Here is a 72,089-nt window from a genome sequence, read left to right as displayed (position 1 = left end):
GGGAATGCAGAGGTGTGAAAGGGTGAGCCAGGCTCCTACAGACAGCAGCTGAAGTTCTGTAGGAATAATATCTCAGCTGTGGGGGGTTCCCACTAAGAACTCTGGGGTCTAATTCCCAAGCTGGGCTCCCCAACCCAGTCCATTAGAACTCAGAAAGATACGACATAACACCTGGCTGGGAAAAGCAGCAGGGTTGCTGTATGCCAGGAAAGACAGCTGGAAATGCATGCATCCTCTTAAAGGGACAACACACAAAATTATGTGTGCAGCACTCACCTTGGGCTCTAGCAGAGGGAGTGCAGAGTGGACTAGAGCTGTGTGAGGAGAATCCAGGGATAGGGACTCTGGGGTTAGAGCAAGGACAAGGCAGCCACCCAGGTTTCCTGGGCTGAGTCATTCCCTCATACAGCAGAGGACATCTTTCTCCAGCAGACCTTTACCATCCAGGCAGCTTTTGCCTGGGAGGGAAGCAATTGCCTCACCCTGTTGGAAAACCTCTCACCCCACCCTATAGAGACTACAACTTGCTGTGGTCGGTAGCCTGAGGCTAATCAAGACTGAATAACAATCAGACTGCAGGCAGAGGTGGATCTCTGAAGGCTATGAGTCTTTGCCTGATCTGCATCTAGACCAGTGATGGCGAACCTATGACACGTGTGTCAGCACTGACATGCGTAGCCATTTCTGATGATACACAGCCGTTGAGGCGGCCGCATGCCGAGGATGAAACATTTGCTGCTCCTGAGAATGAAACATTTGCAAAATAATGTTTTTTCCTCAAAGTGACACACTACCCGAGTTATGCTCAGTTTTTTGGCGAAGTTTGACACACCAAGCTCAAAAGGTTGCCCATCACTGATCTAGACTCTTGAGGCTAGAAAAAGTAGACCTTGGTGCACATCTTGGTGTTTTACAAAGGCACCTAGCCCCAACAGAGGGAGCCACAAGGTGTGGATTGCTGATAGTTCCAAACAGGGTACTCAGGGCTGATCACAAACTGTGTCTGACATTGTCCTGTACTAGAGACTGCGAGTTGTAGCTTATTTACCTAATACATAGAAACAAACCCAAACAAGCAGCCAACATGGGGAAACAAAGGACAAGCCCCAAATGAAAGAACAAGAGAATTATCCAGAAGAAGAGCTAAATGAAATGGAGATAAGAAATTTGTCAGATATATTTTTTTATAGCAAAGATGGAGATTTATTGGAGAACAAGTGCAGACTCCCACGTGGAGACAGGGAAAAGTCCCACAGAATGGACTCCCACGTGGGGAGAAGGGTCCCCGAAATTTGTCAGATATTGAGGAGGGGCAGAGGCACAAAAGGGCTGGCCAGGCACCCACAGACAGCAACTGAAGTCCCAGAGAGATATCTCAGCTGTGTGGGGTTGCCACTGAGAACTCTTGGATCTAATCCCCAAGCTGGGCCCCCCAGCAGAGAGCACCAAAACTGAGAAGGGTACCCACATAACATCTGGATGTGAAAAGCAGCCAGGTGTTGTCTGCCAGGGAGTAACAGCTGAAAATTCATGCACCCTCTCAAAGGGCCAATGCAAAAAATTCCCTGGGGAGCCACCCACCTTGTACTCTGGCAGAGGGAGGGTAAAGTGGACTGGAGCTACAAAAGCAAAAGCTAGGACTGGGGTCTCGGGGGATAGAGCTCAGAAGGCAGACACCCCAAATTTCCTGGGCTGAGTCATTCCCTCATGCAGCAGAGGACATCTTTCCCACATAGACATTTGCCTTGCCTGGGGGGGGGGGGGGGAGACAGTTGACACACCCTATTGGAAAACATCTTGCCCCAAGGCCACATAAGAGATTAAAATAACAATTAGCCTCCAGGCAGAGCAACTGCCCCACCCTGTTAAAAAAAGAAAAAAAAGAAAAAAAAGAAAAACTCTCACCACACCTGAGGAGGATTGCCTTGGGGCAATTCAAGTCATAATCATATCAGTCTGTAGGCAGAGGTGTAAATCTGTTCATTAAGACTCTGGAGGCTTTGAGTCTTTGCCTGATCTAATCAGTCATAAATAGCCTTTAACAATGTCCTACACTAGAGATTGAGAGGTATAGAGGATCTACCTAATACATAGTCACAAACCCAAACAGACAACCAAAATGAGGAGACAAAGAAACAACCCCCAAATGAAAGAACTAGAGAATTCTCCAGAAGAAGAGATAAATGAAGCATAGACAAGAAATTTATCTGAAACAAAGTTCAGAGTAATGATAGTGAATATGCTCAACAGCATGAAAAAAAAGATATAGTAACTATGAAAAAAGAACAGTCTGAGATAAAGAATGGCATAACACAAATAAAGAACACATTGGAAGGAATACCCAGCAGATTAGGGGAAGCTGAGGATCAAATCAGTGAATTAGAAGACAGAGTTGAAAATATCACTCAATCAGGGAACCAAAAAGAAAAAAAAAAAAACAATTAAAAAATAGGAAAGCTTAAGAAAGCTGTGGCAAAACACGAAACTTAACAATATTAAAATAGCAGGTGTGCCAGAAAAGGCAGAAAGGGAGAAAGGAATAGAGAACATGTTTGAAAATATAATGGAGGAAAAATTCCCTAACCTGATAAAGGAAAAAGTAACACAAGTTCAGGAGACACAGAGAACCCCAAACAAGAAGAACCCAAACAGGCCCATGCCCAGACTCATCATAATTAAAATGCCAAAAATTAAAGAAAAAGAGAGAATCTTAAAGGCAGCAAGTGAAAAGAAAACTGTTACCTAAAAAGGAGTTCCCATGAGGCTGACACCTGATTTCTCATCAGACTCTACAGGCCAGAAGGGAATGGCATGGAGTACTCAAGGTAATGGAAAGCAAGTATCTGAGACCAAGATTACTAGATCCCGCAAGGCTATCATTCAAAATAGATGCTCAAATAAAGAGCTTCCCAGACACAAAAAGGCTAAAGGAATACATCATAACCAAGCCAGCATTACAAGAAATGCTAAAGGGACTGCTGTAATGAGAAGAAGAAATAGAGAGAGAAACCTAGCCATACATGGCAATAAATAAGTACCTATCAATAATAACCTTAAATGTAAATGGATTAAATGCTCCAATCAAAAGGCATAGGGTAGCTGAATGGATACAAAAACATGACCCAACTATATGCTGTCTACAAGAGACCCACCTCAAAACAAAAGATACACAGAGGATGAGAGTGAAGGGATGGAAAAAATTTTTCCATGCAAAAGAAAAAGAAAAAAAAAGCTGGAGTAGCAATACTCATATCCAGCAAAATAGACTTTAAAATGAAGGCCATAACAAGAGACAACAAAGGTCACAACCTAATACTAAAGGGATTGATCCAACAAGAGGATATAACCCTGGTAGACATATATACAACCAATATAGGAGCACCTAAATTTATATATATATAAAAAAACTTCTAGAGAACTTTAAGGGAGAGGTTGACAGCAATACAATCATAGTAGAGGACTTTGATACCCCAATTACTTCACTGGTCAGATGTTCCAGAGAAAAACTTAACAAGGAAACAGAGACTCTAAAGGATACACTGAATCAGATGGATTTAATTAACATTTATAGAACATATCACCCCAAGCTGCAGAATATACATTCTTCTCAAGTGCACATGGATCATTCTCAAAGATAGACCACATGTTAGGACACAAAACAAGTCTCGACAAGTTCAAGAAGATTGAAATCACTGCCCCTAGGGCAATGGAAGCTAAAGAGAAAATAAACAAATGGGACTACATCAAAATAAAAAGCTTTTTTACAGCAAAAGAAACTATCAACAAAACAACAAGAAGGCCCACTGCATGGGAGAACATATTTGCAAATGGCATCACTGATAAAGGTTTAATCTCCAACATCTACAGGCAGTTTATACAACTTAATAAAAGGAAGATAAATGATCCAATAAAAAAATGGGCAACGGACCTAAATAGAATCTTTTCAAAAGAAGACAGAAGGAAGGCCAAGAGACACATGAAAACATGCTCAACGTCACTAATTATCCGAGAGATGCAAATCAAAACAACAATGTGGTACCATCTCACACCTGTCAGAATGGCTATCATCAACAAATCAACAAACGACAAGTGTTGGCGAGGATGTGGAGAAAAAGGAACCCTCGTGCACTGCTGGTGGGAATGCAGACTGGTGCAGCCACTGTGGAGAACAGTATGGACTTTCCTCAAAAAACTGAAAATGCAACTCCCATTTGACCCAGTAATCCCACTCCTAGGAATATATCCTAAGAAACTGGGAACACCAATAAGAAAGGATATATGCACCCCTATGTTCATAGCAGCACAATTTACAATAGCTAAGATCTGGAAACAGCCTAGATGCCCATCAGCAGATGACTGGATCAGAAAACTATGGTACATCTACACAATGGAATATTATGCTGCCATAAAAAAGAAGGAATTCTTACCATTTGCAGCAACCTGGGAGGAATTGGAGAACATTATGTTAAGTGAAATAAGTCAGTCAATGAAAGAAAAATACCACATGATCTCACTCATCCTACATAATAAAATGGTAATATGTAAATTACCATCACTCCGCTACGCCCACGATTGGGCCAGCAGGAGGCGCAGGGGGCGGGACTCAGGGTGGCCGGGGTAGCTGATTGGGCCAGCAGGACGCTGAGCCATGGCTGCGCCGGAGGCTTTCGGAAGGCCTGGCGCACCGGCGGACAGCCGGCCAGCTCCCCCGCGATCAAAAGCTAAAGCGGGGGAGCTGGCCGGCTGTCTGCTCCGGCACAAGGCCTTTCGAAAGCCTCCGCCGCGCAGGAGGCTTTCGGAAGGCCTGGTACACCGGCGGACAGCCAGCCCGCTGGTGCACCAGGTGCATGATTAAATCATGCACTGGGCCTCTAGTTTATGGATAATAAAGAACATTATAAACTTGAACAAAAAGATAGATACAGAGGCAGTAAAGCATCAAACAGTCTGTCAAATTTCAGCAGGAAGGTTAGGGAGAGGTGGGAAAGATAAGAGATCAATCAAAGGACTTGTATGCATGCATATAAGCATAACCAATGGACGCCAAACTCTGGGGGGTGAGGGCATATATGGGAGTGGGGGGGGCAATAGTAAGATATGTACACATATAATACCTTAATTAAAAAATTGGGGGGAAAAAAGAAGATTGAAATCATATCAAGCATTTTCTCAGATCACAAGAGATTGAAATTAGAAATTAACTATAGTAAAAACATTCAAACACATGGAGCCTAAATAGCATGTTATTTAACAATGAATGGGTTATCAATGAGATCAAGAAAGAAATCAACAACTTCCTGGAAACAGAGAAACCAAGATGGCGGCATAGGTAAACTCCTGAAATGCTGCCTTGCACAACCACTTTAAAACTACAACTAAAAGACAAAACAGACATTATCCAGAACCACAGGAAGGCTGGCTGAGTGGAAATTCTACAACTAGAAGGGAAGAGAAAAGCACACTGAGACTCAAAGGAGGTGCGGAAGTAAAGTGCAAAGGTATGGAGGCGCATGCGTGGAGAGGGCTGGCAACTGAGTACGCGGCCATCTTTTTCAAGCAGGAGGGAGACACAAGTTCCTGACTGCTCTGAACTCCAGTTCTGGGCGAGACTCTGGGGACCCAGATTCATATGGGGAGAAATTGTACTGTCTGGCAGCGGGCGAAACTTGAGGGCAGCTTTCTCTCAGAGGTGCTTGCAGCGATTACCAAGGAACACTGAGACCCTGGGTTCTCTTAGGGCAGGGCTGACAGGAAGCCATTGCTGTTTGCTCTGCCCTGAGACTCCATCCCACCCAAGCTAGGCACAGAGACTTTTGAATATGAATGGCCTGGTCCTTTGAATTCTAAACTTACCTAACAAATTGCAGCTGAGTCAGAGAGACACAGAACATCCAAAAGAAGGCCCAAGGCCCCACAGCAGCTTGCATTGCTTCACAGCTGGGCACCTCCAAGCCCCAAACAAAGAAGAGGAATCTGAAGATCTCTCCATAGCTCCTGCTGGGTGGCCTCGGGCAGAAGCTAAATTAGCATCTCCTTGGAGATCCAAGAGCCAGTGTACCCAGGGGTCAGAGTAGGACCATCCAGATTACAACTCCTCAGATCCATAAGGGACACAATCAGGGGGCAGACTCAGTGAGTACCAAAGCCCCACTGAAGCAAGCCTTGCCTCATAAGGGTGTCTCCAGCACAGAAGTTCTCCCATCGTAGACACAGCTGATCCTCACAGCCAATTGACCTGGAGATCAATTCCTCCCAGTGATACCACCAACAATCAAGGCTTAACTACAACAAGACTGTGCACACAGCCCACAAAGGGGTATACCAAGAGTGTCCACCTCAGGTAACTGGGGAGGCTGAGCCATGGGCCCTATAGGACATCTAGCACAAAAAGCCACTCTATCAACACAGGGAAGCAGCCAAAATGCGGAGCTAAAGAAACAGGTCACAAATGACAGAAATGGAGGAGAGCAAACGACTGGATATAGAGTTCAAAACCACGGTTATAAGGTTTTTAAAGAACTTTCCAGAAACAGCCAATAAATTTAGTGAGACCCTCGAGGATATGAAACTAGAAATTAAGCATACACTGACTGAAATAAAGAATATTATAGAGAGATCCAACAGCAGACTAGAGGATCACAAGAATAAAGTCAAAGATTTGAAATACAAAGAAGCAAAAAACACCCAACCAGAAAAGCAAAGAGAAAAAAGAATCCAAAAATATGAAGATAGTGTAAGGAGCCTCTGGGACAACTTCAAGCATACCAACATCTGAATTATGGGATGCCAGAAGAAGAGAGCAAGATACTGAAAACCTATTTGAAGAAATAATGACAGAAAACTTCGCCCACCTGGTGAAAGCAATAAACTTACAAATCCAGGAAGCACAGAGAACCTCAAACAAAAGGAATCCAAAGAGGACCACACCAAGACACATCATAATTAAAATGCAAAGAGCAAAAGACAAAGAGAGAATATTAAAAGCAGCAAGAGAAAAACAGTTAGTTACCTGCAAGGGAGTACCCATACGATTGTCAGCTGATTTCTCAACAGAAACCATGCAGGCCAGAAGGGAATGGCAAGAAATATTCAAAGTGGAGAATAGCAAGAACCTACAACCAGGATTACTCTACCCAGCAAAGCTGTCATTCAGAATTGAAGGTCAGATAAAGAGCTTCACAGATAAGAAAAAGCTAAAGGAGTTCATCACCACCAAACCAGTATTATATGAAATGCTGAAGGGTATTCTTTAAGAAGAGGAAGAAGAAGAAAAAGATAAAGATAAAAATTATGAACAACAAATACATATCTCTCAACAAGTGAATCTAAAAATCAAGTGAATAAAAAAAAATCTGATGAACAGAATAAACTGGTGAATATAATAGAATCAGGGGCATAGAAAGGGAGTGGACTGACAATCCTCAGGGGGAAAGGGGTGTGGGAGGTGCGGGAAGATACTGGACAAAAATCATACACCTATGGATGAGGACAGTGGGTGGGGGAGGTGGGTAAGGGCATGGGGTGGGGTGGGAACTGGGTGGAGGGGAGCTATGGGGGGGGGAGAGGAACTCTAATAATCTAAACAATAAAGATTTATTTTAAAAAAACTTCCTGGAAACAAATAAAAATGAACAAAGAATAACCAATATCTCTAGGACATAGCAAAAGCAGTCCTGATAGGGAAATTCATAGCACTACAGGCCTACCTAAAAAAAATAAATAAATACAAATAAAACCCCAAGAAAATTAATAATAAAATATTTAACCCTACAACTTGAAGAACTAGAAAGAGAACAACAAGAAATGCCCGGAGTAAGTATAAAGAAGGAAACAATAGAGATCAGAGCAGAAATAAATGACATAGAGACTAAAAATCCATACAAAAGGTCAATGAAACCAGGAGCTGGTTCTTTGAAAGGATAAATAAAATTGATGATCCTTTAGCCAGACACATCAAGAAACAAAGAGAGAGGACACAAATAAATAAAATCTTAAAGGAAATTGGAGAAGTAACTGTCACCACAGAAATACAAAGGGTTGTAAGAAAATACTATGAAGAAAAAAAGAAAAGAAAATACTATGTGCAACTATATGCCAACAAACTGGACAATGTGGATGAAATAGACAAACTCCTAGAAAAATATAATCTCCCATAACTGAATCAGGAGGAATCAGAAAACCTGAATAGGCCAATAACAACTGATGAAATAGAAGCAGTAATAAAATATTAAAAAATAAAAAAAAAACCTCCCACCAAACAAAAGCCCAGATCCAGGCAGCTTCACAGGGGAGTTTTACCAAACATTCAAAGAAGAACTAACACCTATCCTCCTCATAATATTTCAGAAAATCCAAGAGGAAGGAACATTTTAAAACTCTTTTTATGAGGCCAGAATTACCTTAATTCCAAAACCAGATAAAGACACTACAAAGAAAGAGAATTACAGGCCAATATCCCAGATGAACATAGATGCTAAAATCCTCAATAAAATATTAGCAAATCACATCCAGCAATATATTTAAAAGATCATATACCATGATCAAGTGTGATTTATTCTGGGGATGCAAGGCTGGTACAATATCTTCAGATCAATAAATGTGATACATCACATAAACAAATTGAAAGACAAAAACCACATGATCATATCAATAGATTCAGAGAAAGCATTTGACAAAATCAACACTCATTTTTGATAAAAATTCTCAGCAAAGTGGAAATAGAATGTTCATACCTCGACATGATAAAGGCCATATATGACAAACCTACTGCCAACATACTCAATGGGCAAAAACTAAAACTATTTTTCCCTAAGAACAGGAACAAGACAGAGATGTCCGCTTTCACCACTCTTATTCAACATAGTACTGGAAGTCCTAGCCACAGCGATCAGACAAGAAGAAAACATAAAAAGCAACCAAATTGGAAAGGAAGAAGTAAAGCTCTCATTATTCACAGATGACATGATTTTGTACATAGAAAACCCTAAAGACTCCATCAAAAAACTACTATACTTAATAAATGAATTTAGCAATGTAGCAAGATATAAAATTAACACCCAGAAGTTGGCAGCATTTTTATACACCAACTAGAGGCCCGGTGTATGACATTCATACACTAGGGGAGGAGGTCCCTAAGCCCGGCCTGTGCCCTCTCTCAGTCTGGGACCCCTCATCGGATGTCCGCCTGCCTGCTTAGGCCCTTTTCCTGCTGGGCCTAAGCTGGCAGGCGGACATCCCCTGAGTGGTCCTTAGCACTGCCGCAGAGGCAGGAGAGGCTTCCGCCACTGCCACTGCACACTCCAGCTGTGAGCCCAGCTTCTGGCTGAGCAGTGGGAACGCACTGACCACCAGGGGGCAGCTCGTGCATTGAGCAACTTCCCCCTGGTGGTCAGTGCGCATCATAGTGACTGGTCATCCTGCCGTTTGGTCAATTTGCATATTAGCCTTTTATTATATAGGATAATAAACTCACAGAAAGAGAAACTAAACAAATAATCCCATTTACCATTGCAACAAAAAATTTAAGATAACTAGGAATAAACTTAACCAAGGAAGTTAAAGACTTGTACTCAGAAAACTACAGGACGTTGAAAAAAGATACAGAGGAAGAATATACCGTGTTCATGATTGGTAGAATTGGCATCTTTAAAATGTCCATATTACCCAAAGCAATCCATAGATTCAATGCAATCCCTATTAAAATACCAATAGCATATTTCACAGAACTAGAACAAATACTCCAAAAATGTATATGGAACCAAAAGAGACCTCAAAAAGCCACGGGAATCTTGAGAAAGAGCAAAGTTGGAGGGATCACAATACCAGATATCAAGTTATTCTACAAAGCCACAGTAATCAATGCAGTCTGGTACTGGCAAAGAAGAGACATATAAGTTAGTGGAACAGAACAGAGACCCCAGGAATCAACTCAAGCCATTACGCTCAATAAATATTTGACAAAGGAGGCAAGAATATACAATGGCATTAAGACAGTCTCTTCAATAAATGGGCTGGGAAAATTGGACAGATATATGCAAGAAAAAGTGAAACTAGACCACCAACTTACACCATACACAAGAAAAAACTCAAAATGGATAAAAGACTTAAATGTAAGTCCTGAAACCATAAAAATCCTAGAACAAACCACAGGCAGCAAAATCTCAGTCATCTCTCATGGCAATATGTTTGTGAATACATCTTCTAGGGCAAGGGATTTAAGGAAAAAATAAACAAATGGGACTACATCAAAATAAAAAGCTTCTGCACAGCAAAAGAAACCATCAACAAAATGAAAAGGGAGCTCACTGGATGGGAGAACATATTTGCCAATGATATATACAATAAGGGGTTAATTTCCAAAATATGTAAGGAACTCATACAACTTAACTAAAGGAAGACAAACAATTCAATTTTTTAAAAAGGACAAAGGATCTAAATAGACACTTTTCCAAAATGGACATATAGACGGCCAAGAGACATATGAAAAAATGATGAAAGTCACTGATCATCAGAGAGATGCAAATTAAAACGACAATGTGTTATCATCTCAAACCCGTCAGAATGGCTACCATAAAAAAATCAACAAATGACAAATGCTGGTGAGGATATGGAGAAAAGGGAACCCTAGTACACTGCTGGTGGGAATGCAGACTGATGCAGCCACTATAGAAAATAATGTGGGGTTTTCTCAAAAAATTAACTATGTGACTGCCATTTGACCCAGTGATCCTACTTCTAGAAATATACCCTAAGAAACCCGAAACACCTATCAGAAAGAATGTACACACCACTCTGTTCATAGCAGCACAATTTATAAACCCTAAGATCTGGAAACAGCCCAAGTGCCCATCAGTTGACGAGTGCACAAAAAAGCTGTGGTACATTTACAGCATGGAATTCTATGCAGCAGTAAAAAAAAAAAAAAAATGATCTCTTACCCTTTGAGACAGCATAGAGCGACCTGGAGAATATTATGCTAAGTGAAATAAGCTAGTCAGAGAAAGACAAGTATAACTTGATCTCACTCATATGTGGAATAAAAAAAAATGAAGTAAACTGATGAACAAAATAGATCCAGTGACATAGAAGCATGGAACAGATTGTCAAATTTCAGAGGGAAGGCAGAGGTGGGTGGCTGGTTGAGTGGAAAGAGATCAACCAAAGAACTTGTATGCATATCTGCATAACCCATGGGCACAGACAATATTGTGGTGAAGGCCCAGGGGGTCAGATGGCAGGGGAAAGTTAGAAGAGGTCAATGGGGGAAAAGAGGGAACATATATAATACTTTCAACAAAGAATATTTTTTAAGTTAATGGATTAATTTAAGATCAGTATAGATATAGATAAAGAGGGAAATTATGAAATGGAAAATAGAAATATACACAATGAGACATGGTAAAAGAAAATTATGAAATATATGGAAGAGAGGGTAAGACATAAAGAAGATACAGTGAGAAGGTCTAATATATGTATTTGGAAAAGCAGTAATGATTAAAGGGATACTGGCATTAAAACACAGTTTCAAGAAGTCTTAAATTAAGACTAAATAGCAGAATAAATCATTTTAAAATCTACACCAAAGAACATACTAAAATAGCTGAAAAAACAAAGAAGAATTATAAAAGCAGCTGGAAAATAAAGACTAATTATCCTTAAAAGAATAAAATTAGGGATTATGACTTCTCAACAAAAACGACAGAAGTCAACAGATAACAAAATATTTGTAAAGTGCTGAGAGAAACTGACAAGCTAGAATTATATATCAGAGGAAAATAATCTTTAAAGAATAAAAGTGAAATAAAATCACTTTCGAACAAACAAAAACTGAAATATTTTGTCATTTGAAAACCTGCACTAAACAAAAAGGATCCCAGATGAAAAGTCTAAGATTCATGCAGAAATGAAAACCAATGAAAATGGTAATTATGTGAATAGATATGTAGGCAAATATGAACAAATACGGAATTATAAAACAACTAGAGGCCCGGTGCACTAAATTCGTGCACAGGGTGGGGGTGGGGGGGGTCCCTTGGCCCAACCTGCACCCTCTCCAATCTGGGACATCCCTCTCACAATCCAGGACTGCTGGCTCCCAACCGCTCGCCTGCCTGCCTGCCTGATCATCCCCTAACCACACCCCTGCCAGCCTGATCAACGCCTAACTGCTCCCCTGCCACTCCGATTGCCCCTAACTGCCCTCCCCTGCAGGCCTGGTCACCCTGCCAACTGTCCTCCCCTGCAGGCCTGGTTGCCCCCAACTGGCCTCCTCTGCCGGCCCGGTCACCCCTAACTGCCCTCCCCTGCAGGCCTGATCCTTCCCAACTGCCCTCCCCTGCTGGCCTGATCACCCACAACTGCCCTCCTCTGCTGGCCATCTTGTGGCAGCCATCTTGTGTCCACATGGGAGTGTCCATCTTTGACCACATGGGGGCGGCCATCTTGTGTTGGAGTGATGGTCAATTTGCATATCACCTCTTTATTATATAGGATCATAATAATTTTTACTATTTATTTTTGTAAATGTGTTTTATTGCTGACACTATTGCAGATGTCTCCTGTTTTCTCCCTTTACCCCCCTCTGCCAAGCCCTTAACCACCAGACCTGCATCACACTATTGTCTGTGTCCATGAGCTATGCATACAAGTATACAAGTTATTTGGTTTGATTTTAACTGTAAAAAGAATTAAAATGCATAAAAATGATGGCATATAAGTTGGGATAGGTAGCAAATGGAGTTAAAGTTTCAAAAATTATTGCATTATCCAAAACAAGATAATTTCTATTAGACTTTGATAATTTTGAAATGCCTATTGTAATCTCTTGGGGATCTACAACCATAGTAAAAATAGTACATGACTTCCAAGATAATAAAAGGAAAGAATGGAATAATGAGACATAATCAATCCAAAAGAAGGCAATGGGGGAGATTTAAAAACAAAACTAAACTAAAAAGCATAGCATAGATAAGATAAATAGAAAGCACATAATGATATGGTAGATTTAAACCCAAGTATACTGATAGCTATACTAAATGTAAATAAATAAATGCTCTAATTCAAATGCAAAGGTTGTCAGACTGGACATTTTTAAAGGATGTGCTATTTACAAGAGGCATCTAAAATTAAAAGGATGCCGATAAAATAAAAGTAAAAAGATGGAATATGATATACATATTAACAATCTCCTAAAAATATCTTGTATAACTATATTGATATTAGAAAAGGTAGGCTTTAAGGTGAACAACATTAATAAAACTATAAAATTTAACAATAAAACATTCAATTCACTAGGAAGATATTAAAAATTATAAATTTGTAGATGTCTAGTACAAAGCAAATTTGACTAAATTAAAAGAAAAAAATAAATCCAAAGTCATCAAAATGTATTTTCAACAAATCTCTCTCAGTAACTAATAAAATGAATACCTAAAATGTCAGTATGCATATGGAAGATTTGAGCAACACAATCAGGAAACTTGACATAATGGACATGCATAAAATATTAAAACCCAAAATAATAGAATATATATTATTTTAAAGTACACAGAAAATTTTCCAAAAAAAATGATACAGCATATAATATCCAGCTATATTGCAGTTCAGCTATAAATCAATACTAGAATATCCCACTCCTGACAAGATGCTAAACAAGCAGGGCTGCTGCCCTCCCTCCGCCCAACCCCCCCCCCCTCAACCCCAAAGACAACCCTAAGGAAACTTGAGGAAAAGCAGCAAACTTTGAGAAACCTTGAGGTCACAGGGATTCTTCTGAATGTGTGGTGATTGGATGGTGGCTTTGGCCAGTGGACCACAAATCCTGACAAGGCTGAGGAAGGATGAAATTGAAGAAAAACTATCGGAGCTCTGTATTATTTGTCCCTTGCCCTTTCCTTTGGGCACCTGCTATGACACAGACTTCAAAACCAGCTGTCCACTGTGGTAAAATAAGGGCAGCCCAGAACTCTACATTATAAAAAACACATAGGGACCAACTAACTGAAGATACTCATCTTCCCATCCTTCTACCCCAAAATCCCCAAAGTTGGTAAATTAAAAATAAATAAATAAATCTCCCTAACATCAGAATAATAGGAGTTCTAAAAAGAGAGACATTTTTTCTTAATGGAGAGAAAGAAGTGGAAAGAAATTTCCCAGTATTAAAAAACTACAAAAGAAAAATTTCAGATTGAAAAGGTAACAGGGAACAGAAGAGGAACAATAAGGAGACTTCCCACTAAACATATTTTACTAAATTTTGAGATGTTAAGAACAAAGAAAAAATTCTAAAAGTTTATGCACTTTACAGCAGTTTATCTACAAAGGAACATGAGGTAGATGGACATCAGACTTTTCAATAGCAATGTTGACAAGAAGACAGTGGAGTCACATTGTCAAAGTGTGGAAGGAAAAGTTTTATTGTATTCAAACTGTCATTTGAATACAATAAAAATACACTGAAACATAGAGTGTCAGAAGCTTTTCCCACTAAGTTGCAAGTGAAAAGTCTTGGGTGAATAATTTAATAGAGGAACGATCATTCAAATAATGCTCAAGACATAGGTAAATTAAAGGTAATTTAATACCTCACTTAATTGTGTTGTTATTTTAAAACACTAATAACAGCAAAAGCTAAGACTAATATAAAAGACAATAATATGTCCATTACAGTCACAAATTAAAATTATATACTTTAAAAGCCTAAATGTAAAACTATAAAACATTTTTGCAAGAAAATAGGAGAAACTCTTTGTGACCTAGATAGGGTTAGTTGAAGAGGTCGTGGACATAACACCAAAATCATGATCCATAAAAGTTTTATCTAATAAAAACTAAAAACTTTTGTTTTGCAAAAGACTCTGTTGAGAATTTTTCAAAAGCCCATCAATTGGAGGAAAATGTCTGCAAATCACAAATTCAACAAAAAATGCATATCCAGAATACACAAAGAAATCTCTGAACTCAACCAGAAGAAAACAAACAATGCAATTAGAAAATGGGAAAATTACTTGAACAGACACTTCACCAAAAAAGATATATAGATTGCAAATAAACACATGAAAACATATTCAATATCACTAGCTATTAGGAAAATGCAAATTAAAACTTGGTGAAATATTACTGCACATTTATTAGAACAGTTAAAATTAAAAGTCATGGCAGGAAAGCAAAGAAACTGGCTCTCTCATATACAACTGGTAAAAATGTAAAATGCCATAGCTCCTTTTAAAATCAGTCTGACCATTTCTTTAGAATCAGACACAGACTTGCCATACAACCCAGCAACCATATGCCTGGGCATTTATCCTAGAGCTGTGGTCAGCAAACTGCAGCTCGTGAACCACATGCTGCTTTTTGGCCCCTTGAGTGTGGCTCTTCCACAAAATACCACGGCCTGGGCGAGTCTATTTTGAAGAAGTGGCGTTAGAAGAAGTTTAAGTTTAAAAAATTTGGCTCTCAAAAGAAATTTCAATCATTGTACTGTTGATATTTGGCTCTGTTGAGTAATGAGTTTGCCGACCACTGTCCTAGAGAAATGAAAACTCATGCCCACATGAAAGTCTATGCACAAATGTGCATACCAGCTTTATCTTATATAATAAAAGGTTAATATGCAAATTGTCCCCTCAAGAGTTTGACCGACCACGAGTTCAACCACTCACTATGATGTACGCTGACCACCAGGGGGCGGCGTGGAAGGAAGGAAGACCCCAGCTTGCAGCCAGGGGAAGGAAGGCCCCATTGGCCCTGATCACCGGCCCAGCCTAGGGACCCTACCTGTGCATGAATTTCATGCACTGGGCCTCTAGTCTCTATATATAAAAGCCTAATATGCAAAGTGTCCCCTTGGGAGTTCGACCGACCCAGAGTTCAATCGCTCACTATGATGTATGCTGACCACAAGAGGGTGGCTGGCAGCCGGCAGCCAGTTAAGGGAGGCCCCGGCCGGCAGCCGCTAGGGACCCTACCCATGCACAAATTTTGTGCACTGGGCCTCTAGTTTATAATGAAGTTCCAAAAACTGGAAACAACCAGAATGTCCTTCAATATGTAAATAATTGAACAAATTCTATTGCATCTATACCATGGGATACTACTCAGAAATAAAAAAGAATGAGCTATTGACACACACAACAATGTGGATGGCTCTTAAGATTATTATACCGAAGAAAAAACAGCAATCCATTCATATACCATTCTCAAAATGAGAAATTTATAGAAATGGAAAACCAATAAGTGACTGCCAAAGGTTAGGGAAGAGGAGAGAGGGAGTGACTATAAAATGGCAGCCTGGGCTAGTTCCTTTGTAGGGGCAGAACAGTTCTGTATCTGAATTGTGGTGGCAGTTACATGTGATAAAGTATCATAGAGTTATGTACACACATACATAGAAAAATTGAGTGCCTACAAAACACTGGTGAAATCTGAATAAGATCTTTAGTCTAGCTAATTGTATCATATCAGTGAATACCCTGACTTTGATAATGTATTGTATTTATATAAGATGTCACCGTTAGGGAAAGTTGGGTGATGAGTCTGTGACAGCTCGATCTCTTCATACTATTTTTATAACTTCTCCTGAGTGTAAAATTATTTCAAAAAGAAAACATTTTAAAAATACAGCATCAATATGATAGTGTCAGTAGTAGGAGAAAATCAGTGGATAGGAGAATGAACTAAACTTCTTGTTTTATCTGAGAAAATATGTCTACATCAATTCAAAATATTAAAGAAATAATTTAAAAAACATATCACTTAAGCCCTCGTCAGGTGACTCAGTTGAAGTGTTGTCCCATACACCAAAGGGTTGTGGGATTGATCCCCGGTCAGAGCACATACTTAGGTTGTGGGTTTAATCATTGGTTGATGTTTTGCTCTCACATCCATGTCTCTCTCTCTCTCTATCTCTCTCTCTCTTTCTCTCTCTCTCTCTCTCCCTCTCTCTCCAGAATCAGTGAAAAAAACATGCCCTCAGATGAGAATTAAAAAAGAAAATAATATATAATTTGAAAATAAGATAAACTAAAATATAAAGATACTAGAAACAAAGTCTAAATATATCAATAATTACAATTAGTGTAAATGGATTAAACACACCAGTTAAAAGATAGATAAATATTGTGAAATTTGCCTTTTAGAAGTTTATTTATATGTTATTTACAAGGAATATACCTAAAGTATAAGGACAGGCCAACGTTAAAGGCAAAACATGCAAAAACAAGACATATCGGTCATCTAAACATAAAAAAAAAAATCTAGCCTTATTATATTAATCTTATTATGTATAAAAGGCTAAGTGACGAAACATATGTCTGACCGACTGTCGGACCGTCTGACCAACATGTTGGTATATATGACATGCACTGGCAATTTAAAAATAAACGTTGACTCGTGCATACATGATACATATAAAGCTCTTGCTGGCGTCAATCTCATGCGTGTTTTGATCTGTCGCTGTCGATAGTGGATTTGGTTGTTTTTGTTGCATTTGGTGGGCAAGTTCTCCTTTTCAGAGGGGATTTTTGACAATGTCTCAGTGTTGTGCCGCATGCTATGTGACTGGTCATAGTACAAATGAGTTTAAAGTATTGTAGTGTTTGGGGATATTTCAGACAGTTGTCTCTTAAAACAAATATTAGATCAGAAGATTCTGCTTATAGCAAATGGTTAGTAAAACTTGGAGATGGCAAACTTGATAGCAGTTTTCATTTAGGAATGGATATTATTGAAATCCCCCATGAAATGATTTATAACAGATCTATTGAAGCTACCTTTGGAAATAGTATATCTATAGATAATATTGAATATATATATAAACATGCCATTTTTTGTTCTAAAAATGAGCACGTTCATAAATTAAATGAAGAAATTTTGGATATACTCAATGGAGATTTTCACACCTATCTGAGTGAAGATTCCATCGATTCAAGGGATGATGCCAAAAAGGAAAAGTTTCCCACCGAATTTCTTAAAAGTATTACTCCTTCGGGAATGCTGTGTCATAAATTAAAATTGAAAGTAGGTGCAATCATCATGCTACTGAGAAATCTTAATAGTAAATGAGGTCTTTGTAAATAGTAAATGAGGTACTAGATTTATTATCAAAAGATTGCGACCTAACATAATCGAAGCTGAAGTATTAACAGGATCTGCAGAAGGAGAGGTTGTTCTGGTTCCAAGAATTGATTTGTCCCCATCTGACATTGGCCTCCCATTTAAATTAATTTGAAGACAGTTTCCCGTGATACCAGCATTTGCGATGTCTATTAATAAATCACAAGTAGGACAGTGTAGGAATATTTCTACCTGAATCCATTTTTGGACATGGTCAGTTATATGCTGCTTTCTCTTGAGTTCAAAGAACGTGTGACATTAAAGTTAAAGCTGTAAATACTTCATCACAAGGAAAATTAGTCAAGCACTCTGAAAGTGTTTTTACTCTTAATTTGGTATACAGGGAGATAATAGAAAAAGTTTAATCAATTTATCAGTCATTGTATCAATGTTGTTTTTATATCATGTTTTTGTTGTTTTTATATATGTCTTTGTTGTTGTTATATAATGTTATTGTTTATTTATTAATCAATTTACATATTATTTTCATATACATTTTACTAATTTTCTTTCATCTCTGACACTTCTATCATAGAGAAAGGGCAAATAGGGATATTAAAATATTTCTTCTAATTAATTCCCTTTTGGAGAAAACCAAGATGGCGGCATAGGGTAAACACCTAATTGTTGCCTACCACAACAATTTTGAAACTACAACTGGAAAATAGAGCAGACATCGTCCAGAACCACCAGAAAGCTGGCTGAGCGGATACTCTACAACTAGAATAAAAGAGAAAGGGACGCTGAGCTTCGGGAGCTGTGGAGGTGCGGAGATCTGTGAGCGCAGAGAGGGCAGGCACCAAGTGCACGGCTGGCTTTCTCGTTTGGGAGGAAAACAAAGCCTCCCTATTACACTGATATCCAGCGCCGGTCGGGGAGAGGCTGGCCTGTCTGGCAACAGGCAAAACTCGAGAGCAGCCTTCTCTCAGAGGGGCGCAGCCATTGAGGCGGGATATGGAAAACAAGGCCCTCTTAGGGCGGGGCTGATGGGAAACCAAAGCTTGTCTGCACCACCCTGAGACTCCGCCCCATCCAAGCTGAGCACAGAAGCCCTCCCAGCGGAGACACTGCTGATACTCACAGCCAATTAGCTTGGAGATCAACTCCCCCCAGTGATACCAATAACAAGCAAGGCTTAACTACAACAAGACTGCACACACAGCCCACAAAGGGGTGCACCAAGAGGATCCACCACAGAGAACTGGGGAGGCTGAGCTACTGGGCCCTGCTAGGACACCTAACACACAAAGCCACTCCATCAACTCAGGGAAGCATCTAAAATGTGGAGACAAAGAGGCAGGCCACAATTGAAGGAAATGGAGGAAAGCAAAAGACTGGATATAGAGTTCAAAACCATGGTTATAAGGTTTTTCAAGAATTTTCTAGAAAAGGCCGATAAATTAAATGAGAACCTTGAGGACATGAAAAGGGATCAACTATAAATAAAGCATACACTGACTGAAATAAAAAATATTATACAGAGACCTAAAAGTAGACTAGAGGATCACAAGAATCAAGTCAAAGATTTGGAATATCAAGAAGCAAAAAACACTCCTCTGAAAAAGCAAAAAGAATACAAAAAGTTGAAGATAGTGTAAGGAGCCTCTGGGACAACTTCAAGCGTACCAACATAAGAATTATGGGGGTCCCAGAAGAAGAGAGAGAGCAAGATACTGAAAACCTATTTGAAGAAATAGTGACAGAAAACTTCCTCCACCTGATGAAAGAAATAGACTTACAAGTCCAGGAAGCGCAGAGAACCCCAAACAAAAGGAATCCAAAGAGGACCACACCAAGACACATCATAATTAAAATGCCAAGAGCAAAAGACAAAGAGAGAATATTAAAAGCAGCAAGAGAAAAACAGTTAGTTACCTATAAGGGAGCACCCATATGATTGTCAGCTGATTTCTCAACAGAAACTATGCAGGCCAGATGGGAATGGCAAGAAATATTCAAAGTGATGAATTGCAAGAACCTACAACCAAGATTACTCTACCCAGCAAAGCTATCATTCAGAATTGAAGGCCAGATAAAGAGCTTCACAAATAAGAAAAAGCTAAAGGAGTTCATCACCGCCAAACCAGAATTATATGAAATGCTGAAAGGTAGTCTTTAAGAAGAGGAAGAAGAAGATAAAGATAAAAATTATGGACAACAAATAGGTAACTATCAACAAGTGAATTTAAAAACCAAGGGAATAAAAAATCTGATGAACAATACTAACTGGTGAATATAATAGAATCAGGGGCATAGAAAGGGAGTGGACTGACAATTCTCGGGGGAAAAGGGGAGTGGGGAGTGCGGGAAGAGACAGAACAAAAAGCATACACCTATGGAGGAGGACACTGCAGGAGGTAAGGGCAGAGGGTGGGTTAGGAACCTGGTGGAGGGGAGCTATGGGGGGAAAAAAGAGGAACAATTGTAATAATCTGAACAATAAAGATTTACTAATTAATTCCCTTTCAATGTGCACGAATTTGTGCACTGGGCCACTAGTATTTTATAAAAGACACTAAGCAAAAATATGATTAGGTATGGAGAGGACCATTATGTAACAATGGAAATATTCAATTCACCAAAAAGAAATGACAATTTTTAAAAAGTATTCTTTTGAAAAAATACTCTAAAATAATCATGAATAACCAGAATACTTCTGACAAAGAAGGACAGAAATGGAATGCTATCCAATATCAGGACTTTCTATAAAGGAATAGTAATTAAATAGCGTGGTTCTGACCCAGGGATAAACACTGACCAATAGAAGAGTACAGAAGCAGAGCCCACCAGGTGTGGAACTCAGGTGTGCACAGAGACCATTGTAATTTCACTGAGAGAAGGAGGGGGTGGTCAATAAGTGAAGCTGCGGGGAAAATGATTAACAATATGAAAAAGATGAAATTGGATCATCTTCCTCAAGCTATAATAAAATTAACCCAGCCCTAACCAGTTTGGCTCAGTGGACAGAGCGTCGGCCTGCGGACTCAAGGGTCCCAGGTTCGATTCTGGTCAAGGGCATGTACCGTGGTTGCAGGCACATACCCAGTGGGGAGTGTGCAGGAGGCAGCTGATCGATGTTTCTCTTTCATTGATGTTTCTAACTCTCTATCCCTCTCCCTTCCTCTCTGTGGAAAATCAATAAAATATATTAAAAAATAAATGAATAAAATAAAATAAAATAAACCCAGCCCACCTTCCTTTCCCTTTTCTTTCCATGCTCTCTTCTTTTCCATCTCCTCTTCCTTTCCCAGCATGGAGGAATTACATGTGGCCAAGGGAGCTGAGGAGCCACAGGAGGATAAGGACTTTGACCTTTGGGGCTCTGAGAAAGCAAGGGGCTGGGGTATGCAAGGGCAGGCCTCACAGCTGAGAATGCAGGGCAGTGAAGAGCAGTGAGGAGCCACCAAGAACATGGGTTAACAGGGGAAGGGAGACAGCCAGTGTGGTTAAAGATTGGTTACACTGAACAAATAATTGTTTGAGCAGCTACATAATATGCTGAGGATAATGGGAATCAGGATTCTCAATAGGTACATTTACATGTATGAAAATGGAGAAAGGCTAGAGTTATTGGACCGATACTGGAATTATCAATATAAAATCATAGTTTTATAATCTACTTATACAGACTCTACAGATATAGAAATACAGATATATGCATGTGTGGGTATGTATGTGTATGTATATATGATGTACATGTGTGAATATGCGTACACACACACTCATATCCCACCTCTATCTTCTGAGAAGACCAAGAAGCACTGTAGCAGCTTCTTGGCACAGAAGCAGCAACGAACACTGCCAGGGCTTAGATCTTGGTTTTGAAACTGAAAGGAAGGGAGCAGAGCTTTGGTCAGTGAAGACAAGATGGGTCCAGAATATTTTTGTGTTAGAAAGTAAGGAATCTCAATGAATGATCGCAATACACTGAAAGGACAAAAAAAATCAGCTTGAAGGGGTTCCCAGTGGCTAAATAGGAGACAATGTGGATATTAAAATAATGATGATTAAATAATGATAATTAAATACAATTGAAATCTATGAGTTCATACTGACGTAAAGGAATGGAGGGAGGAAGAAAGGAAAAAAGGGAAGGAGGGAAGGAAGAAAAGAAGGAAAGAGGGAGGAAAGAAGGAAGAAAGGAAAAGAAAGTTAGGTCTTGCTTATAGTAGAATTCCAAATAACAAATTTAGAAGAAATGCGGAAAATAGAGAATCACCGTTTGGTTGATTCAGTCATGAGTGATCAATGAATGCTAAGGCCATTGCATGGAAGTATGATGAGGACTAAAAAAAATGGTGTAGTCTCAGAATACAGTCAGTTACAAAATAGCAGTCAGTTACAAAGGGGGAAATGGTGAACTTAAGAAAGAGAAATGTTCTAGACACCAACAAGACCAAGTAATCCAGGTTAACATCACCAGTGATGAAACAGATCAATATGCTATTGCTACTAATGAGATGCATTGAGAAGAATACAATTTCATTTCTGAGGTTGTGTTTAGTCATAAGATAGCATGTGTGGTGTGAGTTTAGTCATAAGAAAATATCAGATGCACCAGGGTGAGGTCATCCTAAAATGAAAGATCTGTAATCTTTAAAACCTCCAGTAGATGAAACACATAAAGACACAGAAAATGTGTAATGTTAAGCCAGTTTGTTTGCATTCCTGGGATAAAGTAATACACTTTTTTCTTTTTTTAGGAAAGCTCCTTTGTGTTTTTTTCTCAATTTTGTTTTAGGGTGAGTGTGTGTGTGTGTGTGTGTGTGTGTGTGTGTGTATGCACACACATGAGTACATGCTTTAAAAATATTGGTTTGAGGAGTTATTTAGTTCTTGCTACTGACTTTTGCTATAAATTTTTATGAGAGTTTGCAATGTGCTCTTTCATTTTCTTTAAGTTGTTATTTTCTGAACAAAATATCTTTCAATTATTATGATCAAATTTATTAATTATTTCCAGTTCATGCTTTTTATGTTTACTCAAGGGTTAGAAACATTCATCTACATATTTCACTAAATATTTCAAAGCTTTGTTTTGGACATTGAGTAGATTATTTTTAAATAATTATTTTGAAATAACTTTAAACTCAAAGAAAAATTGCCAGAACAGTGCAAAGAACTCCTGTAACCCTTCACCCAGAGATTCCCCAATTATAAACATTTTACTGTTTGTTCCACTGCTGTTTCTTTATTCCCATTATCACTATTCCTTTTTGGAATCTTTTGAGAGCAAGCTGTAGATATGTCTCATTGCCCCTAAACACGCTGGTATGTTTGCTCCCAAATAAGGACATCCTCCTCAATAATCAGCATACAACTCTCAAATCAGGAAATCAACATTGGTACAAACTAATGTTAATTCACAGACTCCATTCAAATTTTGCTAACTGTCCCAACAATTTCTCCAGTCTTTTGGTTTGGAATCTTATCTAGGAATACAGGCTGCATTTAGTTGTCATTTCTGTTCTGTCTCAATGTGAGTAGGAACCACATCAGTATTCAATTCATGATAAATCAATAAGCTGTGTGCATTGTTCTCTGTGTATATTTCATAATAAAATGCTAATTTCTGAATAAAATATTTATTTTAAATAGAAAGCTAATCACATCCATACATTTCAAAGATAGCATTTGCTCCCAGAATTCAAATGTTTGCATTAAAATCGAGTTTCTTTAAGGCCTTGAAATTTCAACTAATTTTGAAGCAGTGATCAAAGAGTGAAAAATCACCTTACCAAGTAACAGATGCAAAGGGAGACCCAGCCCTCTGAAAGTAGACTTTCATTAGGGCCCTTACCAACATAGCTCCACAAAAATTTCATCCTTCTCCAAATGTATATCATTATTTTAAAACTAGAGGCCCGGTGCACAAAATTCATGCATAGGGGGGGGGGTGTCCCTCAGCCCAGCCTACACCCTCTCCAATCTGGGACCCCTAGAAGGATGTCCGACTGCCCATTTAGGCCTGATCCCGGTGGGCAGTCGGACATCCCTCTCACAATCCAGGACTGCTGGCTCCCAACCTCTTGCCTGCCTGCCTGCCTGCCTGATTGCCCCTAACTGCTTCTGCCTGCCAGCCTGATCACCCCTAACCATGCCCCTGCCAGCCTGATCGATGCCTAACTGCTCCCCTGCTGGCCCGATTGCCCCTAACTGCCCTCCCCTGCAGGCCTGGCCACCCTCAACTGCCTCCCCTGCAGGCCTGGTTGCCCCCAACTGCCCTCCCCTGCAGGCCTGGTCACCCCCAACTGCCCTCCCCTGCAGGACTGGTCACCCCCAACTGCCCTCCCCTGCAGGCCTGGTTGCCCCCAACTGCCCCCCTCTGCCAGCCCAGTCACCCCTAACTGCCCTCCCCTGCAGGCCTGATTGCCCACAACTGCTCTCCCCTGATGGCCATCTTGTGTCCACATGGGGGTGGCCATCTTTGACCACATGGGGGCGGCCATCTTGTGTGATGGAGTGATGGTCAATTTGCATATTACTTGTTTATTATATAGGATGGTATAGTTGTTATCATTTTAAATTTAAAAAGCTATACATTTATCCAGCTGGTGTGGCTCAGTGGTTGAGCATTGACCTATGAACCAGAAGGTCACAGTTCTATTCCTGGTCAGGGCATATGCCCAGGTTGGGGGCTAGATCCCCAGTGTGGGGCCTGCAGGAGGCAGCCAATCAATTATTCTCTCTCATCATTGATGTTTCCATCTCTCTCTACCTTTCCCTTCCTTTCTGAAATCAATAAAAATATATTTTAAAAATAAAAAGCTATACATTTACATTCATATTTTAATTAAAGGTTTTAGTTGAAGATATAAAAAATGACAGACTACATTTGTGAGAGAGATGTATTGCTAGACCAATCTATTCTAACATAACTAGATTTTTTATTTTATTTTATTTTATTTATTTTTTTACCAAGAAGTCAGAAGTGGAATTTCCTAGTGACCCTGGCAACTGCTCTTACAAATAATTTCAAAAGAATGTTTTTGGAGATAGGAGCTTCTGGAAAGTCCATTTTGATGGATTGGTGGAGAGAGTTGGGGAATCAGCTGGCGCAATGATTTGCCTGTTGCAGCAGCCAGAACACAGAGCGCAGGGCTGGCACACACCAGATGTGCACGTGTGTGTGAACATAATGTATGCCCACTTGCTGAGACTGGGGCTGATAACTGAGAAAGGAGCTGGTGCCAACCCTAAAATTAGACATGGTTTTTCTGGAAGTTCTAGGGACAAGACGTTTGGCATATTCATATGCCTTAATTATGCAGACCCACTTTCAGGGTTACCTTTGGCTCAAGTTGATATGAGGTGCCAAACAGCAGCAATGGCTTTTTCTTCTATCCTGAAAGGTATTTGTTTCTTTACCTTTAAATGTAATGGCTTACCAAAAGGAAATATACCCTTTGCAAGGAGCTGACCTATAACAGGAGGCCTTGCATGGATTTTTATCTCTGTTCTTTAAGCTGCACACCCCTACTCCTCACCCCAACCATAGTATTCTAGAAAATCGCTGGTTAACAAAATTTCAAAGGTGAAACCCGCCCTGGAGATCACTTCTCCTCCCTTTTTCAGATTATAGAACTGCAACCATGTGGGGACAAACCAAGGTCATCACAATACTGATAACTTGGATCCTAGTAGCTGGGGGTTTTCACTCTCATTCACTGCTCTTTCACCTCAAATATGATCTGGGGTGGACTTTTCAAATTAAAAGAAGGAAGGAGGAAGCCTTCTTCACGGCCACCTTCAACCATGGATATTGCCCGCATTGTTCCCAAACAGCATACTTTGGCAACCAAGGATTTCGTTAGCTTGTAATTGTGGAGCTAGAAAGAACCATCCTCACATGGAGCCTGGACTGCGGAACGACTTGGAATGTTTAAAATATGTAAGAAAGAAAAAAACAAAACACGCCATTAGCATCTGCTCTCAATGATTCACCCCAATATAATTCATGTACAGTTCTAATTCTGCTCTCTCACATCTGCGCTTTCAAAACAACCCTGGCCGGCGCGGGGAAACTAGGAAGCAAGGGGAGGAAAGGGAAGAGGAAGAGGCCAGCAGGGGTTCCGGGGGTGGGGTGCGCGGCAACGCCGGGGAGAGACTACCCGGGAGCCCGAAGGCGGGCGCTCTGCTCCCGCGCGCGAGTCGGGGGCGGCTGCTCTCCGCACCCCACTGTCACTCCGCTCTATTCAGCCCTTTAGTGCTGCTCCCTCCCACCCGCAACGCCCCAAGATCGGGATGACAGGGAACAGAGGGGGAATCCCAGGACAGTCAGAAAACTACGGTTCCAAAGATCCAGAGTGGGTGGGTGAGCCGGGGGAAGTCAAGTATGTTCAGGGCAAAAAAAATCTTCAACCGCCCTCAGCCCTTGGCTCTGCCCGAGTGGAACCCGCACCTCAGCTCCCAGCAAAGGAGGGGAAAGCTGCGCGGGCCTCGAGCCCCGGACTCCGAGGGGCGCGGCCGAGATGGGGGCGGGACCCGTGCTGCGACTTCTTCCAGGCCCCGCCCGTCGGACCAACCTCCGCCCTGCCATTGGAGGGCGTCGGGGGCGGGTCTGAGGGACACCCCCCTCTCGCCACCGGCCCCCACCCGTCCCCTGCCCGCCTACGTTTTCGGCTCTTCCTGGAGCCTCTGGAGCCGGGAAAGGAAAGACCCTGGGCTGCCACAGAGCCCCCTAGATGCTGGAAAGGCAAGGCCCCCCTCCACGGCACCCCCCCACCGGTCTGGTGACGTCACTAAGTGGGGCTACGTGGTTCCGTCCCCGGCCCGGGGTCTGCGGCTTCCTTGGGACTTGGGGGAAGGGTCCCCATCCCGTGCACACGCTCAGCGCGGCAAAGTGCTGCTGTCAGTGCGCTCCCCTTTAGCCTCTCACCCTCCACAGCTCCCCCTTGTTTTGCACTCCCTTCCCAGTTCATTATCCGTGCGTCCCCTGGGGCTGAAGGAGTTGGCGACCCGGAGAGGGGCGCGCGGGTGGCGTGCCGCCTGAAGAAGTAAATTCGGTTTGCTATCTCCTTAATCCGTTTGCATTTCTACTGATAATTTGATATCTTGTTGTTTTTCTCCTGTATTCTTGGAAGATTTTGGAGAGTCGTTTTCGTGTGTGTGTGTGTGTGTGTGTGTGTGTGTGTGTTTCTCTTAACGGGCTTAAAGTTGGCCGACGCCTTCTTTAGCATTTCATTAATTAAAGAAGCTAGGAGGATTTAGGCTTTTCTTGGTGTTGAAGAATGGGAGGAAACCAAAGCCTAACAGCGTTTAGAAAGAAAATAGCCCTGTTTATTTTTCATTCTCAACTCAAGCTGCCGTGGACAGCGCGGGGCACCAAGCACAGACGCGGCGGCAGAAGCGCTTCGTGGCCACGTAGGCTGCGCCTCCGCAGGCTCTGTGCCCCAGCATCAAAAGACAGTGCAGGTGTGTGGGGTCTGCGTGTGCCTACGTGAGGTACGTGTGTCGGAGCCCAACAATCCCAAGAGATGCATCAGAAAGAAGCCCGCATACTAGAGATTCCTTCGGAAATTTCCTAATGCTCTGAAAATTAGTAAATCTCTAGTATTCGAAAATTGTCTTTGCAGAGGCTCCGTCCTCCGTGCTCTCCCCACCTCCAAAAACAGGTGTCGCTGTGTGTCTTGAAGAGGTCTCTCGCCGGCCCCGGCCTTCTGAGCTGGTGAAGTTCAGAGGACACACTGTGCATGTATTTCAGGGCCCGCACAGGTGCTGACCAAACCCCCGAGGCCTGGGCGTGTGCGCGCAATCGCGGGCAGTGTGTGCGGGCAGACACGGAGGGTGCTCGGTTGGGCTCGCGGGCGTGCGCGTGTTTGTGCGTGAGTGTGTGCTCACGCGCTCCGGGCTGCGACCAGAGCTCAGCCGCTGGGTTGGAGAAAAAGAGGGTAGGCAAGTGCAGGGGAAGGCTGCGAAGAAGGGGCAGAGGGGCGCGGAGGTTCGAATTAATCCAGCTCGTTAGCTACTTTCCCCTCTCCCTCTCCTTTAAATCTTACTGCATCGTAGGGAGGGGGTTGGATTCACTGTTGAGCTGGTGGAGAAGGGGGAGCGGGTTGAAACAATCGAGTGGGCGCGCCAGGTACTCCCTGGCTCCAGGCGCGGAATGGAGGGGAGCTCCCCCAGCTCTGCGCTGTAAGGGGGCGGGGTTGGGGGCCCCGGGAACTGCGAGGAGACGCGGGTGCCCGCAGGGGTGGGGAATTGGTCACCCCGAGGCAAGATTTCCTTCGGATCGCCAATTAATTGGAGATATGTGATTAATTCCAGCTTCGGATGACTATAAATGGCGATTTTCTATCAAGGTGTCGCTATTTTTTTTTAAAATCATTCCGTGTCATCCCCCACGTCAGGCCTGCTCGTGGGCGTGCGGCTGTACTTCCTCCGCCCCCTCCTAATGGAGTGAACCATTCCCAGCTCTTCCCCCTCTCTCCTTCAGTCTCTCTGTGCGTGTGAGTCTCTCTCTCTCTCTCTCTCTCTCTCTCTCTCTCTCTCTCTCTCTCTCCTTCTCCTGCTCCCTCTCTCTCTTCCTTCTCTCCCTCTCTCTCCTCCCTCTGCTTTCCCGGTGCATAAAGTCTCCGTCGCTCCTGGAACTTGTTGGCAATGCCTATTTTTCAGCTTTCCCCCGCGTTCTCTAAACTAACTATTTAAAGGTCTGCGGTCGCAAATGGTTTGACTAAACGTAGGATGGGACTTAAGTTGAACGGCAGATATATTTCACTGATCCTCGCGGTGCAAATAGGTAAGTGGCCGCACAGCCGGACTCGCGCCGGGTGGCAGGAGGCTGCCGGCCGGCCAAGCCCGCGGCATCAAAGGGTCCGACTGGCCCGCAGCCGCCCCGGGGTGCGGAGAAGCCCCAAACCCCCAAGGGTGGGGGCATCAGTTCCTAGGGACTCGCAAGTCCCGGGTTGGTTTTTCTAAAAAAAAAAAAAAAAAAGGAGAGAGACTTCCCAATGTTATCCAGGAAATGTGAGCAACCAGCCGGTTTAGGAGGGGATTTTTCTCCCATTTTTAACGGAGAACACGTCCATTTTTTTTTTCTTCCCTCTCTTGGTTAGACCAGGGTTGGTATGTTCTGGGGCAATGCATTGGTCCTGGCGATGTTGCAAGGTATTATTTTGAAGGGTGGAAAGGTGAATGCAGCAACAAGATGGCTAGGCAGCTAGAACGGGAAAGTTTATGTGCGGAAAGCAGATATTCCGGGGCCCAGACTGCTGCATTTAGAACTTTGTCATACTCCCGCCACCCCACCCCCATACCCTAGCTGCAGCATTTGCACCGGGCACTGCAGACTGGCTGGGGGTCAGATTGAGAAGGATATGGAACCCCAGGGTAGTATTTTAATGTGCTTATCATTGAGGAGGTTGAATACAGCCAAATATATGTGGATATAATTTTCTATAAACATTTGCCTGTTCCTTTCCACATAGGCATCTGTATTTTACATACAGGAAAGGGTTAAAAAGTGTTTGCAATAGGTTATGTTGGGTGTTTGTTATTTTTTGTTTGTGTGTTTGGGGTTGATTACAGATGGATTTATGTAGCCCCCATTTTATGTTAAGGAATGTTGAGTCCTAGTTAGGCTGTCATGGGGTTTTAAAAGTTCACATTTTCCATCCAGAATGAAGTTATGGAAGGGCGTACCAGAAAACCCCCTTCTCTCATGCGGGTCAGAGTATTAATTAAGGTGGCTTAAAAGTGAAAGTGAAGCTGATTGTTAAGAGAATGGGCAAGAGAAAAATAGAAACTCTTCCAACGGGGTTTCTGGTGACAGAATATTGTTAACTTCTATCATTTCAGGCTGTAAATTTCTTTGCAGACAAATCCTTGCAGTATTGGGGGAGGGGGCGGGGAGAGAGCTTTAGGGAATTGGTTTAGGGCAAGAGATAAAATTAATAATATTTTTCTTCATGAGAAATGTGAAGGGGACAGAGTTTGGAGTTATCTGTACAATAAAATGGATTATTTGCAGTGGATTTTATGCATTTGACATGATTTTGAGTGTCTGGTTTTTTTGCATGAAACATTATGGGGATTTTAGAGTGTGGGGATGCAGGATGTTGGCATTTTCCTTTAATTCTGAGAAATGACTTGATGTTTTGAATCTGGCTGTTTGAATCTTTGACATTAGTGCAGAGAACTGCAATAAATAAAGAATATTTCTAATTGCAGTCAACCCCTTAAATATTGGAAATAAGTGAATGTGGAATTTTGCAATTAGCCTGCAAATGTTTAGAGAGTAGGCAGCAGCACCTATTTTGATATGGGGATTTTATTCGGAGAACGTTTGGTGCTCTGTTTTCCCAGTGGAAAATATCCTAACTGTGTGTTGGGGGTGGGGGGGGGGGTAAAAAAGACAGCAATTGTGCATGCGGGATGCGCTTGGAACACACTAACCTCAGCCCGAAAACGACCATTTGTTGGCTGTGGGATTGAAATTGAGCAAATTTGTTCCCGAATGTCTGCCCTTTCCCGCACCAGAGCCTCTCGATCTTTATTAATTCATGTCTGGGAGCTTTCCCAAATCATTGACATTTGGCAAGAAAAGTGGGGGGTTGGGGAGTGAGGGGGAGGAAAGGGTGGTGAACGCAAATTAAGACCCGGCTGGAGGAAGTTTGGAATGAATGAGAGGTCAAACGAATGAATGAACGGACGGAAAGGAGACAAGGTGCGGACACCCGAGAACGGGGAAGGAGCCTGGCCGGCCCGCCCCAGCCTCTCTGAAGTCGGGTTCAGGAACCACCGGGAGGGTCGCGCGGACTGCGCCCTGCACGGACGCCTCAGCCTGCAAAACACGTCCCGTGCGCAAGCTCCCGGCCTCCCGCAGCCAGCTAGGAACCAAGAAGTCTAGTTTCCAAAAAGGAAACGTTCACGACTTCTTATTTTACACATGCACATACTCACACATGCGCGGTATGGAGGGTCTTCTCCGGCAGAGCCTGGAGAGATAACGTGACCGGGGAGCTTCCCGCCCCCAGCAAACCCCAGTTCCCCTTTAAAATCTTGTCAATACGTTTTAAGGGCTACTTTTTTGCTATCGAGTTTTGGGGGTGGAGGTGAAGGGTTAGGAGAGTCGGGGATTTGGTGGGAATGGGTGGAGTGTATTTTGTTTCGTTTCTTCGCTGCAAAACTGCATCTGTGGCGTGCATTATAAAGGACAACGGGTAGGATTTGTTTCATTGTGATCGCGTTCCTGTGAGAACCAACATTCGTTCATTCTCTCTCCGTATTCTTCTTGATATCGCAGTCGTGTGGGCTTTTAACATTTCGCGTGACGGGGGGCAGGGGTTGTTTGTGGAGGTTTACCTACGGCCTGAGCCGAGATCGAAGCTAACCTTAGCCCCTTCCCCGGAGCTTCCCGTTCCGGATTAGGGAGCGCCAGGCCCGCCTTGCTTCTGCAGCAATGTGCAAACGGCGCTCTGGGAGGCTGCTGCAGGTTCGGTCACCTTCCCCCTCGGCTGCGTCCAGCGGGGCTCCAGGGGACCAGCGGCCAGGGAAGGGGGTGGGGTGCGGTCCTCCCCCCAGACACTCGCACACTAGCCGTAGCGGCGTGAACCCTGTCCAGGATGAGGTCGGAGCTCAAGATCTTGGGCATTTTAGGCCAATTTCGATCCTGAGCGGATTCGCCTGTTCTTTCCCCTCCCCTCGCTCCAACAGCGGAGATCTGCGCTTCTTGCACGACCTCCTGGCGCCCGGCGTGTTTTTGGCCTTTCGCCACCGAACGTTTATCCGGGTTCTTTGGCCTTGAATCGGAGAAAAATGGCCAAGGCAGCGCGCCCGCGGTCTGGAGCCTGTCTCTGCCTCTCGCAGGTCTCGTACCGCAGGGCTTGACCGACCTGAGGCCAGGAGCGTGGGCCTCTGAGCGGCCTGGGTCTCCCCCCCCCCCCCGCCCCTCCTCCTCCAGCACCACGGTCTCCTCCCGCCGCCCCGCTGCTCTCCCCGCCCCCACTCGGGAGGGAGTCGGAGCTGGAGGCCCGGAGCCCCCAGCGGCAGCCACCCTGGCCTCAGCCGCAAGACTGAGCCTGGAGAGGAAAGGTCCCACCCTGCTACTGGCTAGACTGGTGACCATTGGGGGGCGGGGGAGGCGGGGGGTAAGAGTGTGGGGAAAATTGAGGAAGCAGGGGCCCCAAGGCTCAGGATTTGGCCTCCACTGAGGTGACGCAGGGTCACCCGCACAGACACGTTCCTGACTCTGCAGGGCCCAGACTGCCCCGACCACTGCCACCTCGCCTAGTCCCAGGACGCCCAGGGGGCGGCAGGTGCATGAAGGATCTCGCCGGGGAAACAGAGCGCAGGGCATTCTGGTGGCCGCCGGTGGCTCCCAGAGATTTTACTCCCTTATTCATTCGGCAGTGCTGCTGAGCGCCCACCAAGGACTTGGGTGCCACGTCCAGGCTTTTCACCTGGCGTAGCGCGAGGTTCCACTGCGTGGCCCCATGCTGTGTTCTCGGCGGTGAGACCCCCCCCGCTGTCACCTCAGAAATGGCAGGTTGCACTCCCAGAGCCGGGACCGGCTTGCTGGGGAAGGGTCGGCAAACAAGGCGGGAGGGAGCAGAAAGAGAAAAAAAAATAAAGGAGAAAAGGGGGGTGAGAAGAGTGGACAGTAGAAACGGAAAAGAAAGAGAGCGAGGTGCGGGAGGAGCTGCAGGACGGGAAGGGCCCCACACCCGCTCAGACACCACAGCCTGCCGAAGGCGCCTAGCTGGGTGCGGGTCGTTCATTCTGGATCTCATCTGTCACTCGCCTTTAACTCTGGCGCACCCGGGGCCGAGCCGCGCGGGGTTGGGCGCAGACGGGCGGTAGGGCTGCCGAGCGGGATCTGGGCGCTGCTGACTGGTGTCCCCCTCCTCCCCGCAGCGTACCTGGTGCAGGCCGTGAGAGCAGCGGGCAAGTGCGATGAGGTCTTTAAGGGCTTTTCCAACTGTTTGCTCAAGCTGGGCGAAAGCGTGGCCAACTACCCGCAGGGCCTGGACGACAAGACGAACATCAAGACCATGTGCACGTAAGTGTCCTCTCGGGCCAGCTAGGCTCCTATTCTGGGGGCGCTGCTGGGGTGGGAGATCCGTACAGACGCGAATTTGCGCATTCGCACCTACTGGCTCCCACCCTCAGGCCTTGGCTGGGCCTGCGCTGCCCCAGGGGACGCTATAGCCTGGAGTGGGCAGAGCAGGATTGTTCTGTCCAACAGAGGCGTGCTCATCCTCTGAGCAGAAACCAGGGCGAGGGGCAGGGAGAGCTGCTACCAATTCCTCCCGGTTTGGAGCAGACTTCCTCAGTCTTTGCTTCTGAATGAGAGGCCTGCCCATACCCTACAAAGAATAGTTTTGGTTTCAGGGGAGGCTTAGGTAATGATAAATTGGCCTAAAAGGAAAGTCTCACCTATTTTGTCCATTTCCCCTGATTAAAACTCCCCTCAAGGACACATCAAGAAATCTGGAGTGCAGGCAGGGGAGCACTGGGCCCCGTTCCTCTTTCTGGAAGGAAGGGTGAGAGAATATTTTATTTCCTGCCAATGACTTTGCCCAGAAAGAACGTGTTCTGGGCATCCAGTGACTGTTGAGTTGATAGTAATTTGCTAGGTTTAGGCCCTCCATGTTTTTTTTGTTTCCCTCCCTTTTTTGGTCTACATGTATTAAAAGGCCATTCACGGCCAGGCTCAGTGACATTTTAGCTGCTGCAAACCTTAGGAATATCCCTATCCTCTGCAATAACACACACTTTATTTTATTTTTCAAAAACAGATGTGATACCCCCCCCCCTCATAATGACCCTTTCAATAAAGTCAAGGCAATGGGGTATTCCTTGTACCCCAGAGGTTGGAGTGACCTTTGCTGTACCACCTTTTTTATACTGTGAAGTCCTTCTCTCTAATTCCTGGGGGCGAGGGGGGTGTATTTATTTAAATTATGAGTAATTAAACAGGGGGCAATTTTGCTACACATTTTCCTAAATATCCAGATACCCACTAGGAGCCACAGCAGCTAAGTAGCTGGTACCTTCCTATCAGGAAAGGGACACATGTTTGGGTCTGGGATGCATACCTACCTATTGTAATTCCAAGTATCTGGTGCTGGTAAGATTACATTTATACATCCTAAAAGGTTAAATATAGATCAGCTCCCAAACGCTCCACCATTTGCCACAACTTGGTTATTCCAAGTTATTTGATTTTTTTTTTTTTTTCAAGATTTGGTCCAGAAAAGGGGAAATGAGGAAGGCCCCTCCCAGAGGTCCCGGGCCACCGCTGGGTTGAGGCTCCCACTGGGTTGGTGCCCTGGGTGCTCCACAACTCCTTTCAGTCCCTCCTGGACGGCTGCCCTTCTAACCACCACGCCTCCCTCCAGGAGGGTCTTGTTCCCATCTGGGCATGCATAAAGGGAGGAGGGATTTGGACTTCCTTTGGGAGGTGCAGTTATGCAGAGAACTGTCCCTCCACCTCTTAGGTTTCTCAAATCTTGCTATTTTTTTTTTTCCATTTGAGGAACCTAGAAGCCCTACACCCCAGGACCCCCCAGTTCTTATAAATTAGAGACTCTGGGAGGTCATTAGAGAACACCATGGCCCAAGGCAATCCAACAAGCATTTTAACTTATTTGCCAGAAGACGGTGTGGGAGTGGAAACAAGGATAAATCAGACATAGTGCCTGCCTTCAACGTGCTTACAGTCCAGGCTAGAGAGCAGAAGGCAGAGATAGGAGACAATACAACCCAACTGGGAGGTCTGCAGTCTTGGTGACCTGGTCTCAGGGCCCCTTGAGGTGGAAGCCAGCCGGAGTTCCTGAGACACACAGATCGACCTGCACCGAAAGGAGACAGCGCCCCAGGAATCGATCACGGGATGGAATTATATTTAGGCTTGGGATCTATTTTGGGTTTTCAGAAGAAAGGGGGACAGTAAAGAAGGACAGGTTGGATGAAGGTTGTGGGGGCGGGGCTAAGAACTGAGTCCTGGGGGAAGAAGGCGCTGAGGGAGGTGCCAGGCTCCGGAAGAGGCGGGAAGGGAGGACGGGGAGCCAGGTGTCACAAAGGTTGGCATCGTGGGGCCCCGTGCCAGCCCTGGAGTCCTGCCCTGGGGGCTGGGCAGTGTCCTAAGGCTCATGGGAGGAGGCCTCGCGGGCTCCGAGTCCGAGAAGAAGACTGGGGGCGGGGAGAGAAGAGGTGGGACCAAGTGCGCAAGGGGGGGCACAGAGGTTGGCAAAAGGTAGGTTTCGAAAGCTGGCCCCGGGGGCTCGGGCACCAGCACTCCCCGACCCAGGAAGGGGCGAGGCAAGCCGGAGCCTCCTGACAGAATCTGAGCTGGGGGGCTGGAGAGGAGCCATGGAGGACCGAAGCAAGTGAGGATGGGGGAGCAGTGAGGAACTGAACCGAGGAAAACCGAGGGGAGGTGGAAAGGAGGACGACATAGAAGGCTAGGGGGAAGAAAGGGAAAATAAAAGAACGGGAGACAAAAGGAAGGGAGCGGGGAGAAAGAGGGCGAGGACCGGGGTGGGGAGGGGAAGAATAAGGCGGCGCCTGGAGGCAGAGAGACAGCCGGGGAGGAGGGGTAGGAGGAGAAAGTGAGAAGCCCAGTGGGGAGGGCTGCGCCAGGAGCAAGTAACCCTTCTTGCAAGCTAAGAGGCTTTAATGGGCGGCAGCTTGCAAGGCTTAGCACTGTTTTCCTAGCTTTCCCCGAGGAGGACGAGCAATCTGTTGGCGCAGGCCGAGGTGCCAGCTTGGCGCAGCCGGTGAGGCCCCGGCTCCTGACTGCTGGGTCCCCGCCGGGCACCCGGGAGAGAGACCAAACCCGGAACGGGGAAGCCCTGTCCTCGGGCCGCAGCTGCGAGGGTGGGCTGGGTCCGGCGCCAGGGCGGTGGAGAGGAGGTAGGGAGGGGGCACCCACGGAGGCTGGTGACGCCGAGAGCGCCGGGCGCACTGGCACAGGCCCCGGGTCCTCCCACGCGCCCCAAGTGAACCTGCTTCTTCTGTTTGTTCTGTTCCTCGCCAGATACTGGGAGGATTTCCACAGCTGCACGGTCACAGCCCTTACGGATTGCCAGGAAGGGGCGAAAGATATATGGGATAAACTGAGAAAAGAATCCAAAAACCTCAACATCCAAGGCAGCTTATTCGAACTCTGCGGCAGCGGCAACGGGGCGGCGGGGTCCCTGCTCCCAGCGCTCCCAGTGCTGCTGGCGTCTCTCTCGGCAGCTTTAGCGACCTGGCTTTCCTTCTGACCGCGGGGCCGGCTCCCCCCTCGCCCACCCACACTCACTCCATGCTCCCGGAAATGGAAAGGAAGATCCATGCGTTCTTTGGGGGCCCTGTGATTCTCTGTGATGCCGAAAACACTCATATAGGATTGTGGGAAATCTTGATTCTCTTTGGTTTCGTTTGATCTCTTGTGTTTTTTATTTGCCAAATGTTACCAATCAGTGAGCAAGCAAGCACAGCCAAAAATCGGACCTCAGCTTTAGTCCCTCTTCACATCAAAATAAGAAAATAACAAACCCACCCCATTTTTAAAATTTTTATTTTTATTTTTTTTTGGCAAAAGAATCTCAGGAATGGCCCTGGGCCACCTACTATACTAATCATGTTAATACATGACCAATGACGGGCTCCTCCTAATAGGAAAGAGGAGAGGAGAAGGCCAGGGGAATGCATTCAGGAGAGATGTCCACGAGGGAAGCATATGGTGAATAAGTCACGTTCACGTCTTTCTTCCACAGTATCTTGTTTTGATCATTTCCACTGCACATGTCTCCTCAAGAAAAGTGAAAGGACAGGTTGTTGGCTTTGCGCTTTAAGGATGAGAGGCAGAGAGGAAAAGAGCTGGGGAACGCTCGGGTTAGAGGTAAAGGCTGCCGGAAGAAGTGCTGCTCGGGTCACTGAGAGGTTCGGCTTTACCTGCTGTTATTGATGCATCTTTCCAAGTCCAAGCCTTTCTTTCCCTCCTCTCTTGTTTTAGCTGTTACACACACAGTAATACCCCAATATCCACCGGTGTAGACCACAAGGGGGGAGTGTTAAATGTTAATCTAAAATATAGTTTAAAAAGATTTTGACATAGAGAGCCTTGATTTTAAAAAGAGAGAGAGAGAGATGTAATTTAAAAAGTTTATTATAAATTAAATTCAGCAAAAAAAGATTTGCTACAAAGTATAGAGAAGTATAAAATAAAGTTATTGTTTGAAATGGGGGTGTTGTCTGTTTTCCTGTCCCAAGCGGGCTTTCTTGGCAGAGCTCTCCGAGGTCCTGAAGGGACACGTGAAGCCAGGTGATAAATCCACCCCTTCACACGCCGCCGCTCAGTCCCCTGTCATTTCAAGCAGACCCCCCTCAACTAGGACATTGCCATTTCTCAGAAATTCCGTTTACTCTAAAGAAGAGAAATAAACTAAACAGCAGAGATCCTTTCAAGGTAAGGCTTGGGCAAAGTGTGCGCGCTCCTCTGAGAAAGCGCGCGCAGACCGAACGCCAGTGGCCGGACCTCAGCCCCCTTCCCTGCGGGCCGAGCCCTAACCGCGACTCGCCTCTTCCTCTGCGGTGGCCCGGGCGGCGCGCGAAGGAACCGCCATTAAGGGCTCTAACCGAGGGGCCGGGCGGCTGTGGTCACTGGCAGGGATCAGGTGAATCCTTTCATAATTAATATGACAGCTCAGCTGAAATGGCGAGGAGACCGGGCCCTATTGATCAGGCAGCAGCGCCGCTTCCACCTCTCCTATTTATAGGCCCCGCTTGGCCTTGCCTCGAAGTAAACATTCGAGAGTGAACAGGAGCAGAGGAACCGGGTCCAGGCCTGCGGGGCTGCGGGCTGGGGGAGGGAGGACCACATGTACGTCTGGGTTCAGTGAAATCGAAATCTGATTTCCTGGAGAAGGTGCAGGTGGGAGGGAGCCGCGGGGGCCCCCCGGGGTACGGGGAGGGAGGGAGGGGGACGAGTGGAAGGAGGCGGAGGGGGCTGCAGCGGGTTCCCCCGCCGTGGAGCCTGCGGGCCGCCGCCGGGAGGGTGCGCGGGGCTCTCTCTGAAATGCAATGCGTAAACAATCGCTAGTGCGAAAGTTCATAAATCAAACCCAGTGGGTCACAACCCAATCTGCATTCCCCCCACGGATTGAATTCCTGCCACACATGTGTCCCAGCGCCCGGAGCGCTAGAAGCTGCACGGCTTCCTGACGGCAGCATACATTACCGCGGCCGCTCCACGCACGCGCCGCGCCCGCCACGGCTAGGAACAGCTCCCCCCGCCCCCCCTCCTCCTCCGATCCCCGATTCTCAGTCAAAACCAGAGGAGATCCGCGCGCCGGGAAACTCTGGTTGTTTTTGATCCTTTCGTGGCAGTGATTATTTTCAGTATTTTCCGTCTAAGTATAAATAGGACTATTCTAACCCCGGCTAAACCCTGTAAATCAAGCTAAAATGTTCGGGCCTGTTTTAAATACGAATTATTACATGATGGGGCGGAGAACGGGGAGAAAGAGGGAGGGTCTTCTCCCCTCATTTTTGCCAGAAGAGCGCGCCGCCTCCCATCGGAATCTCTCCCACCGCAAACTGGGGAAGCGCCGGTGCGCACAGCTAGGCCCCTCGTTGGCCAAAGAAAAGGCGCGCACCGTCCCCCCGTGTTTCCCGGGGGAGCGGGGGGCGGGAGAGACGTCCGCGACCCTGGGAGGACGCCCCTTCCCTCCCAGCGCGATCCTCCCACCCAGAAATCAATCTCCTTCCTCTGCAGCCTTGAGGCGGGGCTGAGGGAGGGAGCAGAGGCGACGCGGGGCGGGGATTGGGAGCGCCTCTCCCCACGGGGTTCTTCTCCAGGAACCCCTTCCTCCGGCGGCTCCAACCGCCTCCCAGGTGGGGTCGCCCCACGGGGAGGGCGCCCCGCTGCCGGGTCCTTCCGCACCCCAACTCTGCCCAGTCCCAGATCGCCCGGGGGAGCCTCGAGAAATCAGGCGTCCTGTCTGGGGCTCCCTCGCCCTGCCCCAGGCGGGGGACCACGCTCTCGCGCGCTGGGAGGAAGCCCCAGGATCGCCGGGCCGCCGGTCTCAGAAACGCAGTTGGAGAACTTTTCTTCTTGTGGTGATTGTTTTAGGTTATTATCGCGCCGTCTTCGGCTATAATTTGCTGTTTAATCATGATGACATCTCCGTATGGTAGTTGATGTTATTGTTTTGAAGCAGCAACGCGGTAAGCTCAGAGCAATATTAACCAGGTGAACGTGTCCCGTCACTGAGAAATTGGGGGGCGGGGGAGCAGGCACCAAGGAAATCATCATACCTGCCTGGGCCCAGGTCGGAGCAGTCGCCAGCTCTGCCCCTGGGGCCTTCTGAGACTGGGGAAGGGCCCCACTTTCCTCCACCTTCTGCCGAGTGGGTGGATTCGAGACAGAAATTAATTTGAGTGTCATGTTTGGTTATCCTCTGAGATGGTCCCAGAGGCCAGCTCCATAGTCCCGTGAAGAACTCCAGGGCTCTTGGGAGGGGCTTACAGGGAAGGAGGAGAGGAGAGAGAAGGATGGTGACATGGAAGGTGGGGAGTGGACGGGAAGGAACAAATCCAGAGCAGAGTTAGCAGAGGGAGATGGCAGAGCTGTGCACAGGAGGTGGGGGAGGGGGTGAAACTGGAACTGATTTTCATTCAGGACTCTCACAGAAGCAGATGAGCATTAGGACCACCATGTAGATTCTCCTCTGTGGGTCCAGAGATCCTTTCACCCCAGCCGGAGCCTCCAGGCCACAGGGGCATCTGGGAGCTGGGCAGGCCCAGCAGAAGCTAGGGGAAATCAGGTGGATGGGCCAGAAGAGGAACCCTTCCCTGGCCCACCCCCCCACACACACCCACCCTCCCCCGCCCTCCTTCCCCCCCAAACTCCATCAAGTCCCAGCAGAGGTGCTTCCCTGAAGGCCTTCAACCATTTCTCGCCGCCTCCCACTGCCCATGCCTGGTCCGCGTGGCCCCAGAGGAGGCCACTCTCTGGAACAGTCTGCCAGGGCCCTGTCCCCTGGGACCTGCGGAAAGGTTCACCGCCCCGCTGACTCTTCCTCCTCCAACACCCACCAAAGGAAACCAAAGCGATGCTTCTCTGGCCCCTTCTCCACGTTAAAAAATGAAGCGGGGAGGGCGGAGGGGACCTAAACGGGGGAGCAGTGTGGACACCAGCTGCGTGGCTCCCACAAGACACATGGTTCACCTGGGCCCCAAACTCCAACACCTGGAATAAATAAACTGTGTTCAGTCCCACTGGGGGCAATCTCCCCACTTCAGCCCCACAGGGCAAGGAGGCTAACATTTCTGTCCAGATGGATCCTCTGCCTGTCGAGTGATGACTCGGGAGCCAGAGGATCCGGGTTACCAGCTGCTAAACACGGGTAGGTTACTTAACCCCTCTCTACCTCACTTTCTTGTTCTGTAAAATGGGATAACCATGCCTACCTCATCAGGTTGTACTTGTATCAAATGAGACTCCATAGGTAAAGCGCTTTCACACTGCATCCCGCTTACCTGATGTTAGGTATTCTTATTATTTCCTCCTGCCTCCACACAGGCTCAATATGATGGCTCTCACTGAAGTCTCTAAATAACCTCTTCCGAATAACCTGGAGCAGAGAACTTCCTTAGGACCTTTGCTATGTTGGGGCAGTTTTTCTGTAGAGTCCAGCAGCTCCAGTTCCTCTTGCGACAGGCTACACAGTGCTCCACCCCGCTCTGGCCTTCTCAGAGGATGCTCTAGATAAGCTTTGAATTAAGTCAGTCATTGGGCAGTGATTGCACCCAGACCCTGTCCAACCCCATCTGGAGCCACAGCCCAGGCCAGACCCTTGGCTTCTATTGCCTGCAACCACCATTCTGGAGTGACTGGGTCCTCCCAGCACTAACCGCATTCCTCCTGGAGCTTCCTCCAGCTGCTCTTCTCCTCCCCCTCCTCCCCACTTATAGTAAATTCCTCTCCCAAATAAAATAAAATAAAATAAATGGGTTTATTGTAACCAGTGAGGCAATGCAATGTTACATAGTGGGGGTGGTATTAACCCACCCTGCACTCCTCCCACACCTTTTCCCATGCTCATAAAAACATGTGCTCATAGGGAAGGTGGGCTTTTTTTGTTTGTTTTTATAAAATTATGATATATATTTCTCTTCTACCAATTCTTCAAAATCAGTAGCTAAACAAATAACTCCTTCTTTTAAATAGTTACACAATATTTCTCAGATGGCCCACCCATTGATGGACATTTCAGTTTTCCCAGTTTCTTTTTTTTGGGGGGGGGGATGGGGAACCTAAATGTCCATCAATGGGTGGCAAATATTGGGTCCTACAAATATTGCTGTAATAAATATTTCTGTTTGAACAACATATGTACTAGTATTTCTTCAATGGAATAGATTCCTCAAAGTTGGATTGCTGAAAAGTATGTATATGTGGTTATTTTTTAAATGTAGGTGTGCTTTCCATTTGAAAAAAAAATTATTGTTGGATACTTTTCCCAAAGAGTGTAGAGTGCCCACCACCACCTCCCCCGCCCGCCCCGTCCCTCCTCCCACTCCCTGCCCTCTTCACCACTGGTAACCCTTTTCTGGCCTTGTCAACCCAGTAGGTGGCTTTCTGGAAGGCCGGCCTTTCTGGACCCCTCTCCCCACCAGAGCTGGCTGGGGAGGTCCAGCTAGACTGTGGGTTCCCCTCCCCAAAGCATGGACTCTTATGCAAAGTCCGATGTAATTAGTCTTTTAAAAACCCTGACATTCACCGCTAATCTAACCCACCAGCCTCCCAGGAGCGAGGCACGGTTGCTGCGGTCTCTGGGAGAGTGATTGTGGTTGGGCGGAGATGGGGCTCCTGGGGTCCCCCACCGCTCCTGCCACTTCCATTGAGGCGCTTCCCTGGAGACCAGAATGGTTCCGTGGGTCAGTACCGAGGCTGTGGTCTCCTGGCCCGTCTGCAGTGGAGCTCAAGCAAAGGAAGGAGGCAGCAAAGGAAAAGAAAATCGCAGCCTCCAAAGGCAGGGCAGCAAAGATGGCAGCTGAACTAGTCTCTCTCTCCCAGTAAGACCCTGGGGCTTCCCGTTCAGGAGAGTCACTGGGAGGACTGACCATCTGTGGGGACTCGGTGTGCAGGGGTCGGGTTATACTCTATCTCTTCTCTCTCCCCAGCTTTACTCTCCCTAACTTAAAAAGCAAACACTTTTATCGAGCACTTATTACAGTTAGGCATTATGTTAAAGTTTTGTGAACATCACTCCATTTTCTGCACTCGTCTCTGTGGGAGATTGTGTTACCCCACTTTACAGTGAGAAAGGAGTCAGTAACTAGCCCTATATCAGCAGGTCATAAAATGCAGAGATGAAATTTGAGCACTGATCTGTTTCAGGAATCTGTTTAAGACTTCACCTTGCTTGATCTGTTACTATTCTGAGCCCAAAGAGAGATAGCCCAAGTTTTAAAAAACAGCAACAAAGAAATGTAAATCCTATAAGCAGAATACAGTAATGGCCTCACTAGATAGCATGTCCTAATCCCTGGAAACTTGAATGTGTTCGTTACATAACAAAGGGGAGTTAAGGCTGCAGATGGAATTAGTTTGCTCACGATCTGACTTTAAAACAGGGAGATTACCCTTAGGGCCCAGTATAATCACAAGGAACCTTAAAAGTGGAAGAGGGAGGCAGAGGAGGTCAGGGTGAGGGGACACAGCCAGGACTGACTTTTGTTGGCTTTGAAGATGGAGGAAAGGGCCCGCAGGAATCTAGGCAGCCTCTAGCATGGTGGTTCCCAACCTTTTTTGGCCATGCCCCACCTAAGCATCTCTAAAACCCTGATGCTCCCCGCCACCCCCTCCCCCCCCACCCCGTGACATATAATTCTTATTCAAAAAGTGAACTCTTATTCATGTGGAGGAAGCCTAAAAGGCCATTAACTTAGTCTAAACAAGTTTCCAATGAACACGGCATCCATGAAAGAGAAAAATAAAAGAACGAAAGGACCATTGAAGTACTGAGGAAGAAATCGCTAAGAAATTGTTAAAAAATAATAATATAAAGTGATATGAAAAAATAGCAAATAAAGTTTCAAAACATATAGTAGAGAACCGAAATGCATAAATGTCACAATATATATTTATGTACTGTATATGAGGCTCCTAGAACCATAAGAAATGCAAAAAAATTCACTGTTAATAACTCATTCTCGAATTGCCCCCCCCTTAAAAAATCAAAATGCGCCCTGACCGGTTTGCTCAGTGGATAGAGCTTTGGCCTGCAGACTGAGGGGTCCCGAGTTCGATTCCAGGCAAGGGCATGTACCTTGGTTGCAGGCACATCCCCAGTAGGGGGCGTGCAGGAGACAGCTGATGGATGTTTCTCTCTCATCAATGTTTCTAACTCTCTATCCCTCTCCCTTCCTCTCTGTAATAAAATCAATAAAATACATTTAAAAAAATCAAAATGCCCCCCTGTGGGGCGTGTGCCCCATGTTGGGAACCACTGCTTTAAAAACTGGAGAAGACAAGGAAATGGATTCTTTCATGGAGTCTTCAGGAAGGAATGAAGCCCAGTGATTTTAGCCCAGTGAAACCCATGCCAGACTTCGGAGCTACAAAACTAACTGCAAGATAATAAATTTGCATTGTTTAAGCCACCAGGTTTGTGGAAATTTGTTATAGTTGCAAATAGAAAAATAATACAAATACTAATTTGAGCTGAGAAACAGATAGATTACAAACATCCAGAGAGCCCCGGTATTCAGGATGGTTTTTTGCTGGGGTCTGCCAAAGGCCCTCCTTTAGTATTTGGGGGGCAGGTGGCAGCTTCATGTCAGCAGAGACAAAGATATTAGGGAATAAATTTCAAGAGACAAACAAACAAAAAAATTATGTTGTTGTTCTACAGTGTGTTGGCATAGAAACTTTAAAAATTATTTTCTCCCCTTTTTTGTGCCCCTTTTGGCTGCAATCACCTCTCATTTGCTTCCTTTCCCTTTAAGTAATTTAATAGACATGCAGGTGAGTTGCTTGGTTCTATCCTAGTCTTGGGCCTGCTTGGATATGAAAAGTTCATTGCTACAGTGATAGATGATTTGATGGAAGATTCATGAAATGTATCACCAGGTAGTTATTCTTTTGATAAATCACAGCAACTAATATTAGCTACATACCTTATCACCTGGATGAATCATGTGTTGGATTGATTTTTTAATGGTGGTGGTATTTGCAACTTGCACATTACCCAGGACACAAAAGGGAGTGGGCCCAATCTCCATGGAATTCCTGGAATGAATCATTTGCTGTGAGTATTAGAGGGAGGGAAGTGGGTATGAAGAACACAGGAAAAAGTCAAGCCAGACTAACCACAGACAGCCACTGCCTTCTCCAAGGAGAAAAACTCCTTAAAATTGTCTAACCCTGGTAAAGAGGAGAAGGGAGAAAAGGACACACTTGTCCATCTGGGTTAATCAAGTCACAAATTGCTTTGTTTACATGGAGACACCACGGTAGGAGTCTGTTCTTGATTAAGAAGTAAAGAAGGCTAAGCAAGCAAGCTGGTGGGTGATGGCAGACAGGTAATTAGCTCCCGCCTGACTGACAGTCCCAGCGCCACAGATGCCAGTTCCATGCTGCCTGGATCTCTCCTTCGCCTCAGAGGGGTCTGCAAGCTTTGTGAAAAGTGGTGCTGGGACCCTCCAGTGCTCTGGGTGCCTCCTCAGGCTTTCACCTGAAATATGTTGAATTGTGTTATCCCCTAGGCAGAGAGAGAAATCCCAAGCCAAGTGGTTCATTTAACTCCAGCTACACACAAATTCTTCCAAATAGGCAGCTTTGAAGGGGATAAAGAGCATCAGGGCATGTGGGAGGCACATCAAGGCCCAGCCTGCGTGCCAGCCAGGCCTCTCCGAGCTTTATCTGGACTCAGTAGAGGTGAGGGGGCTGTCGGGTTCCTATCACCACGCCTCTCACCTTTCACAGAGCAACCTTTGGCAATGTGCTTTCTCATGTAGCCATTCTTATGCCCCGCTTTGTGCACATTTTCCTTCTCGTGGGAACATAATGAGGGGGAAAACTGCATATCCTCAATTGCTTTGTTGATAGAACTTGTGTATTTTTTCTCTTTCTAACTAGCCTTTAACACTTTCACAGTTAACAGGAAAAAAAAAAAAAATGTCTCTGCCCAAATCTTTATTTTCAGGAATTGCTATAAATTCACATCCAAAATGTATTTATTCATGTATACCCATTTACACCGATATTCATAATTACATATCCTCTAATTCATATGTTCTCTAATTCATATATGTTTTCTCTAAGACACACAGAGATGCACACAGACTCAAACGCCCACCCACAGGCACTGCACTTGGGACCTTGACTGTTTTCCCTCTGCTTTGCTCTTGGATCTTGCCTCTTATCTACTGAATTGTCTTTGCCACCTTGTTTCATTCTCCAAATGCTCCTTCCCCTTCACGTACAAACACGCTCAAATCTCTTGTAGACTTAGAGGCAACCTCCTTCCTTTGTCCATCCCACTGTCCCCTCACTGCTGGCCCGTTTCTCCATCAAGCTCCTGGAACAGTGCCCAGCCCAAGGGAGACACTCGGTAAACGCTGAAGAACATGTGAATGAAGTTCCCTCCTTCCGTCCTCCGCCATCCTCCCCTCACTGCCCAGCCCCGGCACTGGAGCCCCGGTTCTTCCTTACCAGTTGCAGACACTCCACTCTCCCTGGCCGCCTCCTTTCACCCCATTTGTATTTTATGGAATCTATTTTTAAATTTACCAAGAATCTATATTCAGTGTAGGAAAATTAGCAACCGCAGGGGATTTCAAAAGAGAGAAATTAAAATAGCCGTAAGTTCTTCAATCAGAAATATGCATTTTGGTCTCATTGTTTCTAGTATTAACTCTCTCCTTTCTGCATGGGTGTGAATCATTGCTGAGTGATTCAGGCTTCCTGCATGGCACTGAAGACTCACCAGGATGTGGTCCCATCTCATTTTGCCAGATTCCTCCCCAGCACAGCCCTCCACACCCCCACCCACCCACTGCAGCCATATTGAACCCCTTGCCCTCCTTGAACTGGCACATCCTCTTCCCTATTTAACACCTTTGCTGGCTAAATACCTTGCACTTCCACACACTCACTTCCCTCCACCTGTGGAGAGCCTACCCTTTCTTCAAGACCTGTTCAGGCTCAATCTTGCCTGACGCCCTACTGACTCTCTGGTCATAATTATTGGATTGTGCTTCTGTTGGCCTTTGTCGTTCTTCAGTTTGTATTATAATTAGTGGTCTGTTTATCTGTTTTGTCTTTAAACCACAAGTTTCTTGAGGTCAGGAACTATGTCTCATTAATCTTTGAATCTCCTGCAATGCCTAACACTGTGCCTGATATACAGATGTTTAGGAAATAAAGAACAACTCCAGCCCTTTCTGCCTCACACATATGCAGTTGTAAATTCTAATTTTCAAAGGATAAAGAAAGGTTTTGCTGATGCAAACTCTTCTTGGGCTGCTTCTTGATAATGCCTTTTCTCTCCCAGAAAGCCCTCCCTGGCCGCCTGGGTGTTCATCCCTGGGAGAGTAGAGGCATAAGATCACTGGGTCCATGCTGTGTAGTGCCTTCCAGTGGTCAGAAGCAAAGGAATAAATATACTCATAGCAATGATGATACAAGGGAAAGAATGAGTGATAGCTAAAACAGGACGGTGGGAAGAGAAAAGAAGCAACGCTCTTTACTACATCCTTTTCATGCCCCTCAAAACAACTTACTCAACATTTCATTAGTTTGTTATATTTCTCATAAGCTACAGGAAATCTTGAAAGATTTGTATTCCTCTGCTTTTTCTCTCCTTCTCATTCAACGAACTCTTGAAATCAATAACTTTCCTGTTTCTTTTTTGAAGAAGAGAATTTTCCTTTCCTCATCCTCACTAAGATGATACACTTATCACCTCATGTAACACAGTGACCTTCCAGTGGCAGCCAGCCTCCGAGTTGGCCTCCAACAATTCTTGACTCCTGGCCCGAATGCATAGTCACTTTGCACAACAAACCTTGGCTGGCCCTGTGTAACCAATAAAACAGGAATGAAGTAATGATGTGTGACTTCCAAGGCTATGTCATAAAAGGTATTGTAGCTTTCTCTTTGGTCTCCTGGATTACTTTCTTTGGTGGAAGTCAGTTATCATCCATGAAGACACTTAAGCAGCCCTATGGAGAAGCCAATGTAGAAATAAATGTGTCCTACTGCCAACAGACAGCACTGACTTGCTAGCTACAAGTGAGCTACCTTAAAAAGTAGATTCTTTCACATGGAAGCATGGAACAGATTGTGGAATCTCAGAGGGAAGACATGGGAGGGCGAGTGGGTGTGAAGTGATCAACCAAAGAACTTGTATGCCTAACCCATGGACACAGACAATAGGGTGGTGAAGGCCTGGGCCTGAGGGCAGGGGGCAGACAAAAAGGGGCTAAAGGGGGGGGGGGGGGGAGGAACATATGCAATACTTTCAACAATAAAGTTTTGTTGTTGTTGTTGTTGTTGTTTTTTAAAGTAGATCCTCTTGCTACAAACTGCAGATGATTGCAGCCCCAGCTGATACCTGACTGCAACTTCATAGAGATTCTGAGCCAGGACCACCCTGCCAAGCTGCTCTCAAATGCCTTATCCATAGAAACCATGAGAGATAAAAAATGATTATTATCATTTAAGGAGGATTTGTTATGTAGTAATAGATAGCTAATAAAATGAATCTGGCATTTGCTTTTGTTTTATTCTTCAGCATTTGTTCATTTGTCCATAAGTTCACATGACAGGTTTTGTTTGTGAGACATAAACAAAAAATGACTTTATTTAACTATTGTATAGTGAATAGCAAAATATTTCAAGGGGAGTTTTGAGTATCTAAACACTTTAAACTATGATTACTATTAAGTGGTTTGGGAATATATAAATAAATACATAAATAAACTTAATACAAGGGATAAATTAAAATGTGTTAGACAGCCTAGAAGAGTAAAGAGAAGTAATTTTACCCAAAGATTAGTAGGAAACCACTGCAATGCTTAGTTCTGAAGGAGCAAAAGGGAAAATGGCTACCCAGAGCCTATGACTGCTGTGACACTGAGACTAGAGACAGCCCAGAAGTTAAAGGGGAAATACTTGCTCAACTTTAATCCCACCTTTCAATCTCCTGCTAAAGCCTCCCATTGGCAGAAACTACAGGAAGCAGTAGGCAAAGGTGTTTGGGAAATGTAGTTTGCAAGCTTCCTGTTCTGCGAAAGGGCAATGAGAAGCTGAGAGCTAATAGATATTAGTTGTCACTGGGAATAATAACAGAGATAATGGAAATAAAGACGTGCATATGTGACAAGGCTTTACTAAAAAATAAAATATCCAACAGCTGGTGTGGCATAATGGTTGAGCGTCAACCTATGAACTAGGAGGTCACAGTTTGATTCCTGGTCAGGGCACATGCCCAGGTTGCTAGCTCTATCCCCAGTAGGGGGCATGCAGAAGGCAGCTGATAGATTATTATCTTTCTTCATTGATGTTTCTATCTCTCTCTCCCTCTCCCTCTCCCTTCCTCTCTGAAATCAATAAAAACATATTTTAAAAAATAAAATAAAATACTGAGCATATGGTTTGTGATTAGAGAAAAATTCAGGTGCTCCCACATTCATCTTTCAAGATATATTTCAGCCCTGGCTGGTGTGGCTCTTTTGGTTGGAGCATCATCCTATACACTGAAAGGTTGTGGATTGATTCCTGGTTAGGTTATGGGTCCGATTATCAGGGTGAGAAGGAGAAGGCAACCTATGGATATTTCTCTTCCCCTCTCTCTAAAATTAAGTCCTCAGGTGAGGATTTTTTAAAAAAGACATTCCAGTAGCTATGGGTTTAAAACTCAAAATTATTTAAAAGAGCTGCCACACAAAAACCCTTTTATTAACTGTAGAAGAGCACACTGTTCCAACTGTTTCCATTGTTAACTCATTTACTATCTCCACCCCTGCCGCATCTCCGTAAAGTTGGACCTACTGTGATCCTTTCTACTGGTGAGCAAACCCAATCTCAGAGGAACTAAGTCACAAATATCAGAGGAGTCAGGGTTCCAACATGGTAGCCTGGCTTCTCAGGTCTATGCTTAACCATTCCACTGTATTACTCCTCGTGCTTCCATCACTTCACCTGAAATCTGGGAGCTACTTGTTTCTGGTTGTACTGATGCCCCAAATATTCAGATTGACCATATTCAAAGGAACAAAAGACAAGATCTGTAAAAAGGAAAACCCAACCACTGGGCTATGGGGCTAAGTTTGTCCAAATGTTGCCTCTACTATAGTGCAACCTATGAATTATTATATAACTAGTGGCCTGGTACATGAAATTCGTGCATGGGGGGGTGGTCCCTCAGCCCAGCCTGCACCCTCTCCAATCTGGGACCGCTCTGGGGATGTCCGACGGCCAGTTTAGGCCCGATCCCACAGGCAGTCAGACATCCCTCTCACAATCCCTCTTGCAATCCGGGACCACTGGCTCTTAACCGCTCACCTGCCTGCCTGCTGATCTCCCCTAACCACTCTGCCTGCCGGCCTGCTCACCCCCAACTGCCCACCCCCTGCCGGCCTGCTCATTCCCAACTGCCCCCCGCCTCTGACGGCCTGCTTGCAACTGCCTCCCCTGCTGGCCTGCTCACCCCCAACTGCCCTCCCCTCTTGGCTTGATCTCCCCTAACTGCCTCTGCCTCAGCCCTGCCACCATGGCTTTGTCTGGAAGGATGTCTGGAAGGTCTCCCAGAAGGTGTCCTGGTCTAACTAGCATTATTACCCTTTTATTAGTATAGATTAGAAAGACCACAGTTATTGAATTACCTGGAGCTCTTGTTCTGAGTTTCTCTGACAGATCTTCTTTAGTCTGGAAATATCCAACCCAAGCATAAAGGAGGGTTAATAATCAGTACCCAGGGAGGGTCTATAAATAGGAGGCCATGTACTGGGTAGTGATGCAAGTCCATGCAGAACACTAAACATGGGGTGTTGTTTTCTGCCAGCCTGTATCCATGCAAAAACCTGACGCTGATATTTCAACAAGCTTTCCTCTGTTTTTCCCTTTCCATAGAGAGGCAGAGAGGAGGACGAGACTGGTTCTTCAGAAATTTCATTGCAGCATCTATGACAACTTTAGTTTTTCATGTTTAGGGGATTTATCTTGTTTTTAATAGCTGGTGACTTGTACCATTTTGAAATAATTAGTGACATGCTTATCATATCTGGAGATAGACTAGACTAAATAGAGGGAAGACCCACTGGTGGAACATGTCATATAATAGCACCAGAACATTCTACCAACTACCATTATTTTCTGAAGATGCTATTTCTTTCTTGGAGACCACATGCTCGTCCTACCTGTTAGGTCCAGCAGCTTTTAGAAGGAGCAGAAGGACAGCAGTGGAATGCATGGATTCTCAAACAATGTTAGGTTGTAGACAGCAGTCCATGAGTCCAGCTGAGTGTAATGCCAGGAGCACCAACACTTCTGAACTAATGCAAACGGCCTGTGGAGTGTGGAAGGGTAGGCTCCACTTGACCAGGAGCTGTGGCCAGGCTCGAGGGTCCCTGTGTGTTGGATTGCACTGTACAAGTAGCCAAAATGAACCTAATTGTTGACTTCTGGGAGGGGCATCTAGGAGGGACAACAGTGAGGTGGAAACTTACAAAGGATTACATAGATGGAACTTTTGCCTCTACTGTAGTGCAACCCATGAATTATTTTATAATTAGAAAGATCATAGTTATTGAATTATCTGGCGCTCTTGTTCTGAGTTTCCATGCAGTTTATGAAAAAAAAAAAGTTCATTGTCTTATTGCTCCCCTTTGCCTCACAGCCAGGGGAGAAAAATTGGGTAAAAGGAAAAAAGAAAAATGACCTATTATTATTATTATTATTATTATTTAATATATTTTATTGATTTTTTACAGAGAGGAAGGGAGAGGGACAGAGAGCTAGAAACATCAATGAGAGAGAAACATTGACCAGCTGCCTCCTGCACACCCCCTTCCGGGGATGTGCCCGCAACCAATGTACATGCCCTTGTCCGGAATCGAACCTGGGACCTTTCAGTCCGCAGACCGACGCTCTATCCACTGAGCCAAACCGGTTTCGGCTGACCTATTATTTTGATAGCCACATGCCTGTGTGTGATTATGAATGGACACATGAGGAAAGAACAATTAATACAAAAAAAGTCTTTCTCAAAAAATAAGTGCCTTATTTAAAAGAATATGTGTGTCTTTCTTTGTAAGTACAGAGCTGCTACCAAAAAAAAAAAAAACATAAAAAAAAAACCCAACCATCTTTGCCACTGCCCTGCATCCCAGCAGGAATGAGCCATCTTTGCTTGCTCAAAGGACATGCAGCGTCTAAACTCTTCCCTCCAGACATTCCAATCAAGGTGGTAACTCCAAAGCACACACTTGCATGTCCCAGAGCAGCCTTTGTAGTCTGTCTCTCTCCCTTCAGGTTCTTCTTACACTATAACTGTCAGCATAAGAGCTCCAAGAGCTCACTGATACAGACACGGAACCCGGTGCAACATTATGAAATGGGGTGAAAAACGCAGTCACAGATGCATGTCTGCCACAGCAAAGCAAAGCAAATAGAGGGGAGGACCCCTCAGGCTTTGGATCTTCACCATTTCTACAAAATGTATGTCTCTACTCTACCCAACATCTGCCTTGTTTTCTGACCTCACTTCCTATCAGCTCTTTCTCTGCCCCGGATGTCACAAGCTTATCAGTTTAATGTCTCTGTACTCATATTTTCCTCTGCCTCTCCTCAAAAACCTTTGCATGAAAGGTCCCTTCCTGTCATTTAGTTTCAACTTCAACATCACCTCTTCAGAGATATCTTCTCTGATCTTCCACTGCAAAATGATAGCCACCCTCTCTTGAAACCCTCCAAAGTAAACTATTGCATTGCCTGGTTATGTTTTATTTATAGCACTTAACATTTGGACAATTTAATAAATTCCTGTCTAACACGGTTGTATCCTCTAAGCTTCGACGTTCCAGGCAAAGCTGTGCCCTGGTCTTTGGGCACACAGATATTCTGTGTAGTTCTTTCCCTCTCAAAGATCTTGCACTTCACCTGAGCCCTCCCCTCTGCTCCCAGCCCTGCATTTGCTTCTCTACAGTTCAACATCTAGATTTTATATTTACCACTCAGCTCACAGCTCAGTCTCTCTTGGTTTTAACAGAAGGCAGGTCTCAACATAACATGGAGTGATGAGTACTGGGCACTCTCCAGAGAATCAGGTGTGGGCTCCCTGGGACCTGCACGGACAGTAATTGACTGACAATAGTGGGCTGGCCTTGTCTCCCCTGGGTGAGCTTGGTGCTAGGGGCACAGCTGGGTGTCTGACCACCATGGGGGTTGGATGACTGCACCCTACCCACAGTAAAATCCCCCAGAAATCAATGTCTCATTGTAGTAGAATGGTCCAGACTATGCTCAGCCTAAATTTCCATGGGCCCAGGGCCCCTATCCAGCTGTCATCAACACAAACACAGAGAATGTCAAGGGTAAGGTGGTACTTATATATTAACTAGAGGCCCGTGCATTTGCGGGGGGGGGGGGGGGGGGGGTCCCTCAGCCTGTCCTGCACCCTCTCAGGGATCAGGCCTAAGCCAGCAGTCAGACATCCTTCTCACAGTCTGGGGCTCTCGCTGTCTGGGACCCCTCGCTCCTTACCGCTGGCCTGCAGCAGAGGCAGGAGAGGCTCCCTCCACTGCCACTGCACTCGCCAGCCCTGAGCCCAGCTTCTGGCTGAGCGGTGCTCCCCCTGTGGGAATGCACTGACCACCAGGGGGCAGCTCCTGCATTGAGTGTCTGCCCCCTGGTCATCAGTGCGGGTCATAGCGACTGGTCATTCTGTCATTCGGTCTATTTGCATATTAGGGTTTTATTATATAGGATAATAACTTTGTGCATAGAAGAGGTCAATGGGGGGGGTAAGAAGAGCATATGTAATACTTTCAATAATAAAAAATTTTTAAAAATAACTGGAAATCACACTATCTTGGAAATAACTAAAAGAATTATTTTTTAACAAATGTCATTCCAATGAGGGATCTCTCTCTTTTTTTAAAAAAAACAAACAAAAACATTTTATTGATTTTTAGAGAGAAAGGAAAGGAGAGGGGGAGTGAAAGAAAAACATGGATGTAAGAGCGGAACATCCATCGGCTGCCTCCTGCATGCCCCCTATTAGGAGTCAAGCCCACAACCTGGTCATGTGCCCTGATGAGTAATGGAACTGGCAACCTTTTGATGCACTGGACCAAGGGACGGATCTCTTTTTAATATAACAAACGGCCACTTTCCTAACTAAAATCAAGCCCTGTCCCTTCAGAGTTGGCAGTGAAGGGATAATTTCCACAGGAGGGAGACCTCATCTACTTGACTTTGTTCCCAGAGATTCACCACTCCTGTGTGGGTTTCTGGGAAAGTGTTTCGGCCACAACCTGGCCTGAGGTGGTGAGGGAAGCTGCCTCCTGGGGAGTTCTCAGCCTTGGCCACACTTCATAATCTCCTGGGGGATGTTGTATTTGATTTTTCAAAATGCAGGTCAGCCTGGCCTAGGCCCTATCCTTGTATTACTGAATCCCGTGCTAGTCATGGACTTAGCAAATGATTCTGGGATAGAGCCAGGGTTGAGGTTGATGCTCGCTTAAATGTGCAGATACAGCTCTTTAGCTCATCCCCTAGTTTCCATTAAACAGTATGGACAAAACAAGATCAAGATCTTTTTTAAAAGATGTTATGAAAAACCTGGGAAGAGGAACGTGAACACAGAGAGTAACATCCAAATAGATGAGCAGGAGTTCAACTTACAGCACCAGTTTGAAAGGGCAGTGGTTTAGAAAGAAGCTGTTAAAGTTAAAACATAAGAGAAGTTTCCAGTCAAAAAGTTTGGGGCCCTCACCTACTTGCTCCCAGTCTTGGCGCCACGATGTGCATTGCATTTTGAAGTCTTCCAAAAGTCCTCAGTAAAGACATGCATTGAATTTGCTCAACCCATAGTTTCCTAAATGTGTGCCACTGCTGAAACCCTACAACCAGAGACACCGTGAAGCGCTGTGAGATTCAAAGCCCACAACCACAGCGCAGGGAGTGCTTGCTCAGTTTCCCGGTCCCACTTGGCCCAGCTAGAGTTTCTGTTGCCTAAGGAGCTAGCTTCCTTCTCTTTGAGCTGATCATTCTCTTCTGAAAAAGCCCATCCCTAAACCTAGGGCCACTCCACCAGCCACCAAATCGGAATTGAATAAAACAAAACTCTCTTCAATAGATATGCACATACAGTAACAATGAGGTCTTTGTCTTAAAATATAAAATCAGTGCAGTTATTTGTTCATCTAGAAGAGAAGAAAGTAAGCCCATATAAACTGCCTCTTCATGGCCGGCCAGCAGCTCACCAGCCTGTGACTGCATGGCGTGTGACTGAGGGTAGTCCAGCTTCTTGGCAAAATGGGCAGGAGGCAGTTTCTCTAAGACAACCTCTCAGTTCTCCCCTCCTCCCACCTAGAAATGACTGCCCCATTGGAAAGCACCTCTCCTGAGTTCTCTTCTGGTCCTCTTCCCAGAGGGAGCTGAAATCCTGATACAGGGCAGAGATCAGAGAAAGACCAAGTTCAAACAGGGAGGAAAAGATGCTCCCTGAGACTATTGGGTGAGGACATTGGAGGAGGAGAGGATATGGGCTTCTAGGGTCTCTAATTGAAATTTGAAACACTTTTCCCCAGAGATCAGGGATTCTCAATCAGGGGCAATTTTCTCCCAGGACACATTTGCAATGTCTGGAGTCATTTTTGATTGTCACACCTGGGGAAGGAGTGCTACTGAAATCTAGCGGGCAGGGATACTGCTAAAGATCCTACAATGCTCAGGACAGCCCCACCACAAAGAATTATCTATCCTAAAATGGGTGGAGGTGGAGAAACTCTGCCATGGACCAATGATGTCTTGGGTAATTTGGTTGGTAATTTGGTAATTTTATTAATAGCTCAGGCATTGTGGCTTAAATAGGTTTTATAGGTTGACATTATCTTGCTAACAGCATCTCTACAAGATAGTGTATTTTATTTTTATTATTATTTTTTTAAATGAATCTTTATTGTTCAGATTACAATTGTTTCTCCTTTTCCCCCCCATATCTCCCCACCACCCAGTTCCCACCGCCCCCTCTGTCCTTACCTCCCCCCCGCTGTCCTTATCCATAGGTGTATGATTTTTGTCCAGTCTCTTCCCATACTCCCCACACAGACACCCCTTTCCCCCTGAGAATTATCAATCCACTCCCATTCTATGCCTCTGATTCTATTAAGTTCACCAGTTTATTCTGTTCCTCAGATTTTTAATTCACTTGACTTTTAGATTCACTTGTTGATAGATATGTATTTGTTGTTCATAATTTTTATCTTCTTCTTTTTCCTCTTTTTAAAGGATACCTTTCAGCATTTCATATAATACTGGTTTGGTGGTGATGAACTCCTTTAGCTTTTTCTTATCTGTGAAGCTCTTTATCTGCCCTTCAATTCTGAATAATAACTTTGCTGGGTAGAGTAGTCTTGGTTGTAGGTTCCTGCTATTCATCACTTTGAATATTTCTTGCCACTCCTGTCTGGCCTGCATGGTTTCTGTTGAGAAATTAGCTGATAATCGTATGGGAGCTCCCTTGTAGGTAACTAACTGTTTTTCTCTTGCTGCTTGTAAGATTCTCTCTTTGTCTTTTGCCCTTGGCATTTTAATTATGATGTGTCTTGGTGTGGTCCTCTTTGGATTCCTTTTGTTTGGGGTTCTGTGCGCTTCCTGGACTTGTAAGTCTATTTCTTTCATCAGGTGGGGGAAGTTTTCATTCATTATTTCTTTAAATAGGTTTTCAGCATCTTGCTCTCTCTCTTCTTCTGGTACCCCCATAATTCTGATGTTGGTTCGCTTGAAGTTGTCCCAGAGGCTTCTTACACTATCTTCAACTTTCTGAATTCTTTTCTCTTCATGCTTCTCTGGAGGAGTGTCCTTGGCCTCTTTGTATTCCAAATCTTTGAGTTGATTCTTGCGATCCTCTAGTCTGCTGTTGGGTCTCTGTATAATATTTTTTATCTCAGTCAGTGTATGTTTAATTTCTAGTTGGTCCTTTTTCATATCCTCGAGGGTCTCATTGAATTTATCGGCCTTTTCCATGAAATTCTTGAAAAACCTTATAACCGTGGTTTTGAACTCTATGTCCAGTCGCTTGTTCTCCTCCATTTCTTTGGTTTGTGATCTGTTTCCTTGCCTCCTCATTTTCTCTGCTTCCCTGAATTGGTAGGGTAGTTTTCTGTACTAGATGTCCTATTGGTTCAATGGGTCAGCCTCCCAGTTACTTGAGGTGGACACTCTTGTGTACTGTGTGTCCCCCAGCAGGAGCTACAGCAAGAACTAGTTTTCTCCTCCTTTGCTTGGGTGGTTTTGGAGCAGTCTGACTGGAGCTGCAGTTAATTTGGTTGAACTGCCACAGAACAGGCCATTTATATGCAAAAGCTGCTATGTGGAGCCTGGGCGGGTTTGTAGAATGTGCGGGGCGGGGTCTCAGGCCGGGGCAGGGTCTCAGGGCGTCACTAGGCTAGGGCGTGGCCAACGGTGATGGCTGGCATCAGCAGTCTCTGCCTTTCCACGTTTCCAAGTCCCTGCGCCCGGCGCTCCAGCGCAGTAAAACAATGATTGCTGGGCACACCTCTGCAAAAAAGTCACTCTCACTTTCCGACCCGATGGCCGAGAGTCCAGCTTCTCCCTGTAGGTGTCTGGGTCCCCCGCGTGTCCCCAGAAACTGGATTTCAGAGTGATCGGGAGCTTGTCTCCCTTTGGGTTGAAGAAAAGCCGCGCACCCAGTCGCCCGCCACCAGCCTGATTCGCGTGCCTCCGTACCTCAGCTTTTCAGCGTTTGTGCTCCTTTCTCTCCTTAGTAGTAAATCTTCCACTCAGCCAGCTTTCCCGTGGTTCTGGGTGGTAGACGTTTTGTCTTTTAGTTGTATTTTTGAAATTGTTGTGTGAGGCAGCAGATTAGTTGTTTAACTATGCCGCCATCTTGGTTCCCAAGATAGTGTATTTTAAACTCCACTTAGTCAAATAACAGCAATTATCTGGCTCACACATAGTAGGTTCGTTTTCTTCATGAAATAAAACCTTTTAAAATATTTTTTTTATTAATTTCACAGAGAAAGAGAGAGGGAGAGAGAGATAGAAACATCAATGATGAGAATAATTGATCGGCTGCTTCCTGCACACCTCCACCCCCACCCCCACTGAGTATCCAGCCTGCAACCCTGGCATGTGCCCTGACTAGGAATCCAACCGTGACCTTCTGGTTCATAGGTCAATGCTCACCCATTGAGCCACACCGGCTGGGCTGAAGTAAAACCTTTTAAATTTGTTTGTTTAATTGCTGGCTATCTGCCCCAACTAGGATATAAGCTACTAGAACATTGCCTGATTTAGAGTAGACAAGTAATATTCACTGAATTAATGATTTAGACAGTTGGGGACTATTTGGTTGTTCTTCTAAGCAAAGGCCATCTCTGGCATGTTCCTGCACTTACAGTACCTGGCCAGGATCTTTGTGTCTGAAAGAGATTCAATACTGATTGCTGAGTGCATGGATGAATGAATGTGAATGAAGGGATGTGCAAACAGTATTAATCTATCTGTGTCCTGCTATGAAAAGTGCTATTTAAGAGAATATTTGCAAATACCTGTTGAGTGTGCTGCTCCATGCTCCAGATTCTCATTAGAACTTTCTCTCAGGGAGGCAGGTGAAGAGTGTAGACTGAGTGCACAAGACACTGGTTCTTAGCAGAACTCAAGCCCAAACCCAGAAAGTGATTCCTTCTCTCCCTTCCAAACCACTTTCTAAGAATGTTTTGGCTTTCTTCCATCGAAAGATAAATGCCTCGTGTGGTGTAAGTTAGTAATACAGGGAATCTGATGACTCAAACGTCTTTGAGTAGGCAAAAAGAAAAAGAAAAAAGAAAGAAAAGGCTTTGCGACACAGTCTTCTCTTTCCTATTCTTTTTTTAAACATATATTTTTATTGATTTTAGAGAGGAAGGGAGAGATAGAAACATCAATGAGGAGAGAGAATCATTGATCGGCTGCCTTCTGCACGCCCCCTACTGGGGATTGAGCCCACAACCTGGGCATGTGCCTTTGACGGGAATTGAACCCGGCATGCTTTAGTCCACAGGCCGATGCTCTATCCACGGAGCCAAACCTGCTAGGGTCTCTTCCCTAGTCTTTCTACAGGTAACATGTTGATTTTTTAGCTTAATTTTTCAATTACAGTTAACATTTCATATTATTTTATACTAGAGGCCCAGTGCATGAATTCATGCATGGGTGGGGTCCCTCACGGTGGCCTGTGGGGATCAGGCCCCAGCTCACACCCCCAGGCTCGCAGCCCCACAGCCCCACCTGGCATCCCGCTGTGGCCTGGCACCGCCTCCTCACCTGTTCCACCATCCCACCTGTGGGGCAATCTCAGGCCGGTCCCCCTGCCCAGCTCCCTCGGCATGTGGGAGCCAGGTGGTGGCCCCGCCCCCCGCCGCCACTGCTGGTCACCGTCTGTGGGGCAATCGGCAGGACGGTTGGGCCCCCGCTTGCACCTGCCTTGGCCTGGCACTGCCCACTCACCTGCTCCACCATCCTGCCGCAGTCCTGCTCTCATCGGGGCCCATAGGGGCTGGTAGTGCCTCCACTGCCACCCGCTGCCAGCACCGCATCACCGAGCCATGTACCGTGCTGCCCCCTGATGGTCAGCGCAAGTCATAGCCAGTGGTTGAACTCCCTGTCTAACTCCTGGTGGAGGAGACAATTTTCATATTAGGCTTTATTATATAGGATTAGTTTCAGGTGTGCAGTATAGTGGTTAGACAATTATATAGTTTACAAAGTGATCTCCCTGATAATTTAAGTACCCATCTGGCATCACACATAGTTGTTACAATATTATTGACTATATTCCCTATGCTGTACTTTACATCCCTGTGACTATTTTGTTACTATTAATTAGTACTTCTTAATCCCTTTACCTTTTTCACCCAGCCCCCATACACTCTTCCATCTGGCAACCATCAATTTGTCCTCTGTATTTATGAGTCTGTTTATTTTGTTTGTTCACTCATTTTGTTCTTTAGATTCCACATATAAGTGAAATCATAGTGTGTTTGTCTTTCACTCTCTGACTTATTTCACTTAGCATAATACCCTTTAACTCCATCCATGTGGTTGCAAATGATAAGATTTCATTTTTCTTTTATGGCTGAGTAACATTCCATTATGTAAATGTGCCACTGCATTTTTATCCACTCATCTACTGGTGGGCACTTGGGTGGCTTCCTTACCTTGGCTATTCTAAATAATGCTACAGTAAACATAGGGGTGCATATATCTTTTCAAATTAGTGTTTTGGGTTCTTTGGATATATATGCAGAAGTGGAATCATTCGGTCATAAAGCAGTTCCATTTTTAACTTATTGAGGAACTTCCATACTGCTTTCCAAAGTGGCTGTACCAATTTGCATTCCCACCAACAGTTTATGAGGGTTCCCTTTCCTCCACATCTTTGCTGGCACTTGTTTGTTGATAGCCATTTTGACAGGTGTGAGGTGACATCTCATTGTGGTTTTAATGTGCATTTCTCTGAGGATTAGTTATGTTGATCATCTTTTCATATGTCTATTCACCATCTGTATGTCCTCTTTGGAGAAATGTCTATTCAGATCCTTAGTCCATTTCTTAATTGGACTTTTGGTTTGTTCTTGGTGTTGAGTTGTCTTTATAAATTTTGAATATTGACCCTTTATTGGCTGTATCATTGGCAAATAAGTTCTTCCAATCAGTAGGTTGTCTTTTCGTTTTGTTGATGGTTTCCTTTGCTGTGCAAAAACCTTTTTGTTTTATGTAGTTTTGTTTCTTTATTTTGTTTCCCTTGCCTGATGAGATATAGCAGAAAAAAGTATTGCTAAGGAAAATGGCAGAGTTTATTTCCTATGTTTTCTTCTTGGAGTTTTATGGTCTTGAGTCTTACATTTAAGTCTTTATTTTGAGTTTATTCTTGTATGTGGTGTATGTTGGTGGTCTAGTTTCATTTTTTTGCATGTATCGGTCCAATTTTCCCAGCACCATTTATTGAAGAGACTATCTTTACTCGACTGTATGTTCTTGCCTCTTTTGTTGTATATTAATTGCCCTATAGGTGTGAGTTTATTTCTGGACTCTCTATTCTGTTTCATTGATCTGTGTGTCTGTTTTTATGCTAGTACCACGATGGTTTGATTACTGTAGCCTTGTAGTATAGTTTGATATTGGTAGCATTATACCTCCAATTTTTTTCTTCTTTCTCAAGATCACTTTGACTATTAGGGGTCTTTTGTGTTTTCATATAAATCTTTGAATTATTTTTTTCTAGTTCAGTGAAAAACACCATTAGTATTTTGATAGGGATTACATTGAATGTGTGGATTGCTTTGGGAAGTATGAACATTTTAAAGATGTAAATTCTTTGTTTATGAGCATGAAATGCTTCCATTTATTTGCATCTTCTTCAATTTCTTTCTTCAATGTCTTATAATTTTCTGAGTACAGATCTTTTACCTCCTTGGTTAAATTTATTCTTAGGTATCTTTTGATGTAATTGTAAATGGGATTGTTTTCTTAGTTTCTCTTTCTGATAGTTCATTGTTGGTGTATAAAAATGCAACCAATTTCGAATATTTATTTTATATCCTGCTACTTTACTGAATTGATATTTCAGTTCTAGCAGTTTTTTGATAGAATCTAACATGTTGTATTTAAGAGCAGTTAAAACTTCATAAAGTTCCTTTCCAGAGTGCTGGATCAGTGCCAAGTATTATTATCATGCTGTAGTTTCCCAATTACTCTCCTGTGAGCAGTAATTCAGCCTTATTTTTTTTCTCTGTGATAAACCTTTGCATGATTAGCCAGTCTGCAATTAGGAATTATAGTCACCTTGGAAGTTCCAGCAAAGAAAAAGTCAACAGCTTCAGATGAGAACTGAAAACAAGAGTGAAAAAAATTTGTAAATTTTCCCAATAATGTCTCTCATAGCATTTCCCCCCCTAAGCCAGGATAGAACACAGAATCATGCATTGCATCTAGGGTCATGTCTCTTCAGTCTCCTCTAAACTCAAATACAACAGGTCCTTGAATAATGTTGTTTCATTCAGTGTCATTTGTTTAATGCTGATGAGATGCTGCAGGAACTTAATCCTTGTTTATATAAAGTAGCCTGTGGGAGAATTGGCTTTCTTATACAGTACATCATTTTGCTTAAGGTCAAAGAACCTGTCGACATTAAGTGAGAACTTACTGTAATTGCACTCTCAAGGTACATCAGTGTGGTTAATTGGAAGGATTTTAATAATTGTTTTTGCACATGAAATTAAGAGTTTTCAAATGCATCATTAGTAATGCACTATTTTACTCTTAAGATAATATTTATTTATACATCAACTGATAATGGAGTTTCAACATATAAAGCACATAAGAAGACTTCACCCGGAGTTACATTCAGAGTGCTTGCTTCTATTTGGCTATTCAGATATAGTCTAATGCATCCTACTTGTGTTGTTATGCTGATTACATGTGATAGCCTAGGTACTCACATACTTACTGATCATGCACAAGGACAGGAATGTCAGAAATGACACTAAGGTTGGCATTCATTTATTTGGCCTGCTGAAGACCAAGGCCAAAGCCAAATAATAGATTTTGGTTAAGATGGAGGTTGTAGCCAATTTTCGTGCATATACAATGTGTCTGTCAGCGGTGGGTTTATGTGAAGCTAAGACAGTTTAAGCTAGGATCCTACCTGGGAGCTAGCTGGGAGGCCCTAGCAATGTGTTCATATGGTGTATTCAGCTCCTCACATGCCCATCCCACATCCCTCGGCCCGTCTTTTATTCCAGCAATACTGAGGCAATTGCCTTCATGCAGGTGAGTGGGCAAGCACCACATATCTTTTTCTGCTCTAGGGCTTCTCTGACTTCAAAGTGAGGGATGTTTGGGAGAACCCCACCAGTACTCACACGCATACAGTTTGGAAGTGTGAGAAAATGAACTCTCCAGAAGTGGACGATGGGAAGCTGGTGAGGTATATATTCACCTCTTCCCTTCCTTGGGTGGATGATTCTGAGAAACATTCTACATAGGTTCTCAAAATGTCCCAGTAGCATTGAAGTGTATTTTCCCTCAAAGGTGACAACATTAAGAACTCATTCTTGCAAGGATCCAGGAAAAGAGAGCAAAATATAAATCAGTCTAAAGAAAATTGTGATAGAAAGTTAAAAGACATATTCATCTATGGGAGCTCAAGTAGAGAGGAGAGGAAAAGGGGACATCATTGAAGACATAAGAGAAGAAAGTTTCCCTGTCTGAAGAAAAGCATGAGTTTTCAGATTGAAAGATCCTTTCCAGTGAATTCTCCAAAGAGAAGACAGCCAGTTACCTAAATAAAAAGAGAAACAAATTGGTACCATATTTTCCATGGCAATGCCATTGCTACAAGACAACATGGCAATATTTCCATCATGCTGCAGGTGAAGTCCTTTAATAGAAATCCTTTCTGGCAGAGCAATCTTCCCGATTTTTCCCTGCTGGTTGCTGTGGAGGTGTGCAACCACGTTTAGTTCTGCCTTCTATTCTCCCAGCTCCCTACACCAGCACACCTCTCCTCAGAAGGCATTTTATTTTCTTAGGAGTGTGATTCTCAGCTTTCAGCCTAGACTCAAACACATGCTTTGGTTACATAACCCAAGAGAGAGTGGGTGCTGTGCCATCATCTCATTTCTAATGCACTTATATTTGTCACCTTAAGGACTGGCTCCTGGCTCTTTCCTTCCACTTCCATTTGTTCTCTCTGAGCTTGGAGTTTTTCTGGATTGGTTCCTCTCTCAGAGGTGCTTTGGGCTATGGTCTTCTGGTCACAGCTGCTACCAATCTGTCTTATCTATTTTCTATTGTTTCCCCTTGGAATGTCTCAACATTTCTGGTCTTTTGATGATAGCTTCATTTTGTGTTTTCCTTGGTTGTTGTAAATTTATGCTTTTTAAAATGTAGCTTTTAAAAGCTACATATATATATTAGAAGCCTGGTGCATGAAATTCATGCATGGGGGGTGGGGGGAAGTGTCTCTTAGCCAAGCCTGCAACCTCTCCAATCTGGGAACCCTCGAGGAATGTCTGACTGCCCATTTAGGCCTGATCCTACTGGGATCGGGCCTAAATGGACAGTCAGACTTCCCTCTCACCATCCAGAACTGCTGGCTCCCAACCGCTCATCTGCCTGCCTGCCTGATTGCCCCTAACCGCTTCTGCCTGCCAGCCTAATCACCCCTAACCACTCCCCTGCCAGCCTGATCAACGCCTAACTGCTCCCCTGCCAGCCCAATTACTGCCCTCCCCTGCAGGCCTGATCACCTCCAACTGCCCTCCACTGCTGGCCTGGTTCCCCACAACTGCCCTCCCCTGCAGGCCTGGTCCACCCTAACTGCCCTCTCCTGCAGGCCTGGTTGCCCCTAACTGCCCTCCCCTGCTGGACTGGTCGCCCCCAACTGTCCTCCCCTGCAGGTCTGGTCTACACCAACTGCCCTCCCCTGCAGACCTTGTCCCTCCCAACTGCCTTCTCCTGCAGGCCTGGACCCCCCCCCCCCCCCCCACAACTGCCCTCCTCTGCTGGACCAGTAACCCATAACTGCCCTCCCCTGCAGATCTGATTGCCCCCAACTGCCCTCCCTTGCAGGCCTGGTCCCTCACAACTGCCCTCCCCTGCTGGCCATCTTGTGGTGGCCATCTTGTGTCCATATGGGGGCAGCCACCTTGTGTATTGGAGTGATGGTCAATTTGCATATTAGGCTTTTATTATCTAGGATATATACCTGTTTTATATTTTAATTGTTATACATGTAGAAAAATTATAAGAATCACATTGTGTGAATTATTTATAGTCTCTTTTACACCTGGCATTATACTTTAAAAGCTTCCCTTGAATTTTTCTCAAATGTAAACGAGAGACAACAACATGGGAAATTCAGAATATGACAGAAATGGAAACTAAAATTCAGGGTCTATTAATTAACTAAAGTGATAAAATGTGGTGTATATTCTTTTTCTTTCTTTAATGTCACATCTCAAAACATCTGGATATCACACAACTAAAATATTGATCAGGTTATTGATATATTTCTTAACGCAGCTGCTTTGAAGTCCAGCTACTTCAGTGTATTAATGGCTGAATTACATAAATGACAAGAATGCAGTGAATATAAAGATAAATATATATTTTTGATATTTTAAAAAATGTATGGTTATACTCATAATATGAAGTGAAGAAGCAGGGAAATTGTACAAACAGTTCTGTTAAAAATGTGCTTATGGAAAAATCAGGATGCAAGGACTGTGTAATAATTCAAAAGTCTGGGGAAATGAATGGAGAGCGAGTGAGAAAACCTCCCCTTCCCTGGGCTCTGTTTTCCTCTGGAAAAACAGGGAAATGGATGATCTGGGCCCTCTCCAGAAGACCCAACAGAAAGAAAATAAACATATGCAACAGGAAAAGCAACTCACATTATAGTTGACCAAGGCAAAACAGAGAATTTAAGGAATAAAATAATGATATTGAGGCTCTGTGTAAAGCTCAGTGGGCAGGGTAATAATGTTCTTTGAGAGCTTACTAACATATAAAGTAATTCTCCAAGAAACTGAAATAACTGAGTCTCTTAACTATCAGAAGATAATGCTAGATACTTTATGAGGATATCATTTTGGTTCAGAGAAGCTCACTTAAAGTTCTAAAGAAAATCTCTTCAGCACCCACCATGCCTAAATCAAATAAACACTTTTGAGGTGAAATAATGGACCCCCTCTCCCCCCAATGACATTTATATCCCTGGAATATGATACCTTACTTTACGGATGAGGTTAAGAACGTTGAGTTAGAGAGAATATGCTGGATGAGGCTGATGGGCCCAATCTAATCACATGTGTCCTTAAAGATGAAGAACATTTCTCAGTGCAAAGAGATGAGAGGAGAAAAGGAGGAGATATTCAAAGCATAAGAGAGACTCAGTCCACCACTGTGGGCTTTAAAGATGTGGAAGCATCAGCTAGTAGAAATGAAAGCAAGGAGGAAAGATTTGTTATAGACTTAAGAAATAAAATCTGCTAATGTGAAAGAAGAAATAACATACAGAAAAGGCCAAGGATGAGCCAAGGTTGCAGTGGCCTCTAAAAGCTGGGAATGGCCCTCAGCTGACACCAGCAAGGAAACCAGGACCTACTTTCACAATCCCAAGGAAATGAATTCTTCCGACATCCAAATAAACAGGAACGGATTCTCCCCTGGAGCCCCAGAAAGAAATGCAGTCTGCCAACACCCCGGTTTTAGCCCAGTGAGAACTGTGTAGGTCTTCTGACCTATAGAACTGGGAGATAAATTTATATTGTGGTAATTCGCTATGGAAGCAATAGAAAACAAATACAACTTTTATCAGATATTCTCTACCAAGTAGGCCCAGATAAAATCAAATATTTGAAAATGGGAATTTTTACATACAAATATGGATGTCTTGAAGTAAAAGGCGTCATTTAAAACTGAAGAAACTTAATGGGGGGGGGGGTGTCAATTGATGCTATTGCACCAGTTTTGGAGTCATGATTCAAAGGCAGAATTTGAGGGTGATAGTGGCCCTGCACTGGCCTCTGACCTCGCAAACCAGGATTTCTGTCTATTCATGAGGTCTTCGCAATCCTGTGAGTGTTTCTGCTTCACATGTCTCCACACCAGGACTCCTGCCCGCACAGAGGTTATGTTCCACTGCGGTTTTGTCAGAAAACTAAGTTTTTAAATGGAAGCTCTGCTAAAAACAGAGCCCGATTTGGCCTGAAGCTTGGATGCCACTGCATTCCCTGAGTGCCACTCAGCACTCTCTCAGGAGAAAATGCGGGGCCATTCTATGCCTTTTGTTGAATGAAAGGAAGAACACAGATTCTAGAAAACAATTTTATTTGTTTTTCTAGATTGCTGATCTTTTCTTGTGCCCTGGAGTATTTTGCCAGGTGCAAACTAGGAGGTATTAAATTATATAAGTTGAGCAGTTGGTAGCTGCATTTGTAAATATTTTGATTAGCTAGCTTCTAAGACTTTGTCTGGTTAAACCCAACTTCTAAATTTAATCTCTCAATTTTGAAAATAAATATATGCTTAAATTTATAACCATGCTGTGTACGTGAGCCATGGGTTTGCAGCCTCTACAATGGTGAGAAATCAATGTCCGTTATTTAAGCCACCCAGTCTGCTGTACTCTGCTATAGCTGAACTAAGGCAGGGCCCAGAGCTTCTCTGGAGGGACAGAGAAAGCTCTCTAAGGAAGTAATGCTTAAGTTACACTATGAAGGATGAGTGGGGGCCAGCTAGGAGGGAGCAGCCTGTGAGGGTCCTGAGGCCAGGAGTGTTTGAGGACCTAGGGAAGTCCTAGGAAGCAGGGCATGCGGGAAGAAGTGGTTGCAGTAAATGCAAGGAGGTGAGTGGGCGGGTCCAAGTCTATATTCTTTGCAGGCCATGTCAAAGATTCCTATTTTTATTTAAAAAAAAAATAATAATAAAGGAAAAGGAAGCCTTTCTGCACTACCCTGGGAGGGACTCATATGTTGTTCTAGGTTCCCATGTGACTTACTTAAAGGGAAACTTTCACAATGTCCGGAACCCTTGATGTTCTGCAAATGAAGGGGGGATGTCCTCAGATTTCTTTCAGCAGGGACCCACTTCGGTGGCTCCAACCTTGACTTCCAAATGGAGCAGTACATCTACAAAAGGAAGAGTGATGGCGTCTACAGCATAAACCTGAAGAGAACCTGGGAGAAGCTCCTGCTGGCAGCTTGTGCCATTGTCACCACTGAACACCCCGCTGATGCCAGTGTCATATCACCCAAGAACACCGGCCAGCGAGCTGTGCTGACGTCTGCTGCTGCCCCTGGAGCCACTCCTACTGTTGGCTGCTTCACTCCTGGAACCTTCACCATCTGGATCCGGGCAGCCTGCCGGGAGCCAAGACTCCTGGTGGTTACTGGTCCCAGGGCTGACCACCGGCCTCTCACAGGGGGGTCTTATGTTAACCTGCCCACCATTGCTCTGTGTAATGCAGACTCTCCTCTGTGCTCTCTGGACATTGTCAGCCCTTGCAACAACAAGGGGGCTCACTCAGTGGGTCTGATGTGGTGAATGCTGGCCCAAGAAGTACTGCACATGCGTGCCACATCCCCATGAACACCTGTGGGAGGTCACACCTGATCTCTGCTTCTACAGAGACTCTGAGGAGGTTGGAAAGGAAGAGCAGGCCACGCTGAAACGGCTGTGACCAAGGAGGTCTTTCAGGGTGAATGGGCTGCTCCATCTCCCGAGTGCCCTGCTGCTCAGCCCGAGGTCACAGACAGGTCTGAAGGCCTGCAATGCCCTCTGTGCGCCTTCAGCACTTCCCTACTGAGGACTGCGGGCTCAGCCTGCCACTGAAGACTGGTCTGCAGCCCCCACTGCTCAGGCCACTGAATGGGTAGGAACAACTACAGAGTAGTCTTAAATTGTTCTCCCACAAACTCTTAAAATGAAAATAAGGTTGACAGAAAATAAACAGTTTCTAAAAAAATACAAACCTAGAAACCAAACAAAAAAGCAAAGATACTGAAGAATTTTAAATAGAGAAAAGACAGTCATATTTTTTTAGTTTTTAAAATATTTTTTCTGATTGGGGAAAGTAGATTAGAGTAGATTAGAAGAGGCAAGAATGGATTAGGTAAGAAATGGTGGCCTATTGTGGTAGGATGAAGTACAGCAAGAGAGAGGGGTGAATGTCAGACTTCCCCCAGGTCTCTGGTCTGGGTGTTGGATGGATGGTGTGAAAGAGAAGATAGGAGGTCAAGTTTGGACACAGAGACTTGGAGACATCCAAGTGGAAATGTTGACAGGGTCAGTTGGAGGTGAGTGCCAAGCTCAGAGAAGATATAGCTGAGGATCATAAGCAAAGAATGTCAGTCAAAGCCGTGAGTGCAGATTAAATCACGGGTGGGTGTAAAGTGCTTCAAACTGATGCTTGGGAAAATCATAATTTAAGGGCTGGGCGGGGGAAAATGTGTTCTGGCAAAGGAGGCTGAGATGAAGCAGCCTGGGGGAAGGAGGAAAACTGGGAGAGTTCGGGGATTCAGAAGAAGCCCAGGGCCAGAGTGTTTCCATGAGACAGTGGTCCTGGGTGGCACACACTGTTAAAGTGGTCTAGTGCTTCTAAGCCTGAGACTGAGTATTCAGTCAAATGTTGCTAAAATATCTAGTTGGGATGACAACTTGAAATGCTCATTAGATCTAGCAATTGGTGACCTTGCTAAGAATAATTTCTGTTCATGATGAGTAAGAAGTCAGATTGGGATGGGTCAGGGAATGAATTAGAAGCGAGGGTCCGGGCTGGAGGGTGTGCCTCAGTTGTTTGGGTATCATCCTGTGCACCAAAAGTTTGAATGTTTGATTCATGTGGCCCGTGCAGGAGGCAGCCGATCAATGTTTTGCCCTTACATTAATGTTCCTCTCTCCACCTCCTTTCTTCTTTCTCTAAAAATCAATAAGAAGTATTTTTTAAAAAGTGAGCAAATGGAGACAGTGAATATGAATATTTCCTTTATTATACCCCCACAGTGCTATAGATACAGTAAGTGCTAAGTAATTGTCTTACAAAAGCAATTATATGGATAATACATGTAATCTTATAAAATAGAAATAATCCTATAATAATACTTATGGGATTAATTACTTTAGTCCACATATACTTATTAAATACCTACTGTGTGCCACACACTTTTTTAAGTGGTTGGTATATATCATTGAACAAAAGACCTCCAAGGAGTTGCATTCTAGAAGGACTGGTAGAGCAGAAGGAAGAAAGATAATAAACAATAAGTAATGTATATAGTATATTAGAAAGTGGTAAATTCTGTGTCATGAAAAGGGAAAGAAAGAGCAGGGATCAGGAGAATTGGGCATACTGAAGCAAGAGGATGGTGGCTTCTGATATGCTAATCAGGATAGACCCAATCACAAAGAGGATACTTGAGCACATACTTGAAGGAGGTGAGGAAGCTAGTCCAGAGAAGATTTCAGGCAGGGGACCCAGCCAGGCAAACTCTAGGTGGAAGAGTGCCTGGCGTGTGGGGGCACAAGGCCAGTGTGGCCAAAGTGATGGATAGAGAGCATGAGTGGAGAGAGAGAGAGAGAGGGGGAGGGCGGGGGTTAAGGTTAGAGCAGCCCATCCTAGAGGCCCTTGTGGCCATTGGTGGGGCTCTGGCTTTTACTGGAGGGGAATGGGAACATCAGAAAGGGTTTGGAAGTGATATGGTCTGACTTATGCTTTAAGGGTCACTCTGGCTGCTGTATTGAGATTAGGCCAGAAGGAGGTAGACCACTCTGCATCAAGCAGGTGGAAGGTTTTACTGCCAGGCCTGGAGGTGGTGTCTGGAGAATGCAGTCCAGATGTGTGTCCAGGAAAAAGAGAAAATGGATTCTGTGAACATCTGGCTGGTCTCTGCCACAAAAGGCTTGCAGTGACTCAGGCATGAACTGATGATGGGAAGTAGCAGAGTGTTCATAGTGGAAGCTTTGAGAAGTTGTCAAATTCTGTATATATTTTTATGGTAGATCCAATAGAATGTCTTGAAAGACTGGATGTGGATTATGAAAAAAAAGAAGAGTACACACTACTGAGCCCGAACAACCGTAAGAATGGAATTGCCATCAACTAAGATAAGGCAGGTTGCAGACGGAAAAGGTTTGGGAGGAGAGATCAAGACTTCGGCTTTCCCCATTTCACATGGAAGGTTTATTAGATGCCCATGGGAGACTGAGTGGGTGGCACAAGAGATCTGGGCTGGAGTTTAAAGTTGGAAGGATCAGTCTATGATTGAGAGTCAAGAAAATGCCTAAACCAAGAAAAGGATCAAAGATTGAGCCCCAGACCATGATGTTAAGAAGTTGGGGAGAGAGAAGGAACCAGCAAAAGAGGCTCAGAAGGAGCAACAAGTGAAATAAAAGGCAATCCTGGTGAAAGTGGAGTTCTAGGAGCCTAGAGAAGATGCCTCAAAGAGGAGGGAGTGAAGAGCTCCACTACAGACCCTTGGCCGATAAAGTAAGATAAGGACTGGGCTTATCCTTGGATAGAGAAGATGGGGGTCAGCAAGAATGGGATGCAGAATGTGTTTAAGAAAAGGTGGGAGGAGAAGACACAGATACAAGTATAGGTAAGTCTTTTAGAGAGTTGGTTTTTAAAAATTTATATTTTTATTTATTTCAGAGAGGAAGGGAGAGGGAGAGAGATAGAAACACCAATGATGAGAGAGAATCATTGATCAGCTGCCTCCTACATGCCCCCTACTGGGGATCAAGCCCACAACCCAGGCATGTGCCTTTGACCAGAATCAAACCTGGCACCCTTCATTCTGCAGGCTAACACTTTATACACTGAGCAAAATCGGCTAGGGCTTTCAAGGAGTTTTTCTATAAAAAGGGAGTTAAGAAATTTCGTGGAAGTTGGTGGAGAAGTGGCTCAAGAAAATGTACTTTTAATGAGAGTTAATAAACAGATTTTGTGCTGATATTAATGATTCCATCGAGAAAGAAAAATAATTATGTAGCCAAAGAATTTCTGGAATAATGTTCTTGAATTTGCCTGAGAATATGTCATTTGGTGTAAGTGGTGGGACTGGCTTTAATAACCACATAGGTAAGGTAATCCAAGGTCATGAATGGAAAGGCAGAGTGAGAAGCTGTAGATGGACAGGTAAATGTGAGGGCAGTTATTACTGCAGGGAAACCATTACTTGTCTGGCCCTCACCATATACAGCTACAATCTGGGGTAGGATAGATTTGGAAGGCAGGAGTTAGCATTCTTGTTTTTCCACCTGGGAAGTCTTCTGAGATGTGCCCAGCAGTCTGTAATGGAGTCTGGGCTAAGGTTGTAGGATGGCACACATTCATGAAGGATGTTGTCTCTAGGTTTCATTATAATATAGTCACTGTGAGAGTGTGTATAGAAGTTGGTTAGTGTTAAACCTAAACTTTTGAAAAAGACCACAGAATGTGTGTAAATTTTGGTATTTCTTTGTTTTATTGTATAACTAGAGACCAGGTGCATGAGATTTGTTCACTTGGGTGGGGGGGGGGGGGAGGAGGGCTCAGCCCAGCCTGCGCCCTCTTGCAGTCCAGGACCCCTTGGGGGATATCCGCCTGCTGGCTTAGCCCCAATCCCCTGACACCCCTGGGGATTGGGGCTAAGCCAGCAGTCAGACATCCCTTTTGTAGTCTGAGGCTCTCGCAGTCTGGAACCCCTTGCTCCTTACCGCCTGCCTGCAGTGGAGGCGGGAGAGGCTCCCTCCACCACCACTGGGCTAACCAGCCATCAGCCTGGCTTCTGGCTGAGCGGAGCTCCCCCTGTGAGAGCACACTGACCACCAGGGGGCAGCTGCTGCATTGAGTGTCTGCCCCCTGGTGGTCAGTTTGCGTCATAGCTACCGGTCGTTCCACCGTTCAGTCGATTTATATATTAGCCTTTTATTATATAGGATTATTTAGGATCTCGATCCCTGGAGCTGGCTTAGGTCTCTCTCATCCTCTGAGAGGTCCTGCCTGTCTTAGATGCTAACTTTCTCAACCTTCACTTCATGGCTTTCATAGCTACTGATGATCATTGCCTAAATTCACTATTTCAGTAAGAGTTGCAAATTGGTGATTTTCTAATTCTAACATTCCTACCCCATTAATTACTGATTGTGACTTTTCTTTAAAGAAAACCATTTCTTTATTGACCACTTCATTGCCCTAAAAGAATTAGCACAGGAAAAATAGGATAAATGCTTCATTCTTTTCCTTCATTTATCACTC

At 44.6% G+C, this 72,089-nt stretch overlaps 1 protein-coding gene and 1 pseudogene across 2 annotated transcripts; both read left to right on the top strand.

The window, feature by feature from the left end:
- The first annotated feature begins 28,652 nt into the window (after window positions 1-28,652).
- On the top strand, window positions 28,653-37,166 carry NRN1 (neuritin 1). Its single transcript, XM_079778426.1, has 3 exons — window positions 28,653-28,852; window positions 32,968-33,112; window positions 36,095-37,166. The coding sequence occupies exons 1-3, from the start codon at window positions 28,798-28,800 to the stop codon at window positions 36,321-36,323; spliced, it is 429 nt and encodes a 142-aa protein (XP_079634552.1). The 5' UTR covers window positions 28,653-28,797; the 3' UTR covers window positions 36,324-37,166.
- Window positions 37,167-66,870: 29,704 nt separating this feature from the next.
- On the top strand, window positions 66,871-67,745 carry LOC307103721 (small ribosomal subunit protein uS2-like; annotated as a pseudogene). The gene has a single exon. The product of its transcript is annotated as a small ribosomal subunit protein uS2-like (transcript).
- Window positions 67,746-72,089: the final 4,344 nt, after the last annotated feature.

This window comes from Cnephaeus nilssonii, assembly GCF_951640355.1.
Source record: "Cnephaeus nilssonii genome assembly, chromosome: 7".
Taxonomy (NCBI): domain Eukaryota; kingdom Metazoa; phylum Chordata; class Mammalia; order Chiroptera; family Vespertilionidae; genus Cnephaeus; species Cnephaeus nilssonii.
Note: the sequence above shows the minus strand (reverse complement) of the source record. Positions and strands in the feature narration are given on the sequence as shown.

Bases quoted from the DNA above. Each gene is read 5' to 3' on its own strand.
- NRN1 (XM_079778426.1), top strand. From the start codon at position 28,798: ATGGGACTTAAGTTGAACGGCAGATATATTTCACTGATCCTCGCGGTG. The intron at 28,853-32,967 runs GTAAGTGGCCGC...TCCTCCCCGCAG, and splicing joins GATCCTCGCGGTGCAAATAG to CGTACCTGGTGCAGGCCGTG. The intron at 33,113-36,094 runs GTAAGTGTCCTC...GTTCCTCGCCAG, and splicing joins AACATCAAGACCATGTGCAC to ATACTGGGAGGATTTCCACA.